The sequence below is a fragment of the Meles meles genome, chromosome 16 (genome assembly GCF_922984935.1).
Source record: "Meles meles chromosome 16, mMelMel3.1 paternal haplotype, whole genome shotgun sequence".
NCBI classification, from domain to species: Eukaryota; Metazoa; Chordata; class Mammalia; order Carnivora; family Mustelidae; genus Meles; species Meles meles.
In genome coordinates, this window is record NC_060081.1 from 30779030 (window position 1) to 30850882 (window position 71853).

General features: G+C 50.1%; 1 pseudogene; it reads left to right on the forward strand.

Annotated features, from left to right (window-relative positions):
• The first annotated feature begins 47623 nt into the window (after window positions 1–47623).
• Window positions 47624–50317, forward strand: LOC123927148 (annotated as a pseudogene).
• The last annotated feature ends 21536 nt before the right edge of the window (window positions 50318–71853 follow it).

Here is a 71853-nt window from a genome sequence, read left to right on the forward strand (position 1 = left end):
CATGTGTCTGTACGTACACACATACTCACATGCCCCGAGTGTTCCCTAGAATTGCCGACCTGGGCTGGAGAGCCCGTGGCAAGACGGCCTCCGGGTCACACTGGATCACACCTAAGAACCCAGTACCCTCGCTTGCCTCCCCCCACGGCAAACTGCCTAACTTTCCCAAATGCGTCTGAGAGCCGCGCCTTGGGCTCCTCGTCATTCTAAACTGAAGGGTAGGCCTCTGAGCCAGCGGTTAGCCCCCACGCGCTGCCCAGAGCTAGTCTCCGCCCAGGAGCCCGAGCCCCAAAGCCTTCCTAAGGGTGAACCCAGAGGCTCCCCATGACCCTTGGATGCACCCAAGAGGAGGAAGTCCGTGTCTGCACAGACTGGGACATGGTGCTTGTAGCAGCACAAGAGGAAACCACCCAAATGCCATCAGCGGGTGACTGGATCCACAAAACGCAGTAAATGCATTCAGGGGAGCATCGTTTGCTCATAACAAGGAGTGAATCCTGACGCGCTGGAGCAAGGGTGAGGCGTGAAGGCCTTCTGCTCAGTGGGGTCCGGCCCTGCAGCAGACCCTGCGGGGTGGCCCCATTCCTGTGAAGGGTCCAGAACAGGTGAGTCTCTCGAGACAGAAGGTGGATCCGTGCTCACTGGCACTAGGCTGTGGGGAGCCGGGGAGCCACTGTGATGGCATGGTGGAATGTTCTGGAATTAGTTAGTGGTAATGGTGACACAGCTCTCTACATGAACTAAAAACCACTGTACCGTGTACTTTCCTTTTCAAGGCTGGAGTCGGGGGGGAGGGAGAGAGGATCTTAAGCAGACTCCGTGCTCAGCTAGCAGCCCAACACGGGGCTTGAACTCATGACCCTGAGATCGTGACCTGAGCTGAACCTAAGAGTCAGATGTTGGCTTTCAGAGTGTGAACCTGATGGCAGCTGAGTTATATTTCTGTGAAACTGCTGGAATAATGCCTGGTGTCCAGGACCCCAGCTCCCACGGCACGGAATGTGACCCACACGTCCATTCAAGTGCACAACCCCGCCGGTCTCCCCCCGGCTCCCCTCCCCTCGCCCCTGCGGGAGTCGGCCTACCCAATGACTCTGCTCGGCCCCTGGTGCCCTTCTCCTGACTCCCCAAGTTGATGTCCTCTCAGGTCTCAGCTCAGACGCCCCCTTGGTGGGTATCGCGTGTCTGAAGCGGTCCACCTGAGCCATGCCGCCCGCACCACTCCCTGCACCCATGGTCTTCCTGGGGCTGCAGGGCACTCATCAGACCCTGAAACCACCCCCCTGTTGCTAGGTTTGTTTGTTGTCTGCTGTCCTCACTGCGAAGGGACACGCTGTGGCAGAGATGTGTCTGTTTGCTGGCTGCTCTCTGCTCGGTGCTTGGCCCCACTGGGTGGAGAGGCGTGGAGCGATACCATGACTCCCTGGGCTTGCCCTGCCTCCTCTTGTCTGGGGACTCGGGAGCTCAAAGTGATTGTGAGGGAGATGCCCCAACCCGCCCCCCCCCCACTGGGCACTTGCCTTGTGGTGTGGAAAGGAGACGTGCCTTCCAGGGGCAGAGCGGAAGACCACACCCTGTCCAGGAAACACGCCCAGAAGGAGAACGAAGATGGACCCCCAGACCGCCCCCCCCCCGAAGCAGGTGCAGGAGCCCCGGAGCCTCCCATCACCACGGAGTCTCAGAGACCCCGGTAGATGCAAGAGGCATCCTGCGTCTTGTTAAGAAGCGCGGCGGCAGCGATAGCACAGCTCTGGGCCGCTAATGAGATGAAGTGTATCTGGCAATTCCCTGTCCCTTGGGGAGTCTGGGCTTAGCACCATCCCCTGCATGAAGGCGCGAGCAGAGGCTGCATGGCTGTGGATGGCTGTGAGAGTATTTCTATCGATTCTCACCCCAGCGGCCCAACCAGTTTTGGAGGATGGGCAGGGCCGAGTCAGCAGTTCCATCTGTGGTCCGCCTAACAGCCAGGGTTGCCGTGATCCGGCCCAAGGGAGATGGAAGGGAATTGCATTCACTTGTTGGGAAACTTAGGAGTAAGACGCAGACAGAGCTCTATATGATCCCAGTGGATCGGTCTCATATTTAGAAATCTTACTTGCTCCTTTCCTGTGCTTCTGTGATGTCTGGAGCACATGAGGGGTCACGGGCCCAGGAGCCAGAGGCCACAGTGTACTCCTGGCAGTTTTTGGGAGGAAGGCATAGAGGGCTCTTGCCTCCTGTCTCGGGTGGGTGGGCATTTCCAGGGTGACTTTGGTAGGAGCTGGTCCCCCGCTGCTGTCTGTACTTGCTGGGGACTCCGTCTCTAATCTGATTAGAGTCCTAGAGCTAGATGTGCGTGTCTGTGGACAATCAGCCCTGACTTAGCCTGTCTCCCGATGAAACCAGAACCCCCTCCCCCACCACTGTTGCCTCGTAGCAGCTCGCCTACCTTTTCCTCCTTACCTGGCCTGGATGTGTCCTGGAGGAGGGGTGTGGCTCTGTTGATCTCCCCTGCTGGGGGCATCTCCTTTTTGGGGTGCCTTCTCCATCTAGGCCTGTCTAAATCCCATGAGACCCAAAATGACCCCCCCCCCTTCCAGGCAGTGAGGTCCAGAAGACAATCGTCTTTCTTATCTACCCAGCAGGGGTCAACACAGCATCCGCCTCCCCCACAGGTTAGCCTGAGGATGCACTGTGACGACACGTGTGTAAAGCATGGCCCGGTGCCCAGCACACAGTAGGTGTGCTTCCTCCTCCACCATCAGCACTGATGGTCTTAAATCCAATTATCCTCAGGGACCTGTTATCTCCTGGCACCTGTTCCCCAACACAGTACCTGGTCTTTCTTCGATCCCTTTGTCCCCTTCCAGGAAGGATCCCCTCCCTTGGTTAGTGCCAATCCTGTGCGCACAGTAGTGCCTCACTAACATTTGTGGGGAGGAGGCCAGTGCCTTCCAGGATTCTGTATGTGCAGAGACCAGCTCTTTTTAATCCACATCAGGGGAGGTTGTTGATGTAGAATCGCCAGTCCTTCCTGCAGAGGGCAGGTGGGTCCAAGTCACTGACTCTCAGCTGACTCTGCAGTCCTGGGCCCTGTTTGCTCTATGTTTGCTGTGAGACCTTATAGGTAAGGGTCTCTCTTGCCTTCCTGTCTCTCTTCCATGGCAACAAAACCCCTTAGAGGTGAAGCCACTCATGAGTGGAGTGGTGAGGACAGACAGTCTGAGTGGCACTGGGATTTTAGCCTCAGTCAAGATAGGAAATAGCCATGCTCCCTCTCTCTCTGTGAGGCCTGAGGAAATGGGTGGGAGGGGTGGAACCCTGGCTCAGCTCTCCTTGCCCTGGGTGAGCCGCTGTTGTTCTCTGAGGGGCTGGGGCTTCACGGTGAAGCAGGGTAGTGCAGGCAAATACCTTCCGGGGTTGCCTGAGAGCCTGATCAGCTGTTTTCTTGAGTATGGCTGGCAGAGTGCTTTGTTGGGTGGTGATGGTGGCGGTGATGGTGATGATGATGATGATGGTGGTAATGGTGGTAATATTGGCGTTGGTGATAATGATACTGGTGTTGAAGATGATGGTGGTGATGGTAATGATGGTTATGGTGATGATGGTGATAATGATGATGATTGGTATGGTGGTCATGATGGTTATGGTGATGATGGTGGTGGTGGAGATGATGATGGTAGTGATGATGATGACAGTCTGATGGTGGTGATGGTGGTGATGATGATGACGGTCTGATGGTGGTGATGGTGGTGATGATGATGATGATGGTCTGCTGGTGGTCATGATGACGATGATGGTGATGGTAATGGTGGTGATGGTGATGCTGGTGTTGAAGATGATGGTGGTGAGGATGATGGTGAGGATGATGGTGATGGTGATGATGATGCAGATAGCAAAGATGGTGATGAAGACGATGGTGATAATGACAGTGATGATGATGGTGATGGTGATGAAGATGGTAATGATGGTAGCAATACCCTTGGGTCTAATCCTGAATTTTCTCCCATGTTTCAAGAGTATATCATCTGTCTGTCTTCTAAGGGCGTTCCCCCTACTCTTTCACACCATGGTGCCTTGTAATCTTTGTTTGGGAATTTTGACATCCCATTCTGTGACCTCTGTCATCTTTGATATTTTTATTTCTTTGAGCTGCGATATTTCCTTTACCGTATGGCTTTTTCCTACTCTCTGACCCCATGCTGCACCGATGACTTGCACTGCTGTGAAGACAGAAATGGCGCTCCTTCCTTCCTTCCTCTGATAATTTTGAAATGTGTGAGTTTCTGCCCCAGAGTTTCTAGTTTTCTCAAACTGAAGGGGGCTATTTAGTTTGGTTATTTCACAATGGCCTTTACTATTTTCTTATTAACCGGGCAAATATCCAAGGACTCCAACTCCTCACTGGGGTCTTTTGCAAGGTTTCAGTCACAGGGCTGGACAGGAGAGTGACGGGGCTCACAAAGAAGCCAAGCCCAAGGAGAGATTTGAAGGCTGGAGTCACCTCTAGCTGTCTGCAAGAAAGCCATAGGGCAAGGTTTGCCTTTTTAGTTTGACCAAGGAGAGAAACAACAGCCATTTTGTAGAGCAGTTGTTCAACCCTTGCTTTTCCACGCACTTTGCTTCAAAACTCTTTAAAAGGGTACTTTAAGGAAGGACATTGGGATGCAGTTGAGGAGAAGAAAATCGGAGGTTTAGAATGAGAGAAAAAGCCTCTTCCTGCACCTAGGACCTCAAAGGAGGGCATTCCATTTTGGCAGATCGAGTGATTGTGAAGAAGACTTGAGCGAGAAGGGAAGTAGGAGGATGACGAAGGGTGTGTGTTCTGTCTGTAAAGACGTGTTCTCCAGAAGAGCTCTGTCTTCTTGCTTTGCCCAAGACCTATGATGTGGGCATCCTGGTGTCTCCTCAAGCCAGACACCCTCCCTCCTGGGCATGGCTGGGTATTGTACGGCTCGGAGTGATTCATCGTCTGATGGAGCACTTGAGAAGGGACCCCTCCCCCTGCCGGGTCAGAGCGGTGAATTCAGCACCCCATCTACAGCAGCCAGTTTAGGGTGTCGGAAGGGAAAAGCCCTCAGAATTAGTCACAACCTTTAAAGAGCTACTTGCTTGCAGATTTTAAATGCCATATCATTGTTTCCAGGCTCATTTTATGAATATAAAGAGTATTAGTGAGTGTAAGAAGATGAGTTAATTAAGAAATCGTAATTCCCAGAAAGCCTCTTTGACATAATTTAAAATCCCAGGTAAGTGTAATCCATCATTAAAACCTGAAATTGAAGGGGCGACTGGAAAATACTGTGCAACAACACAATATAAGTCATCCCAGCAAGAGGGTCCAGAGGTGCGGAAGGAGAATGAGCAAGGGAGGGACAGACATCTGGGGTACAGCAGGTGGTTAGAGGAGGAGAGTCGCTCTGGCCCAGAGATCTCAGAAACGCACGGCTGCCATCCAGGAGATGTTCACAGACGAGTCCCTCACCCCAGGGCCTTCCAGCGCCGGCAGCGGCCGATGCCCCTGTTTACCATGTAATGAAGCCGCCATTTGGGGGAGTAAAGCAAGGTTAGGTGCCGTCTGTTGGGGTATTGCCAAAGGAGTTGGTCCGTGGCATGGCGTTTTGAATTTCCCAGATCTGGTCCTGTGAGAACTGGTATTAAAATGCACTCATCATAAAACCATCGCTGGACCAATCCTTGAGAGTACGCCCTAAAATGAAGCATGGTTGTGGCCCATTTTGGTTATGTTTGCTGCCCCTTCCTTGTAGAGCCGTGCACAGTGAGTCTGAATTATCCTGTCTTGTGCTGGGCCCAGTGAGGTCCACGCCAACCAGAGCGCCATGATCAAGTGTAGACTGTGAACTCTTGAGGTGTTTCCTTGTGTCTTCCATGGCACAGACGGTTTTCCACAGCGCGGCAGCGGCAAGTGGCCACAGCCCTATGAGGTCCCGAGAGGAGGCGTTCGAGAAAACCCCAGGTCCGGCCATCCCTCCTCCTGAGAGGGAGGGTCCCCCGCTGTGCATTAGTGCCCTTCCTGATCTGGGTGACGAAGGGGAAGCCCCGGGCACGTGCGCTCCATCCAGCAGCTGGTGTTGCCGGTGCCTCCAGGAATCTTCCCACGTTTCGCAGGAGGAAACGTTACTGGTGGCGGTGTTGCCCTTGGCTGTGATGCATAGAGAGGTGGGACGGTGTTTGGCACCAAACGCAGCCCATCGCTGGGTCCCGTGGATGTCAGTTGTTGTTTTATTGAATTTTCACTTCAGCTGAGTGAACTCAGGGCAGAAAGAGATGACTCCAGTGACAAAGAAAACAGTCTTAGGGCTTAACCGTGACCCAGTCGGGGAGCTGGGAAATAGCCAAAACGTGGCATTACCGTTGTTTGCTGAACAGCCAGGAGAAGGCTTCCCGCGTGTCCATGTGCACATATTTACTTAACATGAACTCAGGTTGAGGAAGGAGCTCGGATCGTGTGTCCCGGCAGCCTCGGGAACTGGCAGACAAGTACACGGGCAAGTACATCACCCGCGCGAAGCTTGCCCCCCACAGTGGAAAGCACCATTGTTGGTTAATTGCTGTGTGTTATTAATAGACGCTGAGTAATGGGAAGGGACTTGTGGAGGTCTCGTGAACCCGTCTGCTGGCTACGTTTTCATGACCATGTTTGGTGCAGGACATCTTCAAGGCGCACAGTGGAAGCTTGTGTGGTGCCCAGACCAAGTGTGCAGGGGTCAGGCCCGCCCACCTCCCCCGAGCAGGCTGCGGGATAAGTGTTTCCCAAGGACTAGGGGCGCCTTTTCTGGCCTGGGCTCTAGGGGATGGCGGGGTGCGTACTGAAGCCTGATTGTTTAATCCAAGGGCCTAGGGCTCGTAAAATTGTTTAAAATGCACAGGCTGTCGTGCATGAGGCCCATCGGCTGAGTTGACATTGTGCCGGATTATGGATGACAGCCAGCTCCGTGCCTCGGGTCTGAAGGCCAGTGTGCTCCAGCTTCCCGCGAGAGCGCGGGTTATAACGATCAGACATTAGGAATCAGACCATTTGCTCTGCCTTGGTTGGAAGCCAGATGCAGAAGGTGATGACCCCATACGGCCACCCCTCTGGTCATCTCTGGACTTGACAGTGCTTCCCCCAGACCCCCGGGCCTGGGGGCACCTGGTTAGGAAAGGCAGATGGATTCGCATGTGAAGGATCCCTGTTCTACAGTTCTGCCTGGCAATCCGGGTTGGACACAGAGGAGGCATCTTAAGTGAAATTTACGCAGTTGTACAGTGAGCCTTTATTTATTTTTTTTAAGGACTCAAAGAATCCTAAATATTTGAAATCAGGCAGCCATGGCCTGATGCTGTCCAGTCTGCGTTCTCTCTGACCCTCACAGATGACCACGTTAGTCACTAAGTAGATGGACCGTGAGGAGTCGACCTCCGCTTTCTGCGGGTGCCCATGTGTGCCGGTTTGTGAGATCGCCTCAGAGGTGGGCGCCCTCGCAGCAGCCGCCCCTGCAGAGTGAGCATTTGTTTGTTTGTCTGGGATGCGTTGTGTTCCCGAGGACTGTTTTCACCTGGCAGGTGTCACGCGGAAGAGTCGGTGATACCTTTCTAGGCCAGAACACGAGATGCTGAAGGCCTGTGAATTAAGGTCAAAGAAACTCCAGGTTAGTCATTGTTGCCAAAAAGAAATTTTCATTCCGATGATATCAAGAGGTTGTCTGGGAGCCAAGAACATAAAAAGAACAATATTTAACTAGAACTCTTAGATAGTTACATGGGAAAATACACGTGCAGACGTGTGCTTGTGTGTGTGCGTGTGCGTGCGTGTGCGTGTGTGTGCGTGTGCGTGTGTGTGAGATCTTGCAGCAAGAGTTTGTGTAATTATTCCCGTGTCCCTGCGTCCTGCACCCCCATTCCGGCATAAAAACCTTCCACCGTCTGCCATCGGTCAGCATCAGGAGGTTATGGTTGCAGGAGCAGATGACCCCAGACCCTCAGTGCTTGTGACAAGGGGGGCATCTTGCTCACAAACGTGCTGCGGGCGGCCTCCATGTCATCTCTGTTCTGGCATCTTGGCTCAAACTGTTAGTCACTCTTCTGGTGGCTGTGCCTTTCAAAGATCCCTTTATTTAAGATTTATTTGAGAGAGAGAGAGTGTTTGTGTACGCATGTGCGAGCAGGGGGAGGGGCAGAGACACTCTAGCCGACTCCTTGCTGAGCACAGAGCCCGATGCAGGGCCTGACCTCACAGCCCCGAGATCATGACCTGAGCCGAGACCAAGAGGCAGACACTCAGCTGGACTCAGCCGCCCAGGCGTCCTGTCAAAGGAGTGAATTTTGATGTGTCCTTCCTAGACTTTCTGCTCCAAGAGGGCACGGGCCGTTGCATGTGTCTCACATGGCAGAGTGCCGGTCGCTGCGACAGCAGTCAGTCCCATCAGCTGGAGGAACAGGAGGCTAACCTCTGTAGGGGCACAGCTGCGAGAGGCTCCCTGAAATCCAGACTTAGATGTAAAGGATTTTCCCCATGTGAGGAGTGAAGAGAGCACGCCGCCGGCTTCTGGACAGAGCTGTGGTGGTGTGACAGACCCCAGCGGTCCCGGGACTCCCTGCCAGTTCTCCAAGAGCGGTGGTGCAGGGGGAGGGAGCGCCCAGTGGAGGGAGAGGAGCTCATGCTGGCCTCCCAGCAGCGCTAGGACGGGCCTTGGTTGCTCTGTGTATTTCCATGGTCCACAGTCTCCGTGAAGGTCCTCGCCCCAAGGCTTCCCTCCCTCCGGGATCGCAGTGAGGGAGAATCCTGTTGATTATGCCCCCAGTTCACACATTTTCCCTGGAACTGCTTCAGCATTGGGAATGGCTTAGCTAGTCTTTCAGGTTTTCCATATTTGTTTGTCTTTCTTCTTCTGTCTACATCCCAAAAAGATTCGAGGTAATTTAGAGTAAAACACGGATGTACATTAAGGTTGCTAAAATGGAAAGAGAGCAGCAACTTGGGGGCATTTCATGTCTGTTCCTTTCTTGTGAATGTCCTCCAGTATTCTTGGGTTTAGCTTTGCCATTTTTTCCCGGTGACAAGGTAGCCAGGGGCCAAACAGCCAACTCATAAAGAAGGAAGTGGTGCTTTTCCCTCTTGCTTATTAATTTATGAAGTTCTATACATTCTGACATTTCTTTTTTTAAAAAATATTTTATTTATTTATTTGACACAGAGAGAGAGAGACATCACAAGTAGAGCAGCAGGCAGAGAGAGAGGAGGAAGCAGGCTCCCCGCGGAGCAGAGAGCCCGATGGGGGGCTCGATCCCAGGACCCTGGGATCATGACCTGAGCCGAAGGCAGCAGCTTAACCCACTGAGCCACCCAGGTGCCCCCATTCTGACATTTATTATATTAAGTTTTCATTTTGCCACTTGGGCTGAATCCTTGTTTCCTGGTGTCCTGTATTTGGCATTAATATTTTTATTTCTTGGTGATCTCTGTAATGCTAACACAAATTCGTAGACACATACTCAGGGTAAGGCTTTCCTGCATCTAGAATTGGTGATATGAGGTCAGGGTCAAAATCAGCAGCACTACAGGAGGGTGAGTCACTGAATCTCGAGGTGGGGGCACACTGCCTTGAAGCAGGCTGGTTTGCCAGTAGAGCTGGGGACCTGCATGAGTCCTGATGCTCCATCCTGTTGGGTGGCAAGTGAGACTGTCTGAGGAGCCTGGGGTAGAGCCCCTCACGTACCGTGACGCTGGGTGCAGAGACGCTCTCTCTGTTGTCTTCAGTCTGGGCTTTGCCTTGGTGAATGTTCAAATTCCCCTAAGACTTAACATTCTCCCGATGAGAAACCTGAGTAGATGTGTACGTGCGTTTTGTGCCAGCCTTCCTTGTCTCCCTTCTTACTGACCTGTCAGAGGACGCCTGCCTCCGTCCGCGGGATGGTTCTCCCCCGGGGAAGCGGACAACGGACAGCATGCCATTCTCTTCTTTCTTCCCTTACCCAGAGTAGCTTTGAAGCCTCCTGATACCACGTAGCACGTATTACTCTGCCAAAACCCAGACCCTCCAGTGTTTACGTGCATTGTTATCCCCGTGATTCCCTAGTCATGTTTCACGGGGGATAGAATGTTTCACTGAACCGTCAGGGTTTGTTTCTACACAGCGGAGTGTAGTGGGAGCTGAGAGAAGCCGGTGTCGATGCAGAAGCCCTACCCGTGGGAGGACCTGGGCGCCGGGTCTGGAACAGCGTCGGGCGTCCTCACTGGGACGCTGCTGCTGATTTATGTGTCTCCTCTGACCGAGAGCCCACTCTGCCCGGTTGACTTTCACCTTTAACTACAATTACAAGAAGAGTTGGAGTCATCCGTACACTTGGGGGTCAAGTGGGGAGCAAGAAAGACGGCGGTCGGGGTGTCCACCATTGGTGTCTCCTGAGGAGGGGGTCCTGCCCTTCACAGTGACTTCTGTGTGTAGCAAAGGCGGGTACCACGGTGGTGAAGAAAGACCCGGGACCCAAAAGGGGAGCTGTGCAAGGTACCTGTTTCCTCGGGGTCACGCTTATGCACGCTCTGCTCTTCCGTCCAGCAAATGTTTATCGAGCCCCTGCTTCGACCCAGTGCTTTCCTGGGCATTTATGCTCATATTCTCTTCTCATGGAGTCACATTCTAGGAGGAGAGGCAAAACCCTCAAGTAAATACATGGGCAAGATGATTTCATGCAGGGGAGCGCGATCCAGAGAGGAAAGCAGGGTGGTGTGATGGGGACTGTTTGCTGCTTTGACTGTGAGCTCAGGACAGGTCCTGGGGGTTGAGGAGGTTGGGTTCAGGCCCTGAGTCTGAGCATTTCTGGCAGAGAGAGCAGCACAGGCAGAGGGACTGAAACGAGGATGCACCAGACGTCCTCAACGGACAAGCAGTCCTCGTGGCTGGGCATGGTGAATCAGAGGAAGGAGGCTGTTTGCAGATAGAGAGGTCCGCAGGAATCTGGGTTCAATTCTTACTGGGAAGGCTATGGAAGGTCTTAAGCAGGAGCACACCATCGATTGGGATTTCTGAGAACCCCCGTGCTGCCCTCAGAGAATGGGTTATAGGAACAGGAGTGGAGCAGGGAGCCAGGCTTGCCTGTTCCATCTTGCCCAGGTGGGAGGCCATGGGGAACTGCATCAGGAGAGGATGTAAGTCCCATTCTTTCCATAGTCAGGTGGCCGGCCAGTCTGTCCCCCTCATCTCCATCACACAGCCCAGACGGTGTCACTCACCAGCTTTTCTTGTTCTCCAAGAGATCAAGAGATTGGCACAGGCAATCAATAAACCATGTACCACATTGGCTCATACTTTTGTTTCCATATCAGGAGTTATGTTTTCCTTATGTTTCATCTCCAGGATCCCACTTAGGTCCTGACCTCACAGTAGAAACCCAGAGCACCCCAACTCTGGCTATTGGAGCCAAGCCAGCCCCAAAACTTCATCCCCTGCATGGCACTGATCCCCTCCCTTGGATGCCCCACTCTTGAGCCAGAAGCACGTTCAGTGGGCACCTCTCCTGGGTGCCGACGTAGTTTGGGGCTGATGGCTTGCCTGTTTCTAGCAGAACACATGTGATCAGGTGAGCAGCCTCTCTTTCACATGGTTCTAAATATTCTTACTTGGATTTTGCTTAAAGAAAAAAAAAAAACAAAACCAAACTATCAACACATTTTTCCCTTTTCATACTTCACCAAAGAGGAAAAAAGGTAGCAGGATAAACTCCCACGATTTTTCCTGTGGTGACTCAGCACAAATATGACAGATCACAGAAGGGATCCTTACCGGCAGCTGTCAGTGTCATCTGAAATGAATTAGAGCTTCCCCCTTCCCTGCAATACCGAGCTCTGAGAGAGACACGGGAGGTTGCTCCTACTGCTCACAGACCTGGAGGTCCACCGCTCAGCTCTGCTGGGGGTCACGGGTGCTTCTAGGGCAAACTGAACCCGGCTTGGGTGTTGGGGAAACATCAGCCCACCTCGCTTTGCTCAGCACAGTCGTGTGTGTTGTGCAAACAGGCTGCATTTTCTTGGTCTCGAACAGGCCGTTGGTCTCTTGGGCGGCAGCTGATTTGGCCGAGCAGGAGTTGGGACCTCGATGTCTGGGGTGTGCAAACGAGGGCGTTCACATTGTAGGATGGCTGGGTTACCAGTAGTCATCCCGTAATTCGAGATAACCCACCACATGACTAAAGAGACATCTGGAAACCCATGCGTGTGCTTACGGAAAACTCTCCTCCGGGTACCGCTGGTCCGTGTTTGTATGATGGCTTCCCTTTGGGCTGTTTTCCCGCCATTGTGGTAAATATTTCTGCATTTGAAGCGAGTGACTCAGGAGAGAGCAGAAAACCTGTTGTTATTGCCAATAATTCTCTTTTGCAAAATGTAGGAAGATTGAATTCTGTCAAGACGCTCTCCAGCTTTAAAACCGAACTTCCAGGGAGAACATCATTTTTGTTCTCTTTCACTTCCTGTGTTTAAATCATCCAGAATCCATTCACACTTCATGGTGTCCTCTGGCTCAGTCTCTCCAAATGCCTTGGAGACTGGCTGTGTGAGTGGCGTGGATGAGTGTGGGAAGAGGCTTCAGCAGGCACTGAGGACCTGTCATTTCGGAGGTGACTCCCCAGGGTTTAAAATAAGCGATTGTGTGATAGAGAGTAACTGCTCTCATCCCTGGTATGAAAGAAAAAACCAGTTGGACTTTTTAATGTAATTGATATAGGATCTTAAAAACTCCTGTTTTTTTCTTTTACTGTATGTTTTCAAACTGCGTTTTGGGGGAAAGGGCAACAGAGATGCCCCACCTGCTTCCGCCTCCCTGGGACGACTTGGCCCCAGTCTTTTCTTAGCCACCCAGGCCTCGGTGAATGGGGAGGCGGGGAGGAGGGAGGGCCACACCTTATCAGTCTTCCCACCCGGGTTTTGTTTTGTGCTATGTGGGCCCAGCACCCAGGATTGTGTGCATGGAAAGTCCCACTCTGATAGTGTGCCCCTCCATGCTCCACATGGACCGAATGTCCAGAACTGGGCTGGGTCCTGGAGGGACAAGCCATTGTCATCACGGATAGGTACAGGGGAGAATGCTGCTCCCACAGACAGCACCCCACCAGCCCCCGACCAGGAGCTATTTGGTAAGAGGCGGGGTTGGTGTTTCCAGGGACGAGGGACGGAACCCACACGCATCCCGTCTGTTCTCGGGGCAGGGCTGCGGCCGGCTCCCACCGCGGGTGGGCTATACTGGTCTACCATGGCAGTTCTCATCCTGAGCGCTGGCTAATGCTTGATGTGAATTGAATCACAGGGAAGAAACACCCATTTGAGGTGTGAGCCAGTTGATTTACACAGTAGGTGAGGAGAAATCCCTCTGGGCCGCGTGGAGGTTGAGTGGAGCAGTTTCCTGTGGTGTCCCAGCTCTCCGCTGGCCGTGCCATTACCCGCGGCGTTGACTGGGGGCTGGGCTGGGGGCCGGCCCAGAGCAGGGTGCAGACACCTCCACTGGGGGCTCGTGCGTAAGTAACTGTGCTCTCCAGAGCCCCATTCCAGGGCAGCCTCTTGTCCCACAGTGAATAGGGAGCCCTGTCTTGGGGAATAACACAATGATCTTCATAACAGCTCCATGGGGAAAGCATTGCAGGTTGGATTGGGCTGTGAGACCTTCCGGGATAAAGCACGTGCTAAAGAGGGGGACCACTCCCTCGGGGCACTTGTAGGGGATGCAGCACGCACAGAGCAGACAGGGCCCTTGCCAGGTCCCGGGGGACATCCCCAGTGCTGGGAGCCGCCCTGACCACCGCCCAGCCCCATTTGGGGACCATGACCTAAGAGAGGAGGGGAGCCTGCCCCGCTGGGAGGAGACCTCTGACCTGAGACAGCCACACACTGTCCTCTCCCTGTCCACAGTCAGCAGAGCCCTAGCCCAGGCCAGACCACTGCCCTTGGCCTCTGCTGAGCTGCTCCCTTCACGTGGCCTCCAGACAGGCTCTGTCTCGAGCCATGAAACCCGTGGTCCTCATAAGACATGTGAAACTGGGGACCTGCCTATTGCTGTCCTTTATTTTCTGGAAATAAGTATGGAAGAAAACACTGTAGAGACTGGGGAGTGAGTCAGGAGGACAGAGAACATGCTCCATGCCGAGGTGGGCCTGGCACAGGCCATGTTCCCACAAGAGACACCGTGCTTGGACGGGGCTGTGCCTGCCGGCTGGCCACCATGGCCACTGTGGCGGCGGCTCTGCTGGGGGAGGGGATCCAGGTGCCAATGCAGGTAAGCGTGTCCGCTCCCTCCGTCCATGAGGCAGCCTCACGGCAGGATGGCAGGAACGTGTGTTTCCGACACGGGAGGGGCCGGGCCACACACGGGCGGAGTCCGAGCCCCGGGCGTCCTGTCTGCCCATCGCCACCGTCGCCGTGCCCTGTCCAGCCACACTGCACCGCCTCGGCCTCTGGTCGTCCCCCAGAGCACGGGGCCACATATCCGTGCTGTGGAGTCACACGCAGGTGCTTTAGACTCCGGAGAAGCAGACAGATGCCGAGCAGGGCTGTCAGGAGATTCTGGACATTCTTAGAAATGACATGCCCATTTCATCAAATGCGTGATGAAAATTCCTTTAAAAAGAAATAACCCACAGTTTAAACGAGACCTGAGAAGAGTGTAGATCAGCGCTTTGTGGCCTGAGTCCAGCGACACCTCCCTGGCTGGCGTCAGAGCCCAGGACGTGTCCTTTCAGGGTCTCCCGTCCCGGAATGACAACACGCGGCCCCCCATGGAAGTAAGACATCCCGCACATTCCATGATCCCCTCTCTCTCTCCCACACTGTAAGTCACCATCAGAAGTCCCGTCAAACAAATCCTGAGGGTCCCATCGACCCCCGGCCCCCTTGGCACCTTTCCATGTGTTTGCGTGGATACGTGAACCGAGGTCAATATTTTAGCACAGATGGGATTGATTATACATATATTTTTGCAACTTGCTTTTTAAACCTCCTGTGACTTGGAGCATATGCATTATCAGAACGTACAGGTGCACTCACTTGAGAAAAACCGCATAAGGTCCTCCAGACTGGGTGTTGGGCTAGTTTGTTTAACTCATATCGATGACATGTAGGTTGTTGCCTTTGTCATCCCTCGCTACAACTGATGCCTTTCCACACCCTGCTGAACTCATAAATTGCCTTGGAAAACAGACTTCACTCATTTAAATGCCCCCCGAGACTGTGCTCCTTCTAGGCAGTCTTTCCAGTACTTGCTTTTTTCAGCCCTTTGAATTTCTGACCATCTGGTAATTAGAGCATATTTTTAAAATCTTTACTTCCCTGATAACTAATAATATTGAAAGTGTCGTGTTTTATGTGGGCTGTTTGTACCTCTGCATAGATGAATGTATTTTGGGGGGTGGTTTGGCTTTTTTATTGATTCCTAGGAGCTCTTTATATATGCTAGACATTAATTCCTTATTTTCTGCACATGCTACATTCTCTTCCTGGCAGTCTGTAGCCCGAGGCTTTTTCTGCTCTTCTGAGTTCTTTGGAATAGCTCAGCCAGTAACCTCACACCTTATGAATGTGTGAAATGCTGAGAACAAGAAATGGGGCCTGTTTTCCACTCAGGCACGCGGGTCAGAAGACCCTGGAAACTTCCGCCAACTTCCAAGCACAACATGTCGTGGAGATGACCTTGTTCTCACTGTGTCCTGCTGGGCTGCTGGGGCTGGAAGGAGGCCCCCGGGGCCCTGGCTACATTTTCTTGCTTTCCCACCACTTCAGGGATGGAGCACTGCCTTTCCTTGCCAACGCTGACTCTCTTGGCCCCCCTGCTTCTTAACCTGCCCGAGTGCATCTTGCCCACCGCGGTGCAGGTCCGGACTTTGTCCTGATAGTTCACGGTTTCTGCAGCAGGTGATGTCAGACTTGCTTCCTCCAGCCCTGGAGGCAAAGCTTGGTCAGCAGGGAGGGTCTCACGGTTGTGGATGTAGGTCGGGGCTGCGAAGGCACCCAGGCCTGGACCACGGACTCGCTGGGTCTCTCCAAAGCTGCCATCATTTCCTCCTGCCTTACAACTAATTTGGGCCGCTCTGGTGGCAAGCCAAGTCATCGCAGGTTGCATAAGGCCTGCAGCCCTGGCCTGTACATTCCTTTGTCCACCGTGAACTGACCTTCATGTAGGAGAGCCCCACAGACTGGCCTTCGTAGGAAGCCGGGTTTTATTCCTGAGCTGTGAGCATGGACGCCTTTGCAATCAGCCTCTCCTCCTCCTGCTCAGGCTCATTTCTCCATATTTTCTCTCCTCTTCTTTCCTCGCCGTGTTTTCTCTGTGATTTGCCTGCAAGGGGGGACGATTTGTCCCAGTTCCTTCCTGTGAACAGTGGCCCTGAGCACGGGCCCCTGGGACAGGCCACGGTAGGAACCTCTGAGAAAGAAAAGTGTGTTTGAGCTCAGCTGGTGTGATGAACCTTTGAGGGCAACAGAGAAGAGTGATTATCTCACACCCTCAGCCCCGCCTGCTGTCGAGAGGCTTATTTTCACGCTGGAAGACGTGGTTTTCCGGCTTCACCATGTGGGGAGTGAACCGTTCTCGGCAAGAGCGGTCACTCGGAAGAGCATGCAATGCTGGGTTTCTCCTGGGGGTCATCGTGCCCTCAGGGGCATTTGGCAATGTCTGGGGATAGCCTGGGTGGTCGTGGCTGGGCAGGATGTCGCCAGCAGCAAGCCTGCAGAAGCCAGGGGGGTGGTGAACATCTTTGGAGCCCGGCACAGCCCCCAGCCGAGGCCCCAGTGTCGGCAGGACCTGGGCTGCTCTCCAGGTGGTGCTGGGTGTGGGAGAGCATGCTTTGCGAGAGGACGCCCTGTGCGACTGGGGGTAGGGGGTCACCTAGCTGTCCTTCAAGTTCCCAGCCTTCCCTCTTCCTAGCACCGCCATCCTTCAGAACCCATCCTCTCAGAGGAGAAATGGGGGCTTTCTGACCCTCCTGGCCCCAGGCCCCACATGTGACCTGTCACAGGCCCTGGCCTGGACCTTCATTTCTGGCCTGGCTACAAGTGGGGGCCGCCAGCACGGCTGGTCCAGGCCAGCTCGCCACCATGACTTCGTTCCACACTGGCACTGGGCTTTCCTGGCCTCTCTCAACCCATCGCTCCAGTTTGCACACCACACTCCTTGCCTCAGTGAAGCTGGCCGCAGGTGCGCTGGACGTAGGTGAGGACGGGTGTTGGCTGCCAGAACACTTGCTGGCTGCCCACCTCTGGCTCCCGTACCTAAGGGGTTCCTGTTAATTAGGCATCATTGGCCACACTGGGAGCTGCGCGATAACATTTTATAGGCCATTTTCTCATAAAGAAAAGCAAAGCCGATGTAATTCTTGCTGGCTTTGGGGTTTTGGCTTCACACTCAGCACATCTGATGCAGCCACCCTGGGAATCAAAATCCTCCAATCATTGGCCGTATCATGGAGTAACAACGAAAATGCTACATTTTAGTTCTTTGAGCAAAGACCCTCAAATCCTTTAATGTCCAGGCAATAAACATCGAACCATCTTCCCTGAAGGCCTGCAGACCCTGAACTGAGCTCTGAGTCAGGAGATCCCCAGCAAAGGTTTGGAAAGGCTGCAGTGGGGGCGACACTCAGTTCTGCCTTTGCCAACATAAGAAGTGTGCATGTGGATGGAAGCATGCTGTGGTCAGCCCTCCCGGGGGCTGTCCTTGCCCTCGGGGCTCAGGAGGGACTTGAGCAGGACCATGGAGGGGTGTGGTGGCGTGCACCTTGGTCATCGTCTTACAGAGACTTCTGGATCTAAGATAAATGCCAAAAAATGAAGCAGAATTAAACATGCATACAGAATGGGGATGACAGGGCCCACCCTGAGCCCTTGCCCGGGCTTTACTGACACTGGGCCATTGTTCACACTCCAGCCCTCTGGTCTGTTTCAAGAGCAGAAACGTGGAGACTGATGGAGACATGCCCATGGAGAACACTGAGGAATGCCGATAGCTAAGATGATGGAGAAGCCCATAGACGCATACGTGTGCATGTGAGCACACACATGGTCTGCACAAGTGTTTGATGTATCTCTCTGGGCATTATAGGTGTGCGTATGCATCTTTCTGTCTTCCACCTCTGTCTATCCATCCAACCATCCATCCATCCATCCTACCATCCATCTACCCATCTGTCCATCCAACCATCCAGCCAGCCAGCCAACCATCCATCTACCCATCTGTCCATCCAACCATCCAGCCAGCCAGCCAACCATCCATCTATGCATCTGTCCATCCAAGCATCCATCCATCTGACCAACCATCCATCTACACATCTGTCCATCCAACCATCCATCCGTCCAGCCAACGATCCATCTACGCATCTGTCCATCCAACCATCCGTCTATCCATCCTACCATCCATCTACACATCTGTCCATCCAACCATCCAACCAGCCAGCCAACCATCCATCTACACATCTGTCCATCCAACCATCCAGCCAACCAACCATCTACATATCTGTCGATCCAACCATCCACCTATCCATCATATTATCCATCTACACATCTGTCCATCTAACTATCCAGCCAGCCAGCCAACCATCCATCCATGAATGTGTCAGTATACACAGACACGCACACAGACACAGACACACAGCAGTCATAAGAACTGAAAAGGAAATTTGGGAAATCCCCTCTGTTCTTCACAGCCCCTAAGGACATTGGCATCTATGGAACAAGATGCCAATGGATTGTTCTGGAAATGATTGGGCTGTCAGGAGAGCATCCTGGTGTTTTAGAAATAAAGAAGCTTATGCACTTGCTACAAGTTTGTTTCCGAAATGGGTATAAATTTTTTTTTCTTCAAATGTTTGTGCTTGAAGAATTTGTCTTTGTTTGCCTAGACACACTGCTGAGGGTTATTGCTGAAATGGTTAAAAAAAAAAAAAAAAGATAATGAAATGGTAAAAAAAAAAAAAAAAAAAAAGCAATGGTATCCATAGAGCATCCGCTGTGTGCCCAGTGGTGAGTGAGGACTTCTGCATGCATTCTCACACTGGGGCCATCACTGTCCCCAGCTGGGGACCCATCGATGTAGAGGGTCTAGCACTTTTCCCAGGGCTCTGCAGGCGGCAGGAGAAACTCCAGCGGGGCCAGCATGGGGCCGCAGGGAGGGGCTGGAGAGAGCGGTGGCCAGTGTCTCCGGCTGCTTCTCTCTCCTTCTGTTGGCCACTTATTCCCAATAATTACCATTTATCCCTATTCCTCGTGAGCCAGGCAGGGGGCCGTACCCAGGAGTTCATGATCGAGGGCACTGGGATGCAAAACAGGGCATTGGTGAACATGGTGAGGGAGGTCAAGGCAGGAATCGTTGGAGAAGAAAGAGGTCATCTAGGGAAGGTTTCTGGGAGGAGGGAAGTCAGGGCCAAAGATGTTCCTTAGGGCCTGGATGTAGACCAGATATGAGTCTGTGGATCATGAGAGCTTCTACACTTACATGCACGCACACTTGTCTGTTGACAAACAGCCAGAATGATCAAAGGCGTATCAGCCCACCTTGGGAAGATGGCTCTGATCAGTCCAGGCTATGTGCACGTGAACCGATGCTCCCAGCCTGCTGCCCAGGAGGAATGTAGGCCGGCTGCTCCCATCTCGGCAAAGGAGGAGCTGGGGGGATGTCATGGGAGATCTCAGATCCCGGGGAAAGAGGCTCTGCTTGAATGGCTCAGGCTGGAGGCTCTGGGAACATGGGCAGCATCAGATGGTGTCTGAGGGTTTGGGATGGTTCAGGAGGCAGCAACGTTGAGATGGGAAGCTCTGCCTGGAAGCTGGAGGGAGGAGTCGCTTGTCCTGCTGATAAATGAGAGACAGGAGACCTCTGAGCACTTGGGTCTCCATCTGAGTGGAGCGTGGGGCTCGCCTGTGCTCTGGAGACCCTTCTAGACCCTTCTAGGTTGTCCCTGCCATGCGTGTGAATGCCTTCCTTTGCCAAGACATGTGCTCACGTCACCTTATGAGTGGGTTGGGGCGGGGAGGAGAGGAAGAAATCATCCCTTAGTTCCCGTGACAATGTGTGTTGGAAAGAGAATTATAAGCCCGGGAAAATGGGCAGATGAGAGAAGCAGCTGGCTCTTTGGTGACAGCGTGCACATCGTGGAGATGTGGGGCCTTCCAGGGGCGGGTGCACATGACCCAATGATCACAGCACGTGAGTCAGACACGCTGCTTGGCCCTTGTCCTTCTAATCAGCACAGCATCTGTCATTCCGAGGAGGAGAACGCTCCCATCATGGTTCGGTTTCGGGTGATGGTGTGTGCAGGAGGCCAGCGCTGGTTGCTCCCACAGAAGGACATCTGCTAAGCAGCAGGTGACCGAGCCAGCACAGCACAGGGTGCAAGGACAGGAGCCAGCGTCCAAGATGGGGAAATGGTGCAGGTGCGAGGTCAAGGCACAGGGATTTCCCTCCGTCCTTCTTCCATGGGCTGAGGGACCCAGCACCCAGTGCTCTGGGCCAGCAACTTAGGGCGTAAAGAGGGGACACCATGACGTGTCCCCAGTGGTGCCTGCCCTCAGGAAGTTCATCCCGGCTTCTGGCTGCCCCGCCCAACCCAGGCACCATGCCAGGCGTGGAGGATTCCTGCACGGCCTGGGAGCAGAGCCCCACTTGCCCGGAGGCCACAGTCTGCAGGGCGTAGAGAGGAGACCAGGTGTCAGTGTCTCACCAGCAGTGGTGGCTCCGAGCCCGGTAGGCAGATGTTGGCGAAGCAAGTCAGAGGACTGCTGGGCGTCCTTCAGCCAACAGGGTCCATGGGGTCCTTCCCAGGAGGAGACATCTGGGCTGAGTTCTGAGTGGCAAGAAGGAGCCAGGCAGGGAGAAGGGTGGCTTGCTCCAGAGCACAGACCATGGAGGGCCTGATGGGGACGCGTCTGGGGTGCCAGACACGTGAGCCATGGGAAGGTTTGGGGACGGCACAAGGAAAGATGCCAGCAGAGAAGGGGATCCTGGCTAGGATGGGGCCGCAGAGGTGGAGGGAAGGGTCCAGCCTGGGTCTGAAGAGTGGAATGCAGGGGCTGAGGTTGGCAGGGTGTCCGGAACAATTCTGGGATCAGGAGGTCATGTTGGCCACAGACACAATCAGCAGCCACACAGGAAGAAGACACAAAGAACACGCACCGCTAGCCCATCGGCGGACCCCGATGGCCTCGCTCCTCACCTTTCAAACTGTGAGCGGGAGGCTCTAATTACCTCTCGCAACACATGTCCTTTTGGGCACACAGTAGATACGTGGCCCGGGTGAGTGGGTGAGTGGCTGGGGGCTCTGGTGGTCTCATGGGGGGCAGGGCTGGGGGCTCTGGTGGTCTCGTGGGGGCACGGCTGGGGGCTTTCATGGTCTTATAGGGGGTACAGGGCTGGGGGCTCTGGTGGTCTCATGGGGGTACAGGGCTGGGTGCTCTGGTGGTCTCATAGAGGGTGAGGCCCCAGTTCCTTCCAACCGCAATACTCTGCCCCTCCCAGGATGAAACACCTGTGCCTCAAGTCTTTCCTGGGGTCCCAGGCAGCCACTGCTCAAGTGGGTCTGACCTGCATCCTTGAACTGACCATTTCCACACCCCGCCACCGGCTCACTCATTCATTATCTCACTTACTCATTCATTCATCAGACAGCTCGCTGAGCGTCTGGTGTTTGCCAAGTGCTGAACTGGGTGATGGGACTGCACCGGCCAATGTGACAGATGTGCCCCTCCCCCGTGGGGTTCCAGTCTCGGAGAAGTGTTGGAGATCCTCCTCTCTCACACACCCGCACACACGTATGCAGAGATAAGATTCTGACAAATGCTGTGAGGAGGTCCTGGGTCCTGGGCCCACAGGCAGTAGATCAGGGGTTTCTGGCCCAGCCGGGGTGGCCACAGAGGGCCTCCTGAGGCCCAAAGAGCTGGGGATGAAGGGCAAGCGGAGCCCGAGGGCAGAGGAGCTCGTTATGGGAGCTGGAGGATGGTATGGCTGGGGCTCAGGGCATGGCAGAGGGAGCAGAGGCCCCCATGTGAGTGTCTGTGGGGTGTGGATAAGGGCAGACCTGCAAACCGTGACTTCTGAGTCACTGTGGCTGGCATTTCCCTCTGTCTTTACCATGAGCAACTCCACAGACCAGATACCATCACGAGCAGGGCCTGGGAAGGAAGGGGTTCGGACTGTCCTCCCTCTGCCGGCTTCTGACCAGGACCCTCCACCTCCGAAGAGGCGTGTCACAGGAAGCCACGCGGAAGCTCCCGCAGACCCAGCCTGTGGCAGCAGGGCGTGGTGGCAGGGTCCCCGGGGCTGTTCCCGTCAACTCCGCTGATGCTCCCAAGTGGCCTCCCTGAGGACCCTCCCCCCCCCATCTTGAGGCCCGTGGTGACAGTGGTGCCCCTGGAGCTCCAGGTGCTTCATGGCCTGGTGTCTGGGAAGCTCGTGTGGTGGTGTCCACATCAGGGCAAGGTGCCCCGATGTACCCCCTAAAGGACTTCCCCGGGGGCTTGGGGCCCGCCCTGTCCCCACTTCCCGGCTCGTGTGGTCATCTGTGTGGGGTGCGTGCTATCCATGAACATGGGCACGGACAGAAGAAGTGTTGCTCGTTGAAGATCCCAGGATGGAGACTTGGCCTGAGAACGTTGAAGGAGGGAAGCATCTCTGGTTCAGTCCCAGGCCACAGGGAGGCTGTTTCCATAAGAGATAATGAGGAGCAGGGGAGGTCCTGTGACCCCCCCCCCCCAGTGGTTCTCAAGGTGTGGCCTGTGACCACCATCCTTAGCACTGCCTGTTAGAAACTTGGACTCTTGGATGGACCTGCTGAGTCAGGAACGCGTGGGGTGGGGACAAGAAGTGGGGTTTCAACAAGCCCCTCGGAGGATTCTGATGCCCATGAAGGGTGAGGAGCTGCTGCCCGTGATTGACCGTGACCTCATACCGGACCTGCCTCCTCCTCGCCCTCCCCCGGGGTGCTCGGTCACTTGTCCTCCAGGGCTGCAGCCCACGCAGATCAGGGGACAGGCTGGCAGCCTTTCTCCTTTGATTTCTTGTGTTCTGTATTTTCATTTTAGTTTTTTTTTCTGAGATAGTTTCTGAACAATGTATGAAATACTAATACAAACACATGTTTTATGAAATAGAAAAATGAGCTCCCAACGTCAAGCTAGAAGCTTCCCTGCCCAGTGGAAGCCCCTGGGGGTCCCGCCCCAGCAGACCCACCTGCCCCTCGGAGGCAGAGTTTTTCATTTCCTGTAATACAGGGTTTTGTTTCACTTGTTGATGGAGCTTTAGAGAAATGGAAAATCATGCACTGTGCCCTCTGAACTGGCTTTCTCCCCCGGGTGCCGAGAACCCGCCCAGACTCCAGCTAACCATGTCAACTCCGGAGCCAGATGTTGGGTTCCAGACCCAGCCCTGCCTCCCGGATCTGGAGCAAGTCCACTAAACCTTGTGAGCCTGAGCTTCCTCACCATGAAATGTGCTTTCCTGGTGCGTTTCCAAAGCGCGGGGGCAGTAATGTGCAGCTAGCTGTGGCATGGCTCTTTGCAGAGGTCATGGGACATGTTCATGGTCTGCTCGGAGCTGCGGTGTCTGCCTGGTCCCTTGTGCAGGGAATTCCGATCTGTGAATGTGACACCATTTGTGCACCTGCTCTGGGTTGACCCTGATTTGTTTCCAGTTTTCTCCTTTTAGGAATGGCACCTCTGTGAACGTGCTCATCCCGTGTTCCTGGTGCCGAGGTGTAAGGCGCTTAGAGCTTCCCAAGTTTCTGGAGCCACATGAAGTTGCTGGTGTGTAGCGTAGGACCGCTCGCTTCACCATTTGTGGAAAACACACTGTGCTCCTTTGAGGGGATTGGGGATGTGGGCATTCCCACCAGCGATGTATGAGAATTCCTGCAGCCTCAAATAGTTTTCAGAGGTTTGAGGCAGGTTTTTAAAAAGGCTTTTACCGTGCCATTGTGATTTTATTTCCATTTCCAACATTCTTAATGAGGTTGAACATCTTTCGTATGTTTGCTTGCCATTCTTCTTTTATTTCTGTTGTTAAAGTTTAGTTTAGGTCTTTTACCATGTTCCTGTTATGTTGTCGTTCTCTCACTGAGGTGTAAAAGTTACTTATGAGCTCCTGATACTGATTCTTTCCTACATTTACATGTGGCAGATCTTTTCTCCCAGCTGGCCTCTTGTCCAGCTTTCTTCGTACTGTCTTTGGTGAACACAGGTTCCTAACTGAGTGCTGGGAGGTTACTCATTGTTTTCCATGTGTATTGATTTTTTATGTGTCTCACCTAAGAAATGCTTCCTTAAGCAAAGGTCGCATAAGTCCTCTGCCAGATTTGCTTCTAAAATTCTTCTGCAAGTTCACGGTTAAGCCATTCAACCTTTGGGAACTGATTTTGTAAAGGATGTGGGATAGAAATATAATTTCACTTCATTTATTCTACATAGAAATGAATGGCATCCTTCGGAGGGTTGGGTGAGTATAATACTGTCTACTGATTTCCAATGCTAGTTCTTCACGTAGAAATCTTTTGTGTGTTCAGAAATGTCATCGCTCATGAGACTGCATGTTCCATCCATTCTAGAGTGTTGAAATGCAGTGGACACTTGTAAATTTATCTTGTACCTAGCAATATATTCAGTTTCTACTTTCTAATAAATTGTAGATTCTCTGGGATTCATCCATGTAGATAATCATGTCATCTGTGAGTAACATCATTTTAAATTATTTCTTTGTAGCTGGGATTCTTCTTTCTTGTTAATCATTGTTAAGTAGATATGTTAACAGCAGATAACTGCCTTGTTCCTGATTTTAAAGGCAGTGGCTCTAATGAGTTGTCACTAAGTACAATGTTTGCTGTAGATTTAAAAGATATCCTTTATGAGTTTATGGGGCGCCTGGGTGGCTCAGTGGATTAAGCAGCTGCCTTCGGCTCAGGTCATGATCTCAGGGTCCTGGGATTGAGCCCCGCATCAGGCTCTCTGCTCCGCAGGGAGCCCGCTTCCTCCTCTCTCTCTGCCTGCCTCTCTGTCTACTTGTGATCTCTCTCTCTGTCAAATAAATAAATAAAATCTTAAAAAAAAAAGATATCCTTTATGAGTTTAGAAAGTTCTGTCATTCTACGTTTGCTGACTTTGCATTGCATTTTTCTTCTTCTGCTAAGACAATCTTATAACGTTTCTCTCCAGTTTGTTCACATTGGAAGTTGCATGAGTAAACAAACTTGCACTCCTGAGTAGATTTTGCTGGGTCATGAGAGACGATCTTTTTATGCCCTGCTGGATTTAATTTACCAGTTTTTATAATTAGTAACTTTTATTTCTTCGGAGGTAAGATCACCTGTGATTTTCCTTCTACTTTTCTGGCTCAATTCTGGTATTAAGTTTACACTCGCTTCATGAAACTATGTGGGAGAGTGGTCCTTCCTTTTCTGCTCTCTGGGAGAAAGTCACAAAATTAAAATCTTGTCTTGACTGAATTTTCTTAAAATCATCCATATCACATATCACATCCATATCACAGGGTAAGCTTCGATTTCTTTCCCTGGATATCCCACTACTTGGGGTGTGATTTCAACACCTCAGTAATGCCCTTCTACCCTGTGACAGGAGCCCCCGTCCCAGTGCAGAAATGGTCTATACTTGTGAGGCATTCACAACATCTAGGATGTGTATGTGGCAAGGCGAGGGCTTCTGACTCAGGAACTACCTGGGGCTCTGTCTTCTGGGATCAGCAGGAGTTCAGCCGCTGGTCCACTCGGACCTGCAACTCACTTACCAGCTGTGAGCAAGTATAGGTTTCAATTTTTTTTTTTTTTGGCCATTTTCAATACTGTTAAACCCTGTTAAAACCTGTAATGATCCAAGAAGATATTCTCATGTACCTTTTTTATTATTTTTTTTTAAATTTTCTTTCAGCATAACAGTATTCATTGTTTTTGCACCACACCCAGTCCTCATGTACCTTATTTGAGCTAAAGTCTCCTTAATTTTTCCTTTCTTTCCAGCAACTCAGGTAAATCCATGATGCTGAGCCCCAGATACCGAGCAATTAGACCCTGGGAACTGCAGTCAGTTCTTAACTGTCCCCTAATTCTCCTTGATTTCTCTCTCTCTTTCTCTTTTCAGTTTGAGGCTTTCTTTAATAACAGGAAAACACGCACACACATCCTTTTTTACCACCTTAACGACATTGAAGTGTACCATTCACGAGCGCTGGGTGTATGCACTGTTGTGTGCTCCACCTTCAGAACGGTTTCATGCTGCGAATGGAGCTCTACCCATGCAACACTCCCTGCTTCTCCCTCCCCGCCCCCAGCCCCCGGAAACCACCATTTCTATGTTCTACGTCTATAAATTTGACTAATCCGATGCCTCGTATAAGTGGAATTGTGTAATATTTGCCTTTTGTGACTGGCTTACTTCACGTAACAGTGTTCTCGAGGTCCTTCCTTTTCTAAAGTGGAAAAATGTTCCATTGTGTGTCTCCACCACATTTTGTTGACCCATTCCTCCATCCATGGGGGCACATTTGGGTTGTCTCTCCCTCTTGGCTCCGGGGAATAACACTGTTCTAAATGTGGGTGTGCAGATATCTCATCCAAGTCCTGCTTTCAGTTCTCTTAGACATAAATGTGGTAGAATTGCTGGGTCACAGAGTAATTTTTTTAACTTTTCAAGGGACCACCATATCATTTTCCCTTATACTGGTACCGTTTTACATTCTGACCAACAGTGCATGGGGCTTCCAATTTCTCCACATCCTCATGACCCCGCTGTCCTTTCCTGGTGTAGCGATAGTAGCTGTCTTGATGGGTACGAGATGACAGCTCACCGTGGTTGTGATTTACATTTCTGTCATGACCAAGAAATCCATCTAGTTTTCTAAGGTGGACCTGATGAGCTCCTGAGAGTTGTGCCTCTGGAAACATGAGGGTCACGGTTGAGGTCAGTAGTGCTGAGTTCGCCTCAACTGCTGCTTAGAGAGGCTATTGGTAAGTACATGTCTGTATGAGGCAAAGTGAATAGGTTTGGTTCTCATCTCCATTCAGAGGAATCACAATGGCCAGCAGAGTGACATATTCTTAGGTAAAATCTCTAGAAGCCAAGATGGTGTAGAAACAAAGAATGGATATTGTTGTTAAATAATTCTTCATGGGTCGCTCACATTTCTACATATCTTTTGTTTTAATGTTCCTCTAATTTTATTTCATTTTTTATTATGTTAGTCACTCTACACTGAATCATCACTTCTTTTTTTAAAGATTTGTTTATTTATTTATTTGTCAGAGAGAGAGAGAGAGAGAGAAGAGCGAGCATGCACGAGCAGGCAGAGGTGGAGAGAGAAGCAGGCTCCCTGCTGAGCAAGGACCCTGATGTGGGGCTCGATCCCAGGACCCAGGGATCATGACCTGAGCCAAAGACAGTGGTTTAATCAACTGAGCCACCCAGGCATCCCTATATCCTCACTTCTTGATGCAGTGTTCCATGATTCATTGTTTGCATTACAACACCCAGTGCTCCATGCAATCCGTGCCCTCCTTAATATCCACCACCAGACTCACCCATCCTCCCAGCCCCCTCCCCTCCAAAACCCTGTTTGTTTCCCGAGTCCATAGTCTCTCATGGTTCTTCTCCCCATCTGACCCATCCCCCTTTAGTTTTCCCTCCCTTCTCGTAATATCATCCTTGCTATTCCTTATGCTCCACAAATAAGTGAAACCATATGGTAACTGTCTTTCTCTGCTTGACTTATTTCACTCAGCGTGATCCCCTCCAGTTCCATCCATGTTGATGTGAATGGTGGGTATTCATCCTTTCTGATAGACACATAACACTCCATTGTATATATGAACCACATATTCCTTATCCATTCATCTGCTGAAGGGCATCTCAGCTCCTTCCACAGTTTGACTGTTGTGGACATTGTTGATATGAACACTGGGGTGCATGTGGCCCTTCTTTTCACTACATCCATATCTTTCCTGTATACTAACAATGTAACTGTAGAAAGAAAAATTAGGGAATTGACTCCATTTACAATGACACCAAAAACCATAAGATGCCTGGGAATAAACCGAACCAAAGAGGTAAAGGGTATGTACTTGAGGAACTACAGAACACTCATGAAAGAAATTGAAGAAGGCACAAAAAGATGGAAAAGCATCCCATGCTCATGGATCAGAAGAATAAACACTGTTAGGATGTCTGTGCTGCCCAGAGCAATCTATATTCTTTCAATGCATTCTCGATCAAAATACCAATGGCATTTTTCAAGTACTGGAACAAGCACTCCTAAAATTTGTATGGAACCAGAAAAGGCCCTGAGTAGCCAAGGAGATGTTGAATCACCAAAGAAATGTTGAAAAAGAAAAAGCTGGGGGCATCAGGTTGCCTGACCTCAAGTTACTTACAAAGTTGTGATCACCAAGGCAGCATGGTACTGGCACAAAAGCAGACACGTAGATCAATGGAACAGAATAGAGAGCCCAGCTATGGACTTTCAACTCTGTGGTCAATTAATCTTCGACAAAGCAGGAAAAAATATCCAATGGAAAAAAGACAGTCTCTTCAATAAATGGTGCTGGGGAAATTGGACAGCTATGTGTAGAAGAATGAAACTTGGCAATTCTCTTATACCGTACACAGAGATAAACTCTAAATGGATGAAAGACCTCTATGTGAGACAAGAATCCACCAAATCCTAGAGAACATATGGAGTAACCTCTTCAGCATTGGCCACAGTTCCTTCTTTCAAGACATGTCTCCAAAGACAAGGGAAACAAAAGCAAAAATGAACTTTTGGGACTTCATCAAGATCAAACCTTCTGCACAGCAAAAGAGTCAATAAAACAAAGAGGCAACCCATGGAATGGGAGAAGATATTCGCAGATGACACTGCAGATAAAGGGCTATTATCCAAGATCTATAAAGAACTCCTCAAACTCAACACCCAAAAAACAAATAATCAAGTCAAGAAATGGGCAGAAAACATGAACAGATACTTCTCCAAAGAAAACATGCAAATGGCCAACAGACACATGAAAAAATGTTCATCATCATTAGCCATCAGGGAAATTCACATCATAACCACATTGGGATACCACCTTACACCAGTTAGAATGACCAGAATCAACAGGACAGGAAACAACAAGTGTTGGAGAGGCTGTGGAGAGAGGAGAACCTTCCTACACTATTGGTGGGAATGCAAGTTGGTGCAGCCACTTTGGAAAATGATGTGAAGATTCCTCAAAAAGTTAAAAATAGAGCTACAGCAGTTGCACTACTGGGTATTTACCCCAAAGGTTCTCTTTGATTTCTAACCAGGCTGAGAGATGTGAGAAAATGAACCAGGTCATGACAGCTCGAAGACTTTCCTCTGAAGCCTGGGCTAGAGGGGTCATGGCCTCTGCTGGGCACATTATCACTAAGTCTCAGCTTCACAGTCTTTTAAACTTTTAAATCCATGGACCACTTTCCTGCCCCAGGACCTTTGTACACACAGTTTTGCTGTCCAGGACATTGTCCTCTGTTTGCATACCAGTGCCTTCTCAGCGCTTAGCTATGGTAAATGTCAATTCTTCGGACAGACCTGCACTGACTACCTGCTCACAGTTGGTCCCCTGCCTCATCCAGAAAGGTCTCTACTGTGTTTTTCTTATTTCCATCTGAACACTGTCAGTCACTAAGGTTTTTTTCCTTAGTTGTTCCCACTGGAGTGTAGCTCTGCAGTAACGCGACTGACTCACTGGCCTTGCTCACCCTGGCATCCCTCGCCAGTTCTGGCATACAGTAGGTGCTCAGTGAATGCTTTGGAATGACCAAGGAATGTCTCAGCTGCTGAGCATCCTCCTTCAGATCTGCCAGCAGCCCCAGAAGTGTGATGTTCCCACCAGCCCTGGATATGGCTTGTGAGGCCGTGCCTTCTGATCTGTGGCTCTCCTGCTAGACGCTCTTTCCCACCCCTCCAGCCGGCAAGTCCCTTTCCTTCCCGCAAGTCCAGCTGGGTCCCCTGGTGTCCTAAAAGGGAACAGAGTACTGGGATGGAAGTCCTGACATGGTGACATGTCTGCCTGGGGAAGGGCTTAATATCATCCCCCCGCCTCGGGTGAAGGGATAAAGGGATCAGTGGGAACCAGGGCATCCTCACCTCGGGAGCATTGGGAGCACTCCAGGGAATGTGGGGATGGTGGTCGTCCCTGCCTTTGTTGGGGGCGGTGCCTCTGTCCTCACACACGCTGGCCCCTCATCATGGCAGCGTCCTTCAGCCTGGGCACAGTTTCTTCATCTCTGCGTCCTTTGGGCAGGATTCACAGTTTCTCTGTGGATTGTCTTGAATAATCCTCATCTTGTCTGGGTCCTTGGCAGGGCCCGACATCTCTATGCACCTGCACACATCTTTTAGGAAGCCCCAGAGCCTGGGGAGGTGGTGGGGCTAGCCAGGAAGTGGACAGTCCCTGCCCACAAGTCATTCCCATTGGACAAGAGGCAGATGATGATGGGTCCCATGATGCAGAGGAGCAGAGGGGACCAAGGGTCGCAGAGGACAGCACCCCCTTGACCCAGATGACTGGAAGGGCTTCCTGGCTGAGGTAGGGTTGAAGGTAGGCTGGAAATGGGGAGGCATGAAGGGGCAGGGCTGGGGATGGAAGCAGCATCTGCACCCCACGGGCCCGTGTGTCTGTGAAGATGAGTCCACCAGAGACAGTGATGTTCAGAGCATCAGGGACCCCAAGGCTCCTCGTCAGAGGTGCATTGAGGGCGTGCCACACCCACTTTGGGGAGGAGACTGGTCGGGCTCCTGCACGTGGCTTTTCAGAGCCCTCAGGTCAGAACTCAGTCTCCCAGGTCCAGGCAGCATGTCCCTTCCCGCTGGCTGCAAGGCCCCTCGACTTGTCCTGACATTTGGGGAGATGTCAGCCCCTTCTCTCACCTCCGCGAACCCCTGCTATGGTGGTGGTCCCCCTTCAGTAAAGTCTTTCTTGCCATCTTGAACAAGGGTCAGAATAGGTTATTTAACAGAGTCAAGACTGCAAGTAAGTAAGCAAGACAGGAATTTAATGGAGGCTGGAGGGATTGGGAAGCGGTTTTCTAGTGACCGTGGGGCATGAGGGGGGTAAGACCAACGCCAGCAAGCTGCGCTCAGGCAGAACTCAGGTGGGCACGAGACCGGTGTCAGAGATCCGATGAGAAGGCTTCCCCTTGTCCCCAGCGGCCCTGACACTGCAGCGTGGAGGGGACACATTCACTCCGGTGAGATCATCGGAGGGAGCACGGGCTTCGCTGCGGAAATGCTTGTCTCTGCACTTTGCTGTCTTCTCCGTTTGAAGGCTGAACCTCCAAAGAGATGTTACTGAGCTCCTGCATTTAGTTTGCTTCTAGCTGGTCTCTGCAGCAGCGGGGCAGGGGTTCATCCTAAGACGAGGTGCCTGTCTTGGCTTAGAGAGCCCTGAAAGTATCCTACCAGAATGGGGTACAAGGATCTTATTTAGGGGATGATCCCAGGAGACCTGAGGAGAGACAGCAGAGTAAGGAGGAAAACCCAAAAAAAGGGGCATGTTACGGGGTCAAGGCCCTAGGCAACTGGCACTTAGCCCCTTAGGGGCCCCTGTGGGACCATGTAGAATCCAATGCCAGGAAGGAGGAGGTGGGTGTTCTCCCATTACTGACTAGGGTTGATCCTACCATGTATGTGGCCAAGGAGAACTGTGGACACAGGAACTGCCCGTCAAAGTCGCCAGCCACACCCGGGCCCCAGAGCTGTGGACGGGGCCGTGACTGTTCCTGGGAACACCTGCTCCCTCAAGCCCGCCGCGTCCTGACACCTGGGACAGCCATCTGTGGCTGGATGCTAGCTCTGCTCCAGACCCTCCTGGAGCTGAAGCTGCAGTGTAAGAACCCAATGGTGGGACACCGTTTAGTAGTAAGGACACAGAACGATGAGCCAGCCTCAGAGTTCAACCAAGTGAGTGAAGCTGATCGGGGAAAATACAGCAGTGTAGACGGTACATCCAGCCGTGAAGGGGACATGGCAGAGGGACACAGAACCCTGCCTGACGGGCCCTCCCGGCTCAATCTGGGGACATCTGAGAATCAGAAATAAATGCCACAGGAGTGGACCATAACCTGTGGAATAAAGTAAGCCTGGGGTTGGGGGAGGGGAGCCCCTCACAGCAGCAGGGCGGCCAACGCGGGAGACATGAGCCACGGGCTGGAGACGTGCCACGTGACGAGCTGCGCTGATTCGGCCCAACTCTGTCGGTAGAAGTTAAGGAGCAGTAGAATAGATGGACAGACAGATGGGCTCAAAGTATCTTCCAGACAATTATTCTGGGCCTCTTTTAGACTGTGTGGAAATAATTAGCCCATCGCACTCAACCCAGCAGTTCACGATAAACCAAAATATCCACTTAGCAGGAATTTTTCGTTTTGAAGAGAAGAAAGAACATGAGGAGAAAGTGTGCCGCCCACTCCCCCACATTTGTTTTGTTTCCTGAGAAGGAAAACGGCCAGGGATCATGCCTGCGGAGGGCACCAGAGGACATCCCTCCGCCCCACGCACTTGCCTCGGAGCACAAAGGTGGCGTCCACGGGGACGGTGGAGGTGGCGAGCCCCTCTTCCCTCTGCTTCATTCTCGGTGTGCAGCACTTGGCTCTCCACTCAGTTGTCGGGGTGGCCCATCCCAGACCCTCGTCACTACAGGGCCCTGTCTGTGTCCCAGTGAGCGCTCAGGGCTGCGTGGGGCTTGTAAGCCGCTGTTTGCCACCTGAGAAAGCGAGCTTGCCTTCCTTATTCATCTCAGCTGCTGTCCTACCGAATTCCAATGCCCAGCGCATAGTAGGTGTTTCACCAGCGTTCGTGGAATGAGTATCTGGTGTGATTTGAGGAGCATGTGTGAGTCACATCGCCAGAGTGTCTCTGGGTGTGTGGGTCAGGACTTCTCACGGGGCCCAGGACACCCGGAGTGGCGTCTGGAGACATTGTTGTCCCCACAGGTTGGGGATGGATTGCTGTGGGCATCCATGGGGTCCAGGGGTGCTGTTGAACACCCTGCAGGACAGGCTGGCCCCCACGGCAGACGGTGGCCTGCCTCAAAATGTTGGGTGCACCGAGGGTGAGAAACCCCGGTCAGGATCATAAGATCTCAGCTCCTTTTTCTTCCTTTTCATTGTTTCAATTCCCCATGTTCTCTGACCAAATTTTGTAATTAAAAATTACTTATGGAGAGATTTTTAATGAGGACACACTGGGAACAAAGAAGAAGGGGTTCTTGAGAATGGCCTGGTCACAGTTCTCTGTTCCCACCTGCCTAGTTTGGGTCCCTGGGGAAGTTTCTGGGGTCTGTCTGAACCCACAGGCCCTCAGGCCTCAGGGTCCTTGGAAGCTCAGAGAATGTTCTAGAAAACACCGTTGAGATATGCCCACTCTGTGATCTGCCAGGTAAGTGAGGCCGAGAAAGCAGAAATTTACCCAAATGGACAAGACTCAGCTTCATCTAGGGCCGAGGGGCTGAGCCGCTATATTGCGCTGTGAGGCCTGGAAGACATCGGCTGGACTGGGCAGGCCTGGGGTACAAGCAGAACACGCCGACGTGACCCTGGCAGTGGACGAGGTCTGGGACAGCCGGTTCTCACCAGAGCCCCGTCACGCACTGCACTGCTGCACTGTATTGGCTAAGGGGCATGGTCCGGGCGGCAGGTGCATCCCCGTCCCTCGGAACGCCGTTCCTGCAGCCTCGGTGCGCGGGCTCCGGGATTGCCTGAGCAGAGGCTCTTGGACTGCAAACAGGCGTGCTTCATACCCAACCGTGTCACTTCCTGGGATGCTCCCCGGTTCTGGCGTATTTGTGATTGGGTAGTAAGACTCTCTCCCTTAGGTGCTATCTGCAGAATGATCCTTAGGTTAAAAAAAATGATAATACTAATGGGAAGCCATATTTCTGCCTTGGCACACTGTCCTCTGCGGACTGTCCCTAATTACCGGCCCCACTCGCAGTTCGACCTGGCTAGGCCGCTTTCCTAAGGCAAGCCCTTGGGTGCACGGCTCCAGCAGCCAGGGAAGCAGCTGCCTTAGGGGAATTTCTTTCTTCTGGACACCTTTCCCACTTCCCGAGCAGAGCAGAAAGGTAATGATGAACAGCTGTAGGGAGACGGCTCTTGGAGACCAGTGCAGGGGCAGCCACCGTGGAAGGAATCAGGGAGCACTGGTGAGGTCACCGCTCCCGGACCTGGGAGATGAGGAAGCTGCTGGCAGAGCTCCTCACGTGCTCTACAGCCGGATGGGGGGTCAGGACCGAGCACGGCTCTGCACTGCGTGGTGGGCTTCTGAAAACTGTGCGTGTACTCTGGGCGGTGGACAGTGGGACTGCCGTCTAAAAGCCGTCCTGTGTTCCCAAGGGCCCCTTCCCCTTGTTTGGTTGGAGCCTGATGCCCACCAGCTGGGCCCAGGGTGCTCCAGCTGGGCCCAGCCTGGCAGCCTCCCTTGGGCCAGCGCGCTCTTCCATCCCAGTATTTTGATCCTGCACGACCTCTGGTCATGAGGACGTCACACTGGGCCTGACTGCCTAACGTGTGTTGTGTACGGACCCCCAAATATTTATTCATATTAACTTCTTCAAACACAAGACTCTTGAAACAGGATCTTCAATTATTGAGAAGAAAAAAAGGAACCTGACTTTTTAAAAAAAAATTAACAGAAAATTCCAAACATACTCACAAGTAGAGGGAGCCGCATCCCCAACCCCCAGACCTGTCTCTTACCTTCTCTCCACCAACGTGGGTTCTTGCGCATCTGTCCCCCCAACAGCCTGTCTTCCTTCCTAGGAGGAAGGGACATCACCATGGGAACTGGGGGGGCAGCGTCCCCCTCGCTCCCTCCTGACGTGAAGCACTGAACATCTCCGCCTTGTAAGCGGGATTCTCGATTGCTCTTCTGTTACGCACCTGCTTGCACGTGTGCTGTGGTGTCGGAGAGACTGCTTCTGCCCCCAGGACGCGTGGACAAGGAGGTGGCCTTCCAGGCAGGGGCCGAGGGCTCACGGGTGACCCCTGCTGCTCAGGGTGCAGGAGCTGCCGGCACACAGAGCGCCCCCCGAGCCCAGCGGTTGTCCGTGACGGCTCCTCTGGCGGCTTCCATGGACGGCTGCCTTCCAGATGTGAAGGTTTGCTGGGGTCCTCTGCCCTGTGAGGCTGGAAACCTGTCCTCATGACTTAGCTCTTTAGTGAAGAACAGATTTTTGTCCTGATGAATATTTGCGGCTGCTTCAGCCTGAAAGCTCGCGTCTGTCTTACCTGAAGGCCACTTTACAAATGAAAAAACAGGAGGGTTCGGCAGTGTTCCCTCTGCTCACCACAGTGGAATCGATTGCGGGAAATCCCTTTTCCCCCTTTCTTCCTTATTTACAGAGCCATGGACTTACTCAGGACAACTAGTCGGCCCAACAAAAGGCTCATTTCCCAGGCTCCCTTGCAGTTGGCTGTCAGCACACGACTAAGTTCTGACCCAGTGCATTTACATGGGATTATGGGAGGAGCTCCTGGAAAAATTTTCGTGCAAACTCTCCCTTCTGCCTCTCCCTCAACCTTCTTCCTCCTCCTTTTTTTCTGTGTGGACCATAGAAGTGATGGCTGGAGATCCAGCAGCTCCCTTGGACCAGGAGGAAACCTTGAAGGTAGAAGCCACAGGTACATACACCAGAAGTGGGCTGGGTCAGCATGACCCCTCGGACCGCTGTAATCCTTCTGGACTGCCAACCTGGGCTGCGTTACGTGAGCAGATGTCCCTGTGAGTCTGAGGGAGTCTGTGTGAACCTCTGACCCTCAGCCTCATGAAGGTTGTCACCTCACGTGACTTCTGTTCTTCTGGACGTGACGTGTGTTTGGGGTGGGGGTGGATCGGCTTCCGGTTGCTGTCATCAGGGTGATGTCATACTTGGAGCTGAGTGGCCACCTCCCCAGAAGTCAGGACACTCTGGAAAGGGACCACCTTGTTCCCCCACCTCCATATGGGTGCTGTGCCTCCACACACGTGGGAAACGTGTGAGCTGGACTCAGAGAAGGGCAAGGGGTCCCCTTGTACTTCGCTTACTCATGTCCCTCCCTCACGTGTGCCCTTCTCTGAGTCATTCTCCCAGTGGCCGTGGGCTGTGTTCACAGCACACGCTCCCGCGTCTACGTCTTCATCGGCAGCTCATGCTCAGGCTCCCAAGGGCTCACGGGACCCTGTTTCTCTACACATACACACCCCAAGTTGTCTTTATTCCTGAATCCAAAGGGAAAGGGAAAGCACCATCACTGACTTTGGAAAGCTTCCCCCTTTGTCTAAATATGAACACGTTAGTCTGGCAGGATGCGGATGATTGGGAAAAATCTAGAAACTGCCGTGTGCGATTTCCAGCTCATGTGTCTCGACACATTATTCTTAATTAATTATATTTTATTGAAGCAATTAGGTGACTGACAACCCCAGTTAAGCGGTAACAAGAAGACCATGTCTTGTCACACGCTAGTGATCAGATGGTGGGGCTGCATGTGCCTGGGGCTGGCGCCGTGCGGGTCGCAGGGGGCAGACGGGCTCGCGAAACCTGCAGGCAGGGCCCTGGGCCATGCACCCTGCCACCCGCCACCTGTTTGCACCTGGTGCCCCCCGCCCCCCGGCCAAGGGAAAGAGGCTCCTACACCCTCCCCACATCTTTCTGCTTCTCTTCTCTTTGTTTTAATATCCGGAAACAGTGAGGACAGCTGTTCCAGCTCCAAACCTGGTGCTTCTCCGGGAAGTTGGGTTAATCTATCTAATTTTATACCTTTCACTCTGTTCCACGTGGTCGAGTGCTTTCCGTCAGGGCGTCAGAGAAATTTCATGCTTCCTGCCTATTCTGAAACAGCCTGTGGTGCTCGGAGCGGCCGCGCACCTGGATCAGCCCTGGGGCCCCAGGATGTAACTGGGATTGTGACTGCGGGAGGCATGGGCGTCCTTGACGTGGCCCAGACCGAGGGACAGCGGCCACACGGCGATGGGATTGCGCATGGAAATGGCACTGTGTTCTTCAGTCAGATTTCCCTGACCTCAGTGCTGTTTCTTCGGGGAAATGACGAATGCCTGGGGGTTTCTGGGGTTTGGAGTAGGGTGGCTGTTGTGTTCTTTCGAGGATGAACGTTGTTGAGAAAAACAACCGTTGTTGTTACCGATGTTGTTAATACCCTCATCTTGGCACCTTTCCAGGCTGGTTTTGGTGGTCGGGAGTGGGGTGGTGCTTGAGATCACGCTGAAAGCTCTCAGCCCAGTTGGCTTCTGGCCCTGCCCTCCTGCCTCTCAGCGGCCAACGCCAGGCCCCTTGGCCCGGCCCACCGGCGCCTCCCCATCCCTGTCCCATGAGTTGCCATGCACTCCCAGAATGCACGTGCCTGGGACACGTTCCAGAAACCACGTGTGCCCATGCACGGCTGCTTCACAGTGTGATTATGGCTCCTGATCTAGGAGATGGGCCCGGGGCCCACTTAGGATCTGGGGGACAGGGCACCCTTTGCTCTCGTAAAGATCAAGAATGAGGGAACCGCTCACGGAGTTGCTGTGGGAGGACCACACGTGGCCCAGCCACGGCCCTGGGGCCCACATTCATGCCGTTCAGCTGGTAGGTGTCCTCACGTCTGCAGCAGAGGGGAAAACAAAGCCATGGCGGAGATAGGAATTTAATCCTAGGGTCCCTGCAACAGGTCTTTTCCACGACAAGGATCAAGACGAGGCCCAACAAAAACAAAGGGGCACACTGTTGACCTCTTGTCCCTTGTACTTGTCCCACCCTGGGTCTTCAGCGTATCTCCCAGGTCTCTGTCTGGACAGAAGACCTTGCACTTTGCCTCCAGGGCTTCAAGCTCCCGGGAAGGATTTCAGGATTTCCATACCCCGGGACGCAGTTCCCTTGGCAGGAGGGAGTGCACAGGAGGCGGACTGGTTCTTTTATTCATACGGGTGCTGATCCGGGGACACCCTGTGCCATGGCTGAAGGGGGGGCTGCCCTGTTGGGGCAGGTGTCCTGGGGGACTCACACCCTTTGTTCACTGTCAGAAGACAAATGTCATGCATTAGGAGGAGAGAACATTGACACAGACGGGGTGTTACTGTGTGAGGGCCCATGGCCAGCATGTCTGATCAGAGGGGATCTGAGCGGAGACCGGGCGCCATCCAGGAGCCAGCCCACAGGAGCCAGCGAAGGAACATTCCAGCAGAGGGATGGGAAGGAGCTCTGAAGGCACAGCGTCAGCCCCGGCAGCTGCAAGACACCCTGAGCAGGCAGTTCAAACACCGGCGTGGAGGGAGCCTGGAAGTCCAGACCAACGTGCTAGCCAGTGTGTTTCCTGGTGAGGACCAGTTCTGACCCGTAGCCACCCACCGGGGCCCTGTCCTAGCATGGGACGGGGGATGATGTCTTCCTCTGTTTTTAAGGGCACTCATCCCACCACGGAGCCCCAGCCCCGTGACCTCGTCGCACCAAATTACCTCCCATTGCCAGGGCTTCACCAGGGCAAGTGTGGGGGACATGAGCGTTCAGCCCTTAGCCACCAGGCTCAGATCCCCACCTGGTTTGCCAGTAATGCCCTGTTGATTCTGGGACCCCACCCTCTCTGCCTGGTTGCACGTGAGACAGACACAGCCCACACGCTCACTCAAAAGGGGGCATCCCTCTAGGCGTCTTTGAGAGCCGGTGAAGACACCCAGAGCACAAGGTGGTTGTCACCAACGACGTCTCCCTCCTTCTAGAAGTTTCTTCCCCTAGTTCCTCACAGGGCTGTTCTGGCCCACCATGTTGGGTGCCACTGGAAAGCCAGCTCCCTTGAGGGGCAATCCGTGTGTGTCCACCTGGTGTGACTATACCTCGCCCCCCATGTGCTCCACCACATGCCTACCTCACTGTGCAGCCGTGTTCTGCACCTGGTTGCCAGCGACCCACAGAGCAGGGCCCCGGCTGCCCTGGCTTGGCACGGGGGAGATGTGGCACCCCTGAGCCTTCCTCATGGCTCACGAACGGCGGGGAGATGGGGCTCAACCACTTTGACAGCATTCTGCTATCTTTTCACAAAGCTGCACATAAACTTCTTTACGAAGTCTCTCCAGAAGCCCTACCCCCAGATATAGTCCCAGGAGAGAGGAGTGCACAAGTCACAATAAAAATTTTTTTAAATGTGCAGGAAAGTTCCTAGAAGCCTTGGGCTATCTGACCCCAGATCGGAAGCTGTCCAAGGGCTCACACAAAGGAAAATGGGTCAAGGGGCCACAGCATATTCCCGCAGGGTATCCCGGCACCATGATGGGGGGAAGGCGTCAGAACAATGTAGATGACCGTCACAGACATTTTGCTGAGACTCCTGGTTTCTTACACACTTTGTGTGTTTTAGGATTATTTTAAAGAGGAAATAGGTTAAGAAGCAGGGCTATCGAGCATATCTTGAGCAGGTAGAAGCTGCTGCGAATGAGCGAAGCGAGTCCCCAGAATCCTTCTAGAGAGATCTGGCACTGGTCCAGCTGCCAGCTTCACTGTGGCCGTAAAATGTCATTTAGTTTTTAATATTCCCAGTTTGGAAACTCTGAAGGGGAATCAGTCACCACTCCCAGAGATAAAACATGCAGTGGCTAAGAATACTCAGCATTTCAGAAAACTGATAATCATCATTAATGTTCATGGGCTCACGGCACCGCACACCATCCTCGATCAGACCCAATGGTGAGTGTGACTCCACCTCCTTTCCCAGATGAGAACTAGGGAGCTCAGGGAGCGGGAGTGACTTGCTCAAAGGCACACAGCTCAGGGCTCAGTGGGGGATCTAAACCATCTAAGTCCTGGGAACAGCCAGCTGTATCTCAGCAGAGCTTGCTCTATACTGAGACAGACGAGTTGGAGTTGTAGGAAAGCCCAGTGACACTTTAATGCCTTTCCTGTAAGTTATTAGGGAAAAAAAGAATATCTTTTGACCATCCATCCACCCACCCATCCGTCTATCCACTCACCCATCGTTTTATCCATTCATCCTTTTGTCCATGCATCCACCCATCCATCCATCTATCTGCTCCTCCCCCCATCCACCCATCCATCCATGCATTCATACATCCATCTCTTCATTTACCTACTCATCCATCTGTCCATCTGTCCATTTACCATCCCTCCTTCTTAGTTATTGGGGATTCCGTGACCAATGGAGCCGATGAGGTCCCTGCTTTCATGGATCTGAAGTTCTTCTTCACCATCCTGTGCTGTCATCAAAACGGGGAGCCATGTCATGTCCTCATGAAGACTCCTGCCTCCCCACCTTTGGGCTCTAGTAGTGAGTCTGATTTTCGAGCTGCATTAGTCACGCCCTCATGCAAGGAAAAGCTGCATTTGTAGATGTGAAGACCTCAGCAGAGGCCATGCCTGGATAACTGCCAGCACAGCCTCTCGCCTTCTTTACTCTAGTTTTTAGACAGGCAGTGTTTCCGTGCGGCCAGGCGGCCCAGCTGCAACATGGAGGCTCCGCCGTCAGCTGGGCTACACTGTGTCACCTGCTTCAGAGATGCCACCGCAGCCATGTCTCAGACGTGGCCCATCGCATGCTCTGCGGCCACACTGACAGCCCATTTCATTGAGCTCTGATGCAGAGCAAGCTTGGAGTTCAAACAAATAAAAATAAAAATGAACCCTGAGTGCCAGAAGGGAGGGAGTATGTGCATGTTGGGGGATGTGTGGGGACAGACAGGGGTCCGCGCCGTGGGCGGACCAGAGCAGGCAGCCCGCGGGTGTGCATGGATTGGAGAGAAGCGTCAGCGCCCACAGGATGAGGCCGTCAGCACACTCCCTCCTCTGCATGGTCGCGCAGGGAGACCAGGCACAGGGTCACGTCTCAGTACGGGACCGTGGGTCCATCTCTTCACCTCTCCGAGCCTCCCACCTCATCTAGAAAGACGGGATGCAGTCTCCCAGCCCTCGGAGCACAGGGGCCTGCCTATGGCCGAGCCTTGCTAGGTCTCTCCTTTCACTCCGCCCAGCAGAGCCGGTGAAGGATGCCTTTTGGCCACTGGTCTAATTCGCCCTTGCCTGCAGACAGCGGCCCTTTTTGTCGTGGGGCGGCCCCGTGTCTGGTTCATTGCGTAATCCTGCTAGGTAGGTGAATGTCTCTGTCTTCACTCTAGTCTACACTGAGACAAACTGAGGGGAGTCTCAGTGAATGCTGATAGGAAAATCTGGGTCCCCCGGGCCTGACCCAGGATGGCCAGGCCTGGCTCCTGACTGCTCCCCAGAGACAACTGTGCAGTCTGTCCCCAGTGGTGCGGTCAGGAATGGGCACAACACACATCTCTAGTGACAGGCGGGGACTTGAGAGTGACCATAGAAATTCGCAAATGCTGTAGATGAGCCTCCTTCCCAGCGAGCTGGTTTTTGACATTTGCAAGCACCCCCCTGGCTTGGACTCCTAAAGTCTAGATTCCTTAGCAAAGCATTCGAGGCCCCTCCTGTTTTCCTAACTCAGCTCAAGGTGACTTAAAGAGAAGAAAGAAAAGAGGGCTACAGAGGGGATTGACTGGCTCCCATACCTGGAGCCCCCGTGGTAGGTCATGGTAGAGATGTGCCCAGGTACTCTGACTGTGTCCTCGGACTTGGCTGGCTCCGTCCCCCAGCCTTGTCCGCTCCAACATTGCCCGCAGCATCAGCAAACCAAGGGAAATGGCTTTTCTTCTCTGGGAGCTTTAGCCAGAGCTGTGGGGCTACATCTCATGGCCTTGATCTATCTCTTCTTTTCCCCTTGAACTAATCGATCTGGATGGAATGTTCTGGGTGGCCAGGCCTGCGCCCTGGCTGGGGGCAGAGGCAATCCAGCCAAGTCTCCGGGGCCAGGGCAGAGGGAGGCTTGGGCCTGACTCTAGAGGAAGGGGTGTGCGTGCAGGCCGGGCCAGACCCCGGGTCGACTGCGTTTCTCCCTGCTGTGTCTTTCTCATCCGTTCTCCTTTCTGTGCTCCTGGCTGTTTGTCTCTACGTGATGTCTGTGCAGGACGCCCATCTCTGTTGGCTATAATTTTAAACCACCATTCTCAAGCGCCTTCCCCATCTCTCCTTTGCCTCTGAGCCCTCTGCCTCCTTCCCCTGCACCCCCTTGTACATTCCCCCTTCACACACCCCCCCCCACCTTCTGCTGGACGGAAGCAGCTGCAGGTCATGGCAGTGCCCCCTGCCTCCCCCAGCTGCCAGCATGGGCTGTCGTCCTGGGCGAGGGCGTAAGTGGGAGAGAGAGCACGACACCTGCTCTCTGTGCTCCAAGGCGGAACCTGGACTGGGAGAGAGATGGCCGCTCCTTGCTCTCCTGGCCAGTGACCTGGGTCTGTGTCCTCACCTGTAGGCAGGTGCAGATCCCAGTGCCACGGTGGGGATCGAATGGAGCCTGACACCCCTGCACAGTGGCGGAGCCCAGATCACACCCGTCACTGCCGCAATGACAGGACTTATGAGAGATCACGGCCTGGCACCTGGTAGGCACCAAGGTGGTCATGATGGCCTGCCTCCCCGCCCCAGCGACTGCCTGCCACGGGTTGTCACCAAGCCCACTCATCGTGAAAGGTGTCTCCTGGTGCCACATCTTTCACGTTCCCAGCAGCTCCTGTGTGCATGGACTCGGGCCAGGGTGACACAGGGCACAGACGGGGCAGCATCAGCAACACACACATATGTCTGTGGTCTGGAGCCTGGAGGTCTGAGGTCATGGCCCGGACAGGTTGGTTTCCCTGAGCCCTCCCTCCTTGGCTTGTAGAGGGTGTCTTCTTCTCCCCAGTCCTCACGTGCTGGTCCCCCTGTGTGTCTCTGCCCCAGTCTCTTCTCGTAAATACACCTGTCAGACTGGATGAGGCCCACACTCGTGACCTTGTTTTAACTTAATTCTGCCTTTAAAGACCGTCTCTCCAAACACAGTCGCATTCTGAGATCCTGTGTGGCAGGGGGAGAAATCCATCACAGGAAATTGGGAAGACACAGTTGCAGCCTGTAACACTGCCCAGCAGCCTGCTGGATGCAGACCTGTCACCCAGGGGTGAAGGCCTGTGCTGCTGCGGTGGGCAACCTGGGACAGGGCCCATGCGTTCCCCCAGCCCTTGGTCAGCTTGTCGTGCTGGCTGCTTCGGCGGGGCCGTCTCAGCAGGGGTGGGGGAACCTGTGGATCCCCAGGCAGCTTGGGGTTTGGCAGAGGCCTGTGCTGCTGCTGGCAAGCAGGCTCTCAGGAAAGAGCCTTGTGCCATCCCCCGCAACTGGGGGGCTATGCTCACAGTGCCCGTCACCACGGTCTCCTGCCAGCATGGGAGAAAGGGGTGGAAGGTGCCATCCGCTCTCAGAATTGGACTTCCAGTTACAGCCATTGTCAGTCGTGCCCTGGTGGGAGGCGAATCTGAAGCCCGTCAAGAAGCCACTTGCTGGGACACTGGGTGGCTCAGTTGGTGAAGCCTCTGCCTTCAGCTCAGGTCATAATCTCAGGGTCCTGGGATCGATTCCCGCATCGGGCTCTCTGCTCATCGGGGAGTCTGCTTCCCCCTCTGCCTGCTGCTCCCCCTGCCTGTGTTCTCTCTCTGACAAATAAATAGGTAAAATCTTAAAAAAAAAAAAAAAAAGGAAGAAAGAAAGAAAGAAAGAAAAAAGCCGCTTGCTGTCCTCCCGCTGAAGTCAACACAGCTCCTCGGGTCAATCAGGACAAGCACCCAGGTGGCCCCCCTGCCCCATTGGTGAAGGTCTCCCTAGGGAGCGGCGATACCCATGTCCCCCTGCGCCCTGGTGCTCAGGTGTCTTTCAGCGACCGGTTCAGGTGGAGATTCCCACCTGGGTCCCTCATGGTGGTTCTGCCAGTACAACCGTAGGGGCTGGCCCTCTGCCAACCAGAGGTCTCAGGACTTCCACCGGGAAGTGGGGGCTGCTCCGTGTGCCCCTGGCAGTGGTTCTCAAGCAGGGTCTCCAGACCAGTGGCCTCGGGATCTCCCCAGGAAATGTTGGAGACTTGTCAGCCCCGTCCCAGACCTGTTGGGCCCAAGTCTCTGGGGCACAAGGATGGGAGGTAGACCTACAGAGCTCACCAGCCCCAGTAGGTGCTGGCCACAGGCACCTTTAAATATTCTGGGAGCCACACTGCAAGTACCGAGAGGGGTGCCTGGGTGGCGCCGTCGGTCGAGCATCTGATTCTAGGTTTGGGACTTAGGTCCTGATCTCATGGGTCATGAGATCGAGCCCCACGTCACCATCTTCTTGAGGATTCTGCCTCTCTGCCCCTGGGCATGCGTGCTCACGCCCTCTCTCAAATAAATAAATCTTTTTCTGAAGAAGTATGAAGAAAAAGCTGAAGTGATTCTTTGAAATGGTAAATATACATGATATAAAATTTACCATCCTAACCATTTTTTTTCCATTTTATTTATTTTTTTCAGCATAACAGTATTCATTGTTTTTGCACAACACCCAGTGCTCCATGCAAAACGTGCCCTCCCTATTACCCACCACCTGTTCCCCCAACCTCCCACCCCTGACCCTTCAAAACCCTCAGGTTGTTTTTCAGAGTCCATAGTCTCTTATGGTTCGCCTCCCCTCCCCAATGTCCATAGCCCCCTCCCCCTCTCCCTGATATGAGGACATCCTAACCGTTTTTATGTCTGCAGTTCTGCGCCATCAGGAGCATTCACAGTGACACAACCGTCCCCTCCGTCCCCCTGCAGCACTCCGTCTTCCCCAAATTGTGTGATGTCCCCATTGAACACTAGTCCCTCCTTCCCTTCCCCCAGCCCCTGACAGCCACCACTCAACTTTCTGTCCCTGTGAATGTGCCGGGTCTAGGTCCATCATATAAGCAGAGGGATGCAGCGTCTGTCCCTTTGTGACCGTCTTACCCCACAGAGCGTAGTGTCCTCAGGGCTTCTGCGTGTGGTAGCAAGTGTCTGAATGTCCTTCCTTTATTGAGGCTGAGTCATAGTCTATCCCATGGTTGGACCGCATCTCCTTTACCCATTCCTGGGACGAGGGACACGCGGGTTCTTTCTGTGTCTTGGCTGCGGCAAACACGAGAGTACACACGTCTCTTTGAGTTCCTGTTTTCATTCTTGTGGACAGATGCCGAGAAGTGGGATTGCCAGATCATAGGGTATCTCTATTTTTAATCTTTTGAGGACCCTCCGTACTGTTTTCCATAGTGGCTGCACCAGGGTGCCTCCCCACTCGCAGGGCACTGCATTCCCTCTTTCCAAATCCTCTCCAGCATTTGCTATGGGTTCTCTTCTTGATGGTGGCCATTCTGCTTGGTGCGAGGTGACATCTCACTGTGGTTTTGATGTGCATTTCCCTGACGATGACATTGAGCATCTTTCCCTCAACCTGTCGGCCAGCTGCGTATCACCCTTAGAAAGACCAAGCCTCACTCATGCCTCTTGATCTGGAGGTGGGAGTGGCAGCAGGCACAAGGTTTGGGGACACACACACACACACACACACACACACATACACACACACCATCCAAGGATTTAGCCTGAACTTGGTACTCTGGGCCTAATAGGGGAAGGTCAGGAAGGAAGATGGGAAGGAGGAGAGGGAAAACAGAAACCCAGGGTGGAGGGAAGTCCAGATGAGAAATGATTCTTGGAATCAGTGCAGAAGACCAACATGGAGAAGGCGGAAGGAGGGGGTCTCACCTCCCACTTGCCAGGCTCTGGGGTCTCAATCACGTGTTGAAACCGTTTTGTGCCTGGCATGGTCGCACGCTGTGGACACCCTGTCGTGCCTGCATCTTCAGCCACACAAAACCTTCTGTCACGCTAACTCTGCTTCCAGCTGGTGGGGCCTCATCTGAGCCACAGTGATGATTAACCCAGGTACCCTGGCCTCTTTGAGTACCACCGCCTCTGAGTATCTCTCCCCGCACCCTTTCCTGACCAGTTGGCCCCCAGCCCTCTGGGCACCCCAGGGAAGCTCCAGGGGTCCCTCTTTGCATGCATGCGGACGTCCCAGGCTCTGCTTTGCCCCATGAAGGGGGAAACCTGAGGTTCATTGCTCTTAACCTTTGGACACAATGACCTCTTCTCTGGAGGGCCTGGAGCTCAGAAGTGCAGAATAATACACAGTCCCAGGACAATGAGAATCCCTGAGCAGAGTGCTCTGGGACCAGGATGCAACAGGAGGCCAGAGATCAGGGTCCTCAGGGACAGCAGAGGTCAGAGGACCTGAGCCATGGCTTGATCACATGTCCAGAACACAGAGTCCTCCCTGTGCCTCTTGCTCCATTTCACTCTTTCAACTCAGAAGGAAGGTAACAGAAGCTTTGGAGCCCCAGAGGGACACACGCTGAACTGAATATTACAGGAAAAAAAGTGCCACAGAAATAGAAATGCTGCAATGAGAATTAGAAACCAAAGTATCTGCCCTAAATACAACATTAGCCAACATTTATTTACACTGCACAATGCACTTTTCACATACGGTATCTCACTGGGTACATTCACACTAAGGAGACCATACTGACACTCTCATTTTGCAGATGGTAAAGCAGAGGCTCAGAGAAGTTAGGTCATTGCTGAAGATCACACAGTTGACAGAAAGGGGACTCACACCCAGGTTGTTACTCCAGATCTCACGAAATAGTTTAAGGATTTATGTTTGCTAAAAGAATGAAGTAACTAACAGACTGGTGCAAACTCATGACAATCCCTCACTCACACAGTGTCAGAAGATTTATAACGACATTCCCCAACATTCTCTCACTGGATCCTGCCAACAGCCCTATGAGGTTCTGGACGCTCGGATTTTGGGAAACCTGACACTTAGACGACCAATTTCTCCACGCCAGGCAGGAAGAAGAGCTAAAAACATAGGTTGCTACTCTTTAGACTCCCACCGCTATAAACCCAGCCTGCTGTCTTAACCGCTGTACTCCAGCTCTTCCCATGCCCAGACACCTAGGTGACACTCAATAAATTATTTGTTTAATAAATGAAAGAATGAATGAGAGTGAAGAGAATCAGTATCACATTATGAATGGGGAAGAGATTTAAAAGCTGACACAGTCTACAAGTAGGAGATTTTTAGAACAATTATCTGGCCACTCTGTCCCCTCCCGCAGGGGAAGTGGGATTCCTCCTTCCAACTTGGCTAATTCCACCCCGGGAGGGAGGGGCCCTCCCAGGTGCCCTAGACCCTTGCACCTGCTCCTCTCCCTATGCACGCAGCAGGCTCCTCGGAAGGAGCCGGGATCAGAGGTAAGAGGGGTCCTTGGAGGAGCCCCGGGAGAATAGGGACGGGGCAGGAGGGGGATGAGTGCAGCGAGAACCCTGGGGGGCAGGGCTGGCCAGCACGTCCAGGTCGGGCTGCGGTGGACTGAGCCGGGCCAGCTCTGCAGAAGGCGGCGGCTAGCTAGCCTGGACAGTCACATCCCACTGCAGGGCCCGGGGGACAGCCGCACTGCCTCTGTACCAGGACTCTTGCCAGCAGCCAGGCAGCGCCTGCACCGCCCCACACTCAGGGACAGACTACGCGGCCCCTCCTAGCTCTGGGCCCCCCCCACCCCGCAGCCCCGCGGCCCACTCCCACTCGGCCTCCGCCTGCCCTCTGCCCGCAGCTCTGTCATGCGCTGCCTGCTGCACGGGGCCCGTGCCAGGATGGGGTAGGGGCAGCGCCAAGGAGCCGGGTGATGGGCCGCCCTCTGGGCACTGAGCAGCCTGCCGAGGCCTGACCTACCGCGAGGACTCGCGGACGTCGGTGTGGGCAGGGCAGAACATAGCGCTGCGGACCCTCGGTGACGCTGGTGCGGGGAAGGAGTGGGGAGACCGGGGGTAGGGGGATCCGGGGCTGCTGTGGGTGGTGGGGAGCCCGGGAGAGCTGCTGCCACCCGTGCATTCTGGGCAGTCCTGGAACCCGCCCCCAACAACTCCGGCCACCTTCAGGAGCCCCACCTGGATGTCAAGTGGATGCCCCAGTGCCTCCCAGCAGACTCAGTGGGTTCCATGGCTTCGCTGATGCCCCTCTCCCCATATTTAAGCCCTTAGGTCCTCCTGCTGGTCAGTTGGGACCTGGGCTTTGTGCAAGCAGGTGAGTAAAGGGGTAGTGGGATCAAGCAGAGCTAGTCCGTACATGGGACCTGTTAACCTATTCACTCTGGCACCCAACAGACGGGCCTCCTTCTCCTGTGAATGTGACAGTCACTCACCTCAGAACCAGCTCGGCCACTGTGTCCTGGGACATCCCAGAAGGCAACATTGTCATTGGCTACTCCATTTCCCAGCAAGTACGAATTACCCTTCTGCTCCCTCAGCCTGTGTCCTTGGAACTCTGAGCCTTCCTTCCGTTACCCCCACTGGGGACCAAAGCTCCCCTCCCCGTGGTGGGGGAATCTGGGAGCTGGTGTCCCCTGGCTCAAGCTGCCCTTGTCATCCTACTCCGTGGAGTGCTTGGATGTTTGAGTCCTGGGACTGGTGTGAGACCACCCTCCTGTCCCATCATCTCCCCGCAGCGACAGACTGGCCCTGGGCAGCTTGTGATCTGGGAGGTGAACACCACCACGTGGGCCTGTGCCCTCTGGGGACTGGCTGAAGACAGCGACTACACGATGCAGGTTCGGAGCATCGGCCTTTGGGGAGAGAGCCCCCCAAGGCCTCGGGTGCACTTCTGAACTCTCAAGGGTTCTGACCGGCTACCCTCCAACAGCTCAAGCCCAGGTGAGAGGCTCAGCTATCCTCCACTCCCAAAAGCTTTGGATTCTCTGGCTTTTTACCTGCCCTTTAGCCTCTTGTTTACTTCCCCCCAAACAAGCCAGTCTAGCTTAGATGAATAAAAGGCTGACTTAATTCATCATACTGCCAAGAAACGAAGGAATAAGGTTGGCAGGGGACTGGGTATAAACAGGCTGATAATGAATTGTTTGGGAGAAGGGCTTTTAAGCTTCCTTTTCCCCACCGTCTGTTCCTAGCCGCCGCAGTCTGTGTGAATACTTGCCCGCAACGGTCCTGCTTTTTTGGTCTCTAACTACCTGTCCACCTTCCTAGAGAGGGGCTCGCAGGGGCAACCCTGCCCCCAGACTCTCCATCCTTACGGGTCTGCATAGAAGAGCTCTGTGGCCGCTCCCCATAACCTGGAGTCTATCTCTTTCTTCTCAGGTGACATCACAGTGGAGGGTCTGGATGGACAGCGACCACTGCAGACAGGGGAAGTGGTTATTGTGGTGGTGTTGCTCATGTGGGCCAGTGAGTGAGCAGCTGCACGGGGCACCAAGGATTGGGGGAGTGGGGGCTCAGTGAGGGTGGGAGGTGGTGAAGGCTGTCAGGGGAAAAGGCAGGGAGGGAAATGCAGGGGAGATGCTTAGTTGAGGGTGCGCAGAAGTTTGAGGAGAGGAAGGCTAAGAGGGTGGTGCTCGCATATGAGCACCCGAAATTCAAGGGTTTTCTTCTCAGATTTTCTAGAAACCGTGTGGGTATCTCACTGCCCTTCAAGGCTGTGAGTGGGGAGGTCAAGATCAAGGTGCAGATTGTATTGTTGTGTCTCAGCTGTAATTGGGCTCTTCTGCTGTCAGTATGATATCATCAAGGACAACGACTCCAACAACAACCCCAAGGAGAAGGGGAAGGGGCCAGAACAGAGTCCTCAGGGAAGACCAGTGGGGACGAGACAGGTAATATGATGTGGGGCCAGTGAGGGAAGGAAGGGTGATTTCGCTTCTAGAAGCAGTCAGGGAAAGGGAGAAGGCCAAAGAGGGGCAGGAAGAGAAAGGAAATGGATATTTGGGATGAAGGAGGCTCTTACCTTCCTGACATGAGACTCAAGCCATTTTTTTTCAAAACAGAAAAAGTCACCATCCATCAAGACCATTGATGTATGAGTGAAGAAACCGAACTCGAAAACAGATGCACTAACAACCTGGGGATGGGGATAGGGTCAGGGAGAGCCTCAGTTGGTGATCTGCCCAAGACTGAAGGATCCCATAATCTCTTAGAGGGTAATGACACTCCCACAATCTCAGGCCTGGTACCCATCCTCTTTCCACTGTGAGCAGGGCCAGAAGGTAGGTCTCTTAGGGGCTGTGCCCCTGGACCTGGGGAATGGCTATCAGATGGGATATGTCCTTCCATCCCCCAGGTCAAGGGGAGAGACACCTGTTCAACTGTATCCCACTAAGTCCCAGATGGGGCCCCCATCGCACCTGCATCAGGTCTCTCGGCATCCCCAGCTGCCCCCACATCTTGCCTCTGGGTCTCAGAGAGGGGTGTTTCTTGGGGTTCTCCACCTCCCCCAGCAACTCAAAGGAATTGTCTGGGTCTGGGGCAGATGCTGCACTGCACTACTCCAATGTCTTCCACGGAGCCTCAGGTGCTCCCCCTCTCACCTGGTAGCCCCCCTCCCCCAGCTGCTGCTGGTGACCTCACCCCTTGGACATTTTTCCAATAAACATTCTTGGACAAACTGGAGATGACTGTATGGGACACTGTATAGTATGCTGAAGACACTTCCCCATTGTCTCTCCCCTGACCACAAGGGCCTCTCACACCACCACCAACTCCACAGGAACACTCTCATTGTTTTAAGGCATTTGTTTTGATTCTATAACCTGGAATGGGTGGGGAGAGGACAGAAATGGGTATAGAAAACTAGAGCCCTAATTCCTTTTGTTTTGTTCAGTGAGAAGGGCGGAGAAGGAAAAGAAGGGGCGGGGGGATATAAATTCTCCTGCATCCGTGGAAACGAAGGTTATACCACACGAGAGGGGCCGGTAACCTTTTCAAGTTCACTGCCCACATTGACACCCAAGCTTTTCACCATTTATTCCTCTGACTCCTCCATCAACCTCAGTTAATTTCCAGAAAAGGACTGAGTGGTGTTTGGGACAAATCAAAGAGCAGCTCCACTAATGGAACCTTCAGTCCACGTGCTCCTACCCTGTGCCTCCTGTACTTAGAGTCTTCCCCGCCCTCACTCTTCCTTTTGTTTCTGTCTGCCTCTGTCTCTGCTGATTCGGTCAAAGTCAATAATAACTGTAAAGTGTAAGTGAGTTTATATTCACTCTCTGCCACTATATCCAGAGGAGGATTATGGAAATAAAACTGAGGGGTTGGAACTCCCCTGTCAAAAGACTTATACTTTGGGCTCTGGGGCTACTTCCTTCCTGTGAAAGTAGAGGCTTTCCTCTACTCTTTCCTAAATTCCAAGGGTGGGGAATGGTGCCAATGAGAGAAATACCTGTTGATGTTTGCAATCACTATGGGGGAAAGGCTGCAGAACCCAGAATCTGGACATCATATGCTATACTCTCTAGAGAATCAGAGGTCTTCTCAACTTCGGATCTTTCCAGAGGAGGTGTATGAACTCTCCTTTCTGCATCTCAGTCTCTCTGGCATGTTACAAGAATTTAGGCCAGTAATTCTGAAAGGGACCCCAATCCAAATAGATCAAGAAGTCATTATCCTTTCTACTTAACCTAGCTCCAACCCCAGGTATCACAGACTTAACTTCATCCTATCAGATAAGCCAAGTTCTCATTTGCCCTCTGCCTTGAACCACAAAAGCATCCAGATCTGGGCAGCAGTCTTTGATCCACTGCTTCCCAGTTCTGAAGTAGTACCTCTCACTGGCCACTGGCACGGAAACACTCACATCTCTGGACTCTGGACACCTCATCTCTTGGGATGGAGGTGGCACGGGGTATAGAAGCATGGCATAGATATAGGGAGCTAGAAGTTCAGAATATAAAGGCTGTTTAAATGCATCAGCTCTGGGTTGAATCCCAGTTGCATCATTTACTGTTAGTTTGTTAAGTGACCCCTCTAATCCTGAGTCTCCTGGGATGTGAAATGGAACTAATAATGCCATCCCCTTCAAAAGGTGTCTTTGAGATTAAATGAGATAATGCATCTACAACCTTTCGCCCAGTACCTGGCAGAGGCATACTGAGTATTCAGTTAGCTATCATGATTAGCCTTGTGATACCCCGTGCAAATCATATAGCCTATTTCGGTTAAAACCGGCCCGCTGCAAAACGTGTGAAAGCAACCGCCCTGCCTTCCTCCAGGGTTGTAAGGATTAAAAGAAGTATTCGGCCACACTTTACTCACAATCACGGTGTGAGAAAGACCGCCATTACCTAGGTAGGACCTGGAGTATGTGGAGGGCTTGTGGGCGTGGCTTGAGCTTGAGTTTGCAAGCAAGGACAGGATTGGTTGAAGAGAGGACTCGAGTCCTCTCGGGGTCCCGCCCTAGACCTCACTGCGCCTGCGCACCTTCTGTTTGCTTCAAGGCGAAGCTAGGTGGGGACCTGGTGAAGAGTGTTCGGCTCTCTTAGCATCTGCGTCAGCGGCAGTCTCTGAGGCTGCGTGGCGGGTTGTCCAGGTAACGACGGGAGTTGTCGCTGACTGGTGGCATCAGAGAGACAGGTGTTCTTCAGGCAGTTGAAGCATCTGAGGACCCTGCTGAGCCCTCAGGTGAGGAGTTGCATGCCTCCTCCTTCCCTCGCCAGCCTTAACGTTCCCAGAGAAGTGGGGGAACTGAAATCTCACCATGCTGAGCGCCTACTGTATGCGGAATCTCTGCTCGGTAGGCAGTGTGCGGTAGTCAAGACGGACCACTAACTTCGGTAGCTTTCATTCCTTTTCATTTGACCTCAGTTGTGTACGAGGCCCCGTGCTGGGCGCACGTGTAAACAACGAACCTAAGTCTGCGCCCGGATAAACAAGCGCTTTAGGTAAAAGTCCCAAAGACGGAGTGCGGAAGACCTCACGTGCGCTCTGTTGATGAAGATCTCAGATTCAGAAAAGGATGGGCACCGGGAGAGGAACCATGCTAAAGAAAGGCTGGGTTTTGGAGCTAGGAGACCAGCATTCAAGTCCTAGTGCCAGCTCCACTTTAAATAAATGGTCCAATCGCGCTGACTTCAAGCCCTCGGCACACAGTCTCTGAGGCCCACCCAACTACTCCATTTGGAAAATGGGAGTAACAATAATAGCAGCCTGAGGGGCTTTGGAGGAAGAGTTAAGGAAAGTCATGTGCCCATAGCCTTATCAAACTAAAAAACCCTGTAGAAACTGATAGACGAGAGAGAACATTCAAAATTCAAAGGATAGACTCCTACAAAGCTAATGATAGTATCTGCCATCAGTGAATGTTTCCTATGTAGCAAGACAGCATAATTTAAGGAGTTAGGATTGTGGTTTGTGGAGTCAGACATACGTGGATTTAAATCTTGGTTCCATCCCCTTAGAAACTGTGTATGTCAATTTGAGCAAATTACTTAACTTTTCTGAACCTCAGTTTCCCCATCTGTAAAATAGGCATAATCATATCTGTCTCAGCATTATGAAGTAAAAGGACAATGCATATTGAGCATGGATCAAAATGTCTAGTCTATGGTAAGATCTTGTTAAAGGTTGGTTGTTATTATTCTACTCCCTGCCCCCATTTAATCCTCACCACAGTGCTGTGAGGCATGAGGAAGGCTTCACAGCGAATGTGGTATTAGGAGAATAGAGGGAAATTAGAACAAAAGAGAGAAGTGCTCATTGCTCAGGACACTGCCCCCGAAATTGTAATTTAAAAATTCCTTTACCCTAATGGAATAATTGGAAGTGAAAATCCCCTTCAATCTTTCAAAATAAGATGTCATGTTGCAGGGTAGGGCAAACGCCCAGGATTGGCAAAATGATGAGGGAAGATGATGAGCAAGGAAAATGAGGAACCTCAGCCTTTCGAACCTAATTCAATCAAGCGGTGGGGGAGGGTAAAGGTGGTGGTGTGGCTGTTTTCTGACTCTGAGGATTTTGATGGAGGGAAGAAAAAAATAGGCCTTTTAAACCTGGGACTTTGGAGGTAGGTGGGTTAGGAGTGAAAAGTAACAAAGTTTCAAACCAGAGCTCTGGAGCCCAAGTAATTAATCACACTATTGGAGCAGAAGCTGAATGTTTTATTTCAAGGAGGGAAGTCCTTAGTTCAGAACCGTTGAGGACCAGGTGGTGGACAGATGTGGAAGAGAATAATTGACTGGGAGATGATCACTTCAAAACTGGACTTCTGAGCAGTGCATAGTTTGGGGGGGGGGATTAAAAAAAAAAAACTAAGCTGGTGGCTTTTCATCCTAAATCTCAACTCTGATTGTTTAACTCCCCATTCCAGAACTTTCCCTGTCTTTTTCCTACCAAATAAGCCCAAACTCCTTGGCCAAATGCCAAAGTTTTTTTTTTGTGCTGGCCTCACTGTTTTTCCTGTCTTCCTTCTTCTGTTCTATTTGTAAGATAGTTTAAGCTAAATTAAATTACTGTCTCTTAATGAGATTTGCCTTTGCTCCTATCATTCCTTCTACTTCAGATAACTTCCCCCATTTAACTACATCCAATTCTTCAAACCTTAAAGTTGGGTCATTTAAACATAAAACGATTTCAGACTTCTCCAAACTATCATGGCTTTGTACATGCCTTTCTAATGGGATTTTTTCTGTTTTGCACCATGTTATTAGCCTGGGGGCAGGGACTGTATTTTGCTCTTTGTCTTCCTCTGAGCCCCTGGCTACATGCCTTTCTCAGTAAGGTACTCAAAAAATATTGAATGAGGAGTGCCTGGGTGGCTAAATCATTAAGTGTCTTCAGCAAGGTCATAATCCAGGGTCGTGGGATTGAGCCCCACATTGGGCTCCCTGCTCACTGGGAAGCCTGCTTCTCCCTCTCCCACTCCCCCTGCTTGTGTTCCCTCTCTCGCTGTGTCTCTGTCAAATAAATAAAACCTTTAAAAAATAATATTGAATGAAAAAAAATGTGTATATTGAATGAATGGCCAAAGACCAGAACCTATTAAAAAAGAAAAACTTATCAGACCAAATGAATTTATTTCAGTTAAGCTATGAAGGAGCAAGACCATTGCAGGGGCACATTGGTACAGTTGATACTGTGTGTCACCTCAAAGTGTATTTGCATTATGGGTTTCTAAAGCACCTTGTTCTCCTGGGCCAGGGGTTTTATAGCCTTGGAGACCAAGATGCATCTTTTGTTTTAAGAACTATGATTTGGAGAATTGACCAAAGTCACACTAGAGCTAAAGGAACTAGAAATGCTTTTGTCACTCTGGATGAACACCTGGGCTTATTTTTGCCCCCTCTGCCTCTGCAAGATGGAGCTGCAAAGGTGACCTGCATGGCTTGCTCCCAGAACAATGCCAAGTTTGCCGTCTGCACAGTGGACCGAGTGGTGTTGCTATACGATGAACATGGGGAGTGGAGAGAGAAATTCTCCACCAAACCAGCTGAAATGAAGGTGAAGAGAGTACTCTGTGTGTCCTTAACCTGTTCATGGGGTCTTATGAATCTGGAAAACTTCCTAACTTCCCCAGCCATCTGCATAGGAAATGGCCTGCCCCATCTTTTCTCAGGATAAATCCCTCACGCTCCATACAGTCACACAAACACCTTTTCTTCTCTTTTCTCTACCATGGGTACTCATGACTTTTTTTTTCCTTTTCCTTTTTTAACTCTTAATATGGCAGGAAGAGCTATATGGTGAAGGGCATGGCTTTTTCTCCTGATTCCACTAAAATTGCCATAGGACAGACCGACAACATCATCTATGTGTACAAAATTGGAGAAGATTGGTGAGGATAGAGACTGGGAGGTGGGGGTGACCTGGAAAAGAAGGGGAAGGCAGGAAGAAATGTCTCATTGGGGAAAGGGGAGTAGAGAAGATGATGGTCCAGGCTGGGACGTGGAGAGCAAAGGCCTTCCCGAGTCTGTTGCTGCTTCCCTATCTGTGCCTGCCTCATGTGTTGTGAGATCCCATCCCTGGTGGGATCAGCCTAAGGACAGCATGAGGACCTGTGATGGGAGCCCTTGGTGACACAGCATCTTTGTTATTGTTCTAACACTGCTCGGGTTTCATTGTATGCCTCCTTTCAAGGCTCCTATGGAACGGTAGGAAACATTAGGGGGAGCAGGGAACGTACCTGGTCTTTCCTCCCTTCCCCCAGCATCACGTGTGGCACTTTATTTATGAAAGTGTTTTTAATGTGTTTTCCCTCCTTTTATGTGGCAGGGGTGACAAGAAAGTCATCTGTAAGAAATTCATCCAGACGGTAAAGTTCAGACCTGTCTCTGGGAGATTTGGATGAACAAACATATATCAATATATCTACTTGTAAATGTAACCAGAAGTTGCATTTTTAAAACTTGTCAGTCTGACTTTTCCAACTGAGAGGATGGAGGATGGCGCTGCGTGGCTGCCCATCCTCCTTGCTTTCCTCCTTGAGCCCTGCTGTGTCCTCTTCTCTGCTGTAGGCGACTGGGGTGGTGGCACGTGTGGGGGGTTCAGTTTGTTATAAATGTGCTGGGCTACATGGACAGGGTTATCCTTTTCATGATTTCCTCCTTACAGAGTGCTGGCACTTGTCTGCAGTGGCCGGCAGAGCACATCATTGTTTTTGGACTGGCTGAAGGGAAGGTAAAGAAGGAAGAGAAACACAAGAGAGGTTGTGGGTGGGGATAATGGTTCTGGAGAGAGAAATACGGTTAAATGTTTCCTTAGGGTCAAGTTATATATTGGGGGGAAAACAGAAGGACCAGTTTTTTGTTATTTCTTTTTCTTTCCTTAGGATCTGGGTGGGATTGAAAGGAACCTAACCAGACTTGTATCCATTTTCCCATTTTCAGGTTCGTTTAGCAAACACTAAAACTAATAAATCATCTACCATCTATGGGACAGATTCTTACGTGGTATCACTGACAACAGAATGAGTACGGAAGAGCAGTATCCCAAGCTTGGAGACATAGGAAGAAGCGATGGGGATGTCGGGACTGGGAGACTATAATATGGAAGATGGGGAGGAGTGGTAGCAGGGAGCCCAGGTAGGGTAATGTTTGACACAGAAGCGGGATTTCTTGGTGAGACAGAGTAATCTCTTTCTTCCTCTTCCTCTTCCTTTTAATTCACTCACTTTTTTAGTTCCTCTGGGAAAGGAATTCCCTGGTCATGCAGATGGCACCATTGTTAGGTATTTCTTCGATGATGAAGGCCTGGAGAGTCACAGGTATGACTAAAGGATGCTGTGAGATGGGGGTAAAGAAACCCAAGATCCCTCCTAGGGGAGGTTGAACATTAAGATTGAGGTGGTTGGTGGGGGGCACATTTAGATGCAGCCACAGAGAGAATTTTTATTCAGGAGGCCACAGCTTAATATTTGTGGGCAAAGAGGAATCGAGTGGAAAGGATTCTGAGAGTAAGGGAAAGTGAAAATTATTCTTATCTATGTAAAAAGTGTATTTATATGTATAAACTCATAGGAAAAGTCATTCTCAAGAGAGAAAAGGGAAAGGGTGGGGGATAAAATGAATGTTTATGTTTTACTTTATGTAATTCTCTATTGTCCAACTAACTTACCTTATGACTTACTTGTAGAGGGGTGCCTGGCTGGCTCAGTTGGTGGATCATGTGACTCTTGATCTCAGGGTTGTGAGTTTGAGTGCCACATTAGGTGTAGAGATTACTTAAATAACTAAAACTTTAAAAAAATAGTAATCCCTTTCTGCCTGGGTGACTTTCTCCAAACCAGGAAAAATCCGGCCTTAGCCTAAAGCAGTCTCCTCTGAAACTAGAGAATCTCTTCTTCCCTTTGGACCCCAACCTAAAAATATGACATTAAAGGCAGGAAAGAGAAATTCCTACTTTATTGGAAGCCAAAAGAGATTTAAAAAAAGAATTACTCAGGTAATAATGAAATTTATTTCTTCTGTAAAGAAAGAGCTGTATGCTCCGTGTGGACCTAGCCAGTGTTAGTTAATGTGTAGGATATGTCCCTTTGGGGGCCTTATAGGTATTTACTAAAGAACTCAACATACAAGCCTTTTGAGGTTTCCTCTTGAGGACAATGTCAGACATGTGTGTGCATGTCATACATATGTGTGTAAGAGTATAAAACACAAAGACGGTTTGTGAAGTTCTCCAGATTAGGATGTGTTGGGGTGGGAAAATGTTGGGAGGAAGATTGATACAGGGTATAAATTTTTCCTAGAAAGGAAAAATCCCTGGCTGAGGCTGTCAGAGTCAGAGTGATTGGAACCCTTTACTTCTGTCTTAGGGGAAGTTGGTGAACCACCCCTGCCCACCCTTGGCTTGGGCAACCAATAGCATCGTGGCTGCAGGCTGGGATCAGAGAATTGTAGCCTATGGAAAGGAAGGCCATGTGCTACAAACTTTTGATTACAGCCATGACTCTCAGGAGCGGGAGTTCACCACCGCTGCTGCAAGCCCTGGGGGCCAGTCTGTTGTGTTGGGAAGTTATGACAGATGGGTCCCGTTCCATGTGCATCTACTGCCTACTTTCCCTGTGTACACCTTGCTCTAGCCCAGTTATTTTCAACCAGAGTGGGAGAATGGTTGGAAATCCATGTAGGTTGAAAGAGATCCTCAGGTTTTAATTCACTCACTTCCCTTTTCCTGCTCCCACCATCGGTTGGGACTCTGGCAGTTCCACAATACACCAGGATTTTGTGTGTCTGTGCCTCTGCATGGGACTCCATAGTGGAATTCATCTCCACTGTCTTTGTATTACCATTGCCTCTGTTCAGACCACTGGCTCGGTGTTTGTCCCATGATATTACACTTTGGTGTTTATAGTTATCTGGCTAAACGGAAACGCCCTTGAGAAGAGGGCCTATTCATTGTTTTTAAATCTCCAGTGGCCAAATTAGAATCCAGTACATAATATATGCTTAAAGGTTTTGTGAAGGAAGGAAGGAAGGACGGGATAGATGGATGATGGAAGGGTAAATAAAATAAAATAAATAAAGGGCCCCAGTCCCTTCACATCAGCTTTACTAGCCCTGTCCTTTTATCCCCTTCGATGTCATGTGGGTCTCTTCCTTCCTTTTTCTCTGTTTCTTTTTCCTTATTTCTTTTTTTTTTTTTTCTCATTTTATGCACAACACCCAGTGCTCCATGCAAAACGTGCCCTCCCCATTACCCACCACCTGTTCCCCCAACCTCCCACCCCTGACCCTTCAAAACCCTCAGGTTGCCCCAACCTCCCACCCCTGACCCTTCAAAACCCTCAGGTTGTTTTTCAGAGTCCATAGTCTCTTATGGTTCGCTTCCCCTCCCCAATGTCCATAGCCCGCTCCCCCTCCCCCAACCCCACCTCCCCGCAGCAACCCCCAGTTTGTTTTGTGAGATTAAGAGTCATTTATGGCTTTCGGTGAGTCAAGATGGCGGAGAAGTAGCAGCCTGAGACTACATCAGGTAGCAGGAGATCAGCTCGATAGCTTATCTAAACATAGCAAACACCTACAAATCCAACGGGAGAGCGAAGAGAAGAAGAACAGCAACTCTAGAAACAGAAAATCAACCACTTTCTGAAAGGTAGGACTGGCGGAGAAGTGAATCTAAAACGACGGGAAGATAGACCGCGGGGGGAGGGGCCGGCTCCCGGCAAGCGGCGGAGGAACGGAGCACAAAATCAGGACTTTTAAAAGTCTGTTCCACTGAGGGACATTGCTCCAGGGGCTAAACCGGGGTGAAGCCCACGCGGGGCCAGCGTGGCCCCAGGCCCCGCAAGGTCACAGAAGGATCGGGGGTGTCGGAGTGTCGGAGAGCTCGCAGGTATTAGAACGGAGAAACCGGCTGCAAAGACATAGCCGAGGACTGAACTCTCAGCTCGGGGTTACCTTGAACTGGTCGCGGGCTGGGTGAGCTCGGAGCGCGGCTAGAGGCTGGGGATACGGGAGTGATTGGGTGCTGTCCTCTGGGGGCGCACTGAGGAGTGGGGCCCCAGGCTCTCGGCTCCTCCGGGCCGGAGACTGGGAGGCCGCCATTTTCATTCCCGTCCTCCGGAACTCTACGGAAAGCGTTCAGGGAACAGAAGCTCCCAAAAGCGAACCCGAGCCGATTACTTAGTCCGGCCGACGGTAAGGGCGGTGCAATCCCGCCTCGGGCAAAGACACTTGAGAGTCACTACAACAGGCCCCTCCCCCAGAAGATCAACAAAATATCCAGCCAGGATGAAGTTCATCTATCAAGGAGAAAGCAGATTCAATTCCTAAGACAGCAGAGCAATTCCAGAGGAGGAGAAAGCAAAGCACGGAACTCATGGCTTTCTCCCCATGATTCTTTAGTCTTGCGGCTACTTCAATTATTTTTTCTTTTTTCAATTTTTTATTTTTTTTTCTTTTTTCAATTTTTTTTCTTTTTTCTTTTTTCTTCTTCTGCTAAATTTTTTTAAAAACTTTTACCCTTTTCTTTTTTAACGTTTTTTGACTAGTTCATCTAAATATATATATTTTTTCTTTCTTTTTTATATTTTTTTATTTGTTTTATTTTTTTTAATTTTTTTCTTTTTTTTTTTTTCTTTTTTTTTCAGAACCTGTTTTTTATCCCCTTCCCCCCCCCCACAATTTGGGGTCTCTTCTGATTTGGTTACAGCGCATTTTTCCGGGGTCTTTGCCACCCTATTAGTAGTTTATTTGCTCCTTCATATCCTCTTATCTGGACAAAATGACAAGGCGGAAAAAATCACCACAAACAAAAGAACAAGAGACAGTACCGAAGGCTAGGGACCTAATCAACACAGACATTGGTACTATGTCAGATCAAGAGTTCAGAATGACGATTCTGAACATTCTAGCCGGGCTCAAAAAAGGCATGGAAGATATTAGAGAAACCCTCTCTGGAGATATTAAAGCCCTTTCTGGAGAAATTAAAGAACTAAAGTCTAACCAAGTTGAAATCAAAAAAGCTATTAATGAGGTGCAATCAAAAATGGAGGCTCTCACTGCTAGGATCAATGAGGCAGAAGAAAGAATTAGTGATATAGAAGACCAAATGACAGAGAATAAGGAAGCCGAGCAAAAGAGGGACAAACAGCTACTGGACCATGAGGGGAGAATTCGAGAGATAAGTGACACCATAAGACGAAACAACATTAGAATAATTGGGATTCCAGAAGAAGAAGAAACAGAGAGGGGAGCAGAGGGTCTATTGGAGAGAATCATTGGAGAGAATTTCCCTAATATGGCAAAGGGAACAAGCATTAAAATCCAGGAGATGCAGAGAACCCCCCTCAAAGTCAACAAGAATAGGTCCACACCCCGTCACCTAATAGTAAAATTTACAAGTCTTAGTGACAAAGAGAAAATCCTGAAAGCAGCCCGAGAAAAGAAATCAGTAACATACAATGGTAAAAATATTAGATTGGCGGCAGACTTATCCACAGAGACCTGGCAGGCCAGAAAGAGCTGGCATGATATATTCAGAGCACTCAGCGAGAAAAACATGCAGCCAAGAATACTCTATCCAGCTAGGCTATCATTGAAAATAGAAGGAGAGATAAAAAGCTTCCAGGACAAACAAAAACTGAAAGAATTTGCAAACACCAAACCAGCTCTCCAGGAAATATTGAAAGGGGTCCTCTAAGCAAAGAGAGAGCCTAAAAGTAGTAGATCAGAAAGGTACAGAGACAATATACAGTAACAGTCACCTTACAGGCTACTAATGGCACTAAATTCATATCTCTCAATAGTTACCCTGAATGTTAATGGGCTAAATGCCCCAATCAAAAGACACAGGGTATCAGAATGGATAAAAAAACCAAAACCCATCAGTATGTTGCCTACAAGAAACTCATTTTAGACGCGAAGACACCTCCAGATTTAAAGTGAGGGGGTGGAAAACAATTTACCATGCTAATGGGCATCAGAAGAAAGCTGGGGTGGCAATCCTTATATCAGATCAATTAGATTGTAAGCCAAAGACTATAATAAGAGATGAGGAAGGACACTATATCCTACTCAAAGGGTCTGTCCAACAAGAAGATCTAACAATTTTAAATATCTATGCCCCTAACGTGGGAGCAGCCAACTATATCAACCAATTAATAACAAAATCAAAGAAACACATCAATAATAATACAATAATAGTAGGGGACTTGTACACTCCCCTCACTGAAATGGACAGATCATCCAAGCAAAAGATCAACAAGGAAATAAAGGCCTTAAATGACACACTGGACCAGATGGACATCACAGATATATTCAGAACATTTCATCCCAAAGCAACAGAATACACATTCTTCTCTAGTGCACATGGAACCTTCTCCAGAATAGATCACATCCTGGGTCACAAATCAGGTCTCAACCGGTATCAAAAGATTAGGATTATTCCCTGCATATTTTCAGACCACAATGCTCTGAAGCTAGAACTCAATCACAAGAGGAAAGCTGGAAAGAACCCAAATACATGGAGACTAAACAGCATCCTTCTAAAGAATGAATGGGTCAACCAGGAAATTAAAGAAGAATTGAAAAAATTCATGGAAACAAATGATAATGAAAACACAACAGTTCAAAATCTGTGGGACACAGCAAAGGCAGTCCTGAGAGGAAAATATATAGCGGTACAAGCCTTTCTCAAGAAACAAGAAAGGTCTCAAGTACACAACCTAACCCTACACGTAAAGGAGCTGGAGAAAGAACAAGAAAGAAACCCTAAACCCAGCAGGAGAAGAGAAATCATAAAGATCAGAGCAGAAATCAATGAAATAGAAACCAAAAAAACAATAGAAAAAATCAATGAAACTAGGAGCTGGTTCTTTGAAAGAATCAATAGGATTGATAAACCCCTGGCCAGACTCATCAAAAAGAAAAGAGAAAGGACCCAAATCAATAAAATCATGAATGAAAGAGGAGAGATCACAACTAACACCAAAGAAATACAGACAATTATAAGAACATACTATGAGCAACTCTACGCCAACAAATTGGCCAATCTGGAAGAAATGGATGCATTCCTAGAGACATATAAACTACCACAACTGAACCAGGAAGAAATAGAAAACCTGAACAGGCCCATAACCAGTAAGGAGATTGAAACAGTCATCAAAAATCTCCAAACAAACAAAAGCCCAGGGCCAGACGGCTTCCCAGGGGAATTCTACCAAACATTTAAAGAAGAACTCATTCCTATTCTCCTGAAACTGTTCCAAAAAATAGAAAGGGAAGGAAAACTTCCAAACTCATTCTATGAGGCCAGCATCACCTTGATCCCAAAACCAGACAAGGATCCCACCAAAAAAGAGAACTACAGACCAATATCCTTGATGAACACAGACGCAAAAATTCTCGCCAAAATACTAGCCAATAGGATTCAACAGTACATTAAAAGGATTATTCACCACGATCAAGTGGGATTTATTCCAGGGCTGCAGGTTTGGTTCAACATCCGCAAATCAATCAATGTGATAGAACACATTAATAAGAGAAAGAACAAGAACCATATGATACTCTCAATAGATGCTGAAAAAGCATTTGACAAAGTACAGCATCCCTTCCTGATCAAAACTCTTCAAAGTGTAGGGATAGAGGGCACATACCTCAATATTATCAAAGCCATCTATGAAAAACCCACCGCAAATATCATTCTCAATGGAGAAAAACTGAAAGCTTTTCCACTAAGGTCAGGAACACGGCAGGGATGTCCATTATCACCACTGCTATTCAACATAGTATTAGAAGTCCTAGCCTCAGCAATCAGACAACAAAAAGAAATTAAAGGCATCCAAATTGGTAAAGAAGAAGTCAAACTATCACTCTTCGCAGATGATGTGATACTATATGTGGAAAACCCAAAAGACTCCACTCCAAAACTGCTAGAACTTGTACAGGAATTCAGTAAAGTGTCAGGATATAAAATCAATGCACAGAAATCAGTTGCATTTCTGTACACCAACAACAAGACTGAAGAAAGAGAAATTAAGGAGTCAATCCCATTCACAATTGTACCCAAAACTATAAGATACCTAGGAATAAACCTAACCAAAGAGACTAAGAATCTATACACAGAAAATTATAAAGTACTCATGAAAGAAATTGAGGAAGACACAAAAAAATGGAAAAATGTTCCATGCTCCTGGATTGGAAGAATAAATATTGTGAAAATGTCTATGCTACCTAAAGCAATCTACACATTTAATGCAATCCCTATCAAAATACCATCCATTTTTTTCAAAGAAATGGAACAAATAATCCTAAAATTTATATGGAACCAGAAAAGACCTCGAATAGCCAAAGGAATATTGAAGAACAAAGCCAAAGTTGGTGGCATCCCAATTCCGGACTTCAAGCTCTATTACAAAGCTGTCATCATCAAGACAGCATGGTACTGGCACAAAAACAGACACATAGACCAGTGGAACAGAATAGAGAGCCCAGAAATCGACCCTCAACTCTATGGTCAACTAATCTTCGACAAAGCAGGAAAGAATGTCCAATGGAAAAAAGACAGCCTCTTCAATAAATGGTGCTGGGAAAATTGGACAGCCACATGCAGAAAAATGAAATTGGACCACTTCCTTACACCACACACGAAAATAGACTCCAAATGGATGAAGGACCTCAATGTGAGAAAGGAATCCATCAAAATCCTTGAGGAGAATGCAGGCAGCAACCTCTTCGACCTCAGCCGCAGCAACATCTTCCTAGGAACAACGACAAAGGCAAGGGAAGCAAGGGCGAAAATGAACTATTGGGATTTCATCAAGATCAAAAGCTTTTGCACAGCAAAGGAAACAGTTAACAAAACCAAAAGACAGCTGACAGAATGGGAGAAGATATTTGCAAACGACATATCAGATAAAGGGCTAGTATCCAAAATCTATAAGGAACTTAGCAAACTCAACACCCAAAGAACAAACAATCCAATCAAGAAATGGGCAGAGGACATGAACAGACATTTCTGCAAAGAAGACATCCAGATGGCCAACAGACACATGAAAAAGTGCTCCACGTCACTCGGCATCAGGGAAATACAAATCAAAACCACAATGAGATATCACCTCACACCAGTCAGAATGGCTAAAATGAACAAGTCAGGAAATGACAGATGCTGGAGAGGATGTGGAGAAAGGGGAACCCTCCTCCACTGTTGGTGGGAATGCAAGCTGGTCCAACCACTCTGGAAAACAGCATGGAGGTTCCTCAAAATGTTGAAAATAGAACTACCCTATGACCCAGCAATTGCACTACTGGGTATTTACCCTAAAGATACAAACATAGTGATCCGAAGGGGCACGTGTACCCGAATGTTTATAGCAGCAATGTCTACAATAGCCAGACTATGGAAAGAACCTAGATGTCCATCAACAGATGAATGGATCAAGAAGATGTGGTATATATACACAATGGAATACTATGCAGCCATCAAAAGAAATGAAATCTTGCCATTTGCGACGACGTGGATGGAACTAGAGCGTATCATGCTTAGTGAAATAAGTCAATCGGAGAAAGACAACTATCATATGATCTCCCTGATATGAGGACATGGAGAAGCAACATGGGGGGGTAGGGGGATAGGAGAAGAATAAATGAAACAAGATGGGATTGGGAGGGAGACAAACCATAAATGACTCTTAATCTCACAAAACAAACTGGGGGTTGCTGGGGGGAGGTGGGATTGGGGGAGGGGGAGCGGGCTATGGACATTGGGGAGGGGAGGCGAACCATAAGAGACTATGGACTCTGAAAAACAACCTGAGGGTTTTGAAGGGTCAGGGGTGGGAGGATGGGGGAACAGGTGGTGGGTGATGGGGAGGGCACGTTTTGCATGGAGCACTGGGTGTTGTGCAAAAAGAATGAATACTGTTACGCTGAAAAAATAAATAAAAAGGGAAAAAAAATTTAAAAAAAAAAAAAAGGGTCATTTATGGTTTGTCTCCCTCCCAATCCCATCTTGTTTCATTTATTCTTCTCCTATCTCCTACCCCCCCATGTTGCTTCTCCATGTCCTCATATCAGGGAGATCATATGATAGTTGTCTTTCTCCGATTGACTTATTTCACTAAGCATGATACGCTCTAGTTCCATCCACGTCGTCGCAAATGGCAAGATTTCATTTCTTTTGATGGCTGCATAGTATTCCATTGTGTATATATACCACATCTTCTTTATCCATTCATCTGTTGATGGACATCTAGGTTCTTTCCATAGTCTGGCTATTGTAGACATTGCTGCTATAAACATTCAGGTACACGTGCCCCTTCCGATCACTATGTTTGTATCTTTAGGGTAAATACCCAGTAGTGCAATTGCTGGGTCATAGGGTAGTTCTATTTTCAACATTTTGAGGAACCTCCATGCTGTTTTCCAGAGTGGTTGGACCAGCTTGCATTCCCACCAACAGTGGAGGAGGGTTCCCCTTTCTCCACATCCTCGCCAGCATCTGTCATTTCCTGACTTGTTAATTTTAGCCATTCTGAGTGGTGTGAGGTGATATCTCATTGTGGTTTTGATTTGTATTTCCCTGATGCCGAGTGACGTGGAGCACTTTTTCATGTGTCTGTTGGCCATCTGGATGTCTTCTTTGCAGAAATGTCTGTTCATGTCCTCTGCCCATTTCTTGATTGGATTGTTTGTTCTTTGGGTGTTGAGTTTGCTAAGTTCCTTATAGATTTTGGATACTAGCCCTTTATCTGATATGTCGTTTGCAAATATCTTCTCCCATTCTGTCAGCTGTCTTTTGGTTTTGTGAACTGTTTCCTTTGCTGTGCAAAAGCTTTTGATCTTGATGAAATCCCAACAGTTCATTTTCGCCCTTGCTTCCTTTGCCTTTGCCGTTGTTCCTAGGAAGATGTTGCTACGGCTGAGGTCGAAGAGGTTGCTGCCTGCATTCTCCTCAAGGATTTTGATGGATTCCTTTCTCACATTGAGGTCCTTCATCCATTTGGAGTCTATTTTCGTGTGTGGTGTAAGGAAGTGGTCCAATTTCATTTTTCTGCATGTGGCTGTCCAATTTTCCCAGCACCATTTATTGAAGAGGCTGTCTTTTTTCCATTGGACATTCTTTCCTGCTTTGTCGAAGATTAGTTGACCATAGAGTTGAGGGTCGATTTCTGGGCTCTCTATTCTGTTCCACTGGTCTATGTGTCTGTTTTTGTGCCAGTACCATGCTGTCTTGATGATGACAGCTTTGTAATAGAGCTTGAAGTCCGGAATTGGGATGCCACCAACTTTGGCTTTGTTCTTCAATATTCCTTTGGCTATTCGAGGTCTTTTCTGGTTCCATATAAATTTTAGGATTATTTGTTCCATTTCTTTGAAAAAGTGGATGGTATTTTGATAGGGATTGCATTAAATGTGTAGATTGCTTTAGGTAGCATAGACATTTTCACAATATTTATTCTTCCAATCCAGGAGCATGGAACATTTTTCCATTTTTTTTGTGTCTTCCTCAATTTCTTTCATGAGTACTTTATAATTTTCTGTGTATAGATTCTTAGTCTCTTTGGTTGGGTTTATTCCTAGGTATCTTATAGTTTTGGGTACAATTGTAAATGGGATTGACTCCTTAATTTCTCTTTCTTCAGTCTTGTTGTTGGTGTACAGAAATGCAACTGATTTCTGTGCATTGATTTTATATCCTGACACTTTACTGAATTCCTGTACAAGTTCTAGCAGTTTTGGAGTGGAGTCTTTTGGGTTTTCCACATATAGTATCACATCATCTGCGAAGAGTGATAGTTTGACTTCTTCTTTACCAATTTGGATGCCTTTAATTTCTTTTTGTTGTCTGATTGCTGAGGCTAGGACTTCTAGTACTATGTTGAATAGCAGTGGTGATAATGGACATCCCTGCCGTGTTCCTGACCTTAACGGAAAAGCTTTCAGTTTTTCTCCATTGAGAATGATATTTGCGGTGGGTTTTTCATAGATGGCTTTGATAATATTGAGGTATGTGCCCTCTATCCCCACACTTTGAAGAGTTTTGATCAGGAAGGGATGCTGTACTTTGTCAAATGCTTTTTCAGCATCTATTGAGAGTATCATATGGTTCTTGTTCTTTCTTTTATTAATGTGTTCTATCACATTGATTGATTTGCGGATGTTGAACCAACCCTGCAGCCCTGGAATAAATCCCACTTGATCGTGGTGAATAATCCTTTTAATGTACTGTTGAATCCTATTGGCTAGTATTTTGGCGAGAATTTTTGCGTCTGTGTTCATCAAGGATATTGGTCTGTAGTTCTCTTTTTTGGTGGGATCCTTGTCTGGTTTTGGGATCAAGGTGATGCTGGCCTCATAAAATGAGTTTGGAAGTTTTCCTTCCCTTTCTATTTTTTGGAACAGTTTCAGGAGAATAGGAATGAGTTCTTCTTTAAATGTTTGGTAGAATTCCCCTGGGAAGCCGTCTGGCCCTGGGCTTTTGTTTGTTTGGAGATTTTTGATGACTGTTTCAATCTCCTTACTGGTTATGGGCCTGTTCAGGTTTTCTATTTCTTCCTGGTTCAGTTGTGGTAGTTTATATGTCTCTAGGAATGCATCCATTTCTTCCAGATTGGCCAATTTGTTGGCGTAGAGTTGCTCATAGTATGTTCTTATAATTGTCTGTATTTCTTTGGTGTTAGTTGTGATCTCTCCTCTTTCATTCATGATTTTATTGATTTGGGTCCTTTCTCTTTTCTTTTTGATGAGTCTGGCCAGGGGTTTATCAATCCTATTGATTCTTTCAAAGAACCAGCTCCTAGTTTCATTGATTTTTTCTATTGTTTTTTTGGTTTCTATTTCATTGATTTCTGCTCTGATCTTTATGATTTCTCTTCTCCTGCTGGGTTTAGGGTTTCTTTCTTGTTCTTTCTCCAGCTCCTTTACGTGTAGGGTTAGGTTGTGTACTTGAGACCTTTCTTGTTTCTTGAGAAAGGCTTGTACCGCTATATATTTTCCTCTCAGGACTGCCTTTGCTGTGTCCCACAGATTTTGAACTGTTGTGTTTTCATTATCATTTGTTTCCATGAATTTTTTCAATTCTTCTTTAATTTCCTGGTTAACCCATTCATTCTTTAGAAGGATGCTGTTTAGTCTCCATGTATTAGGGTTCTTTACAGCTTTCCTCTTGTGATTGAGTTCTAGCTTCAGAGCATTGTGGTCTGAAAATATGCAGGGAATGATCCTAATCTTTTGATACCGGTTGAGACCTGATTTGTGACCCAGGATGTGATCTATTCTGGAGAAGGTTCCATGTGCACTAGAGAAGAATGTGTATTCTGTTGCTTTGGGATGAAATGTTCTGAATATATCTGTGATGTCCATCTGGTCCAGTGTGTCATTTAAGGCCTTTATTTCCTTGTTGATCTTTTGCTTGGATGATCTGTCCATTTCAGTGAGGGGAGTGTTCAAGTCCCCTACTATTATTGTATTATTATTGATGTGTTTCTTTGATTTTGTTATTAATTGGTTGATATAGTTGGCTGCTCCCACGTTAGGGGCATAGATATTTAAAATGGTTAGATCTTCTTGTTGGACAGACCCTTTGAGTAGGATATAGTGTCCTTCCTCATCTCTTATTATAGTCTTTGGCTTAAAATCTAATTGATCTGATATAAGGATTGCCACTCCAGCTTTCTTCTGATGCCCATTAGCATGGTAAATTGTTTTCCACCCCCTCACTTTAAATCTGGAGGTGTCTTCGCGTCTAAAATGAGTTTCTTGTAGGCAACATACTGATGGGTTTTGTTTTTTTATCCATTCTGATACCCTGTGTCTTTTGATTGGGGCATTTAGCCCATTAACATTCAGGGTAACTATTGAGAGATATGAATTTAGTGCCATTAGTAGCCTGTAAGGTGACTGTTACTGTATATTGTCTCTGTACCTTTCTGATCTACTACTTTTAGGCTCTCTCTTTGCTTAGAGGACCCCTTTCAATATTTCCTGTAGAGCTGGTTTGGTGTTTGCAAATTCTTTCAGTTTTTGTTTGTCCTGGAAGCTTTTTATCTCTCCTTCTATTTTCAATGATAGCCTAGCTGGATAGAGTATTCTTGGCTGCATGTTTTTCTCATTGAGTGCTCTGAATATATCATGCCAGCTCTTTCTGGCCTGCCAGGTCTCTGTGGATAAGTCTGCCGCCAATCTAATATTTTTACCATTGTATGTTACAGACTTCTTTTCTCGGGCTGCTTTCAGGATTTTCTCTTTGTCACTAAGACTTGTAAATTTTACTATTAGGTGACGGGGTGTGGATCTATTCTTGTTGACTTTGAGGGGGGTTCTCTGCATCTCCTGGCTTTTGATGCTTGTTCCCTTTGCCATATTAGGGAAATTCTCTCCAATGATTCTCTCCAATAGACCTTCTGCTCCCCTCTCTGTTTCTTCTTCTTCTGGAATCCCAATTATTCTAATGTTGTTTCGTCTTATGGTGTCACTTATCTCTCGAATTCTCCCCTCATGGTCCAGTAGCTGTTTGTCCCTCTTTTGCTCGGCTTCCTTATTCTCTGTCATTTGGTCTTCTATATCACTAATTCTTTCTTCTGCCTCATTTATCCTAGCAGTGAGAGCCTCCATTTTTGATTGCACCTCATTAATAGCTTTTTTGATTTCAACTTGGTTAGATTTTAGTTCTTTAATTTCTCCAGAAAGGGCTTTAATATCTCCAGAGAGGGTTTCTCTAATATCTTCCATGCCTTTTTCGAGCCCGGCTAGAATGTTCAGAATCGTCATTCTGAACTCTTGATCTGACATATTACCCATGTCTGTGTTGATTAGGTCCCTAGCCTTCGGTACTGTCTCTTGTTCTTTTGTTTGTGGTGATTTTTTCTGCCTTGTCATTTTGTCCAGATAAGAGGATATGAAGGAGCAAATAAACTACTAAAAGGGTGGCAAAGACCCCGGAAAAATGCGCTGTAACCAAATGAGAAGAGACCCCAAATTGTGGGGGGGAGAAAGGGGATAAAACAGCTTCTGAAAAAAAAAGAAAAAAAAAAAAAGAAAGAAAAAAATTTAAAAAATAAAACAAATTAAAAAATACAAAAAAGAAAGAAAAAATATATATATTTAGATGAACTAGTCAAAAAATGTTAAAAAAGAAAAGGGTAAAAGTTTTAAAAAATTTAGCAGAAGAAGAAAAAAGAAAAAAGAAAAAAAAATTGAAAAAAGAAAAAAAAAATTGAAAAAAGAAAAAAAAATTGAAGTAGCCCCAAGACTAAAGAATCATGGGGAGAAAGCCATGAGTTCCGTGCTTTGCTTTCTCCTCCTCTGGAATTGCTCTGCTGTCTTAGGAATTGAATCTGCTTTCTCCTTGATAGATGAAATTCGTTCTGGCTGGATATTTTGTTGATCTTCTGGGGGAGGGGCCTGTTGTAGTGACTCTCAAGTGTCTTTGCCCGAGGCGGGATTGCACCGTCCTTACCGGCGGCCGGACTAAGTAATGGGCTCGGGTTCGCTTTTGGGAGCTTCTGTTCCCTGAACGCTTTCCGTAGAGTTCCGGGTGACGGGAATGAAAATGGTGGCCTCCCAGTCTCCGGCCCGGAGGAGCCGAGAGCCTGGGGCCCCACTCCTCAGTGCGCCCCCAGAGGACAGCACCCAATCACTCCCGTATCCCCAGCCTCTAGCCGCGCTCGGAGCTCACCCAGCCCGCGACCTGTTCAAGGTAACCCCGAGCTGAGAGTTCAGTCCTCGGCTCTGTCTTGGCAGCCGGCTTCTCCGTTCTAATAGCTGCGAGCTCTCCGACACTCCGACACCCCCGATCCTTCTGTGACCCTGCGGGGCCTGGGGCCACGCTGGCCCCGCATGGGCTTCACCCCGGTTTAGCCCCTGGAGCAATGTCCCTCAGTGGAACAGACTTTTAAAAGTCCTGATTTTGTGCTCCGTTCCTCCGCCACTTGCCGGGAGCCGGCCCCTCCCCCTGCGGTCTATCTTCCCGTCGTTTTAGATTCACTTCTCCGCCAGTCCTGCCTTTCAGAAAGTGGTTGATTTTCTGTTTCTAGAGTTGCTGTTCTTCTTCTCTTCGCTCTCCCGTTGAATTTGTAGGTGTTTGCAATGTTTAGATAAGCTATCGAGCTGATCTCCTGCTACCTGATGTAGTCTCAGGCTGCTACTTCTCCGCCATCTTGACTCCTGGATCTTCCTTATTTCTGCCTTGCTAACAGCTCATTTTT